The sequence below is a fragment of the Sceloporus occidentalis genome, unplaced genomic scaffold, assembly GCF_023333645.1.
Source record: "Sceloporus occidentalis isolate IW3139 unplaced genomic scaffold, rSceOcc1.0.p SCAF_32, whole genome shotgun sequence".
Classification (NCBI taxonomy): domain Eukaryota; kingdom Metazoa; phylum Chordata; class Lepidosauria; order Squamata; family Phrynosomatidae; genus Sceloporus; species Sceloporus occidentalis.
In genome coordinates, this window is record NW_028317012.1 from 3,923,557 (window position 1) to 3,995,645 (window position 72,089).

At 38.7% G+C, this 72,089-nt stretch overlaps 3 protein-coding genes and 1 non-coding gene across 5 annotated transcripts; 2 read left to right on the forward strand and 2 right to left on the reverse strand.

Moving 5' to 3' along the window:
- The first annotated feature begins 1,255 nt into the window (after positions 1–1,255).
- Positions 1,256–30,308, forward strand: LOC149298553 (serine/threonine-protein kinase D3-like). The gene is made up of 21 exons (XM_089487315.1): positions 1,256–1,369; positions 7,051–7,189; positions 7,640–7,768; positions 8,204–8,397; positions 9,178–9,346; positions 10,774–10,860; positions 11,495–11,642; positions 11,906–12,017; positions 13,825–13,902; positions 15,438–15,690; positions 16,516–16,544; positions 17,389–17,461; positions 17,635–17,741; positions 18,343–18,504; positions 19,435–19,533; positions 20,210–20,477; positions 22,426–22,511; positions 23,097–23,271; positions 26,007–26,089; positions 29,469–29,582; positions 30,222–30,308. Exons 1-21 carry the CDS (start codon positions 1,256–1,258, stop codon positions 30,306–30,308), a joined length of 2,706 nt encoding a protein of 901 aa, XP_089343441.1.
- Positions 27,903–27,976, reverse strand: TRNAI-AAU (transfer RNA isoleucine (anticodon AAU)). Its single transcript has one exon. It is a non-coding gene; the product is annotated as a tRNA-Ile (tRNA).
- A 5,052-nt stretch (positions 30,309–35,360) lies between the features above and the next one.
- Positions 35,361–39,024, reverse strand: LOC149298555 (CAAX prenyl protease 2-like). Its single transcript, XM_089487316.1, has 8 exons — positions 38,903–39,024; positions 37,980–38,082; positions 37,415–37,498; positions 37,251–37,329; positions 36,957–37,124; positions 36,370–36,441; positions 36,206–36,268; positions 35,361–35,596 (listed from the first exon to the last, which is right to left on the reverse strand). The coding sequence occupies exons 1-8, from the start codon at positions 39,022–39,024 to the stop codon at positions 35,361–35,363; spliced, it is 927 nt and encodes a 308-aa protein (XP_089343442.1).
- Positions 39,025–61,544: 22,520 nt separating this feature from the next.
- Positions 61,545–70,651, forward strand: LOC149298556 (acylphosphatase-2-like). 2 transcript variants are annotated; one of them, XM_089487349.1, is made up of 4 exons: positions 61,545–61,599; positions 63,540–63,556; positions 63,981–64,090; positions 70,537–70,651. In XM_089487349.1, the coding sequence occupies exons 1-4, from the start codon at positions 61,545–61,547 to the stop codon at positions 70,649–70,651; spliced, it is 297 nt and encodes a 98-aa protein (XP_089343475.1). The 2 variants fall into 2 exon arrangements, with proteins under 2 accessions (XP_089343475.1, XP_089343476.1); XM_089487350.1 differs by lacking the exon at positions 63,540–63,556 and having other exon boundaries at positions 61,545–61,618; positions 63,983–64,090.
- The last annotated feature ends 1,438 nt before the right edge of the window (positions 70,652–72,089 follow it).

A 72,089-nucleotide genomic window follows, 5' to 3' on the forward strand; every position in this document is an offset into this window, starting at 1 on the left:
TTTCCATCGATTTTCTACTTTTTGTAGTAACCATCTATAGTTACCATCTATGCCTAAATAGTTTTTTCCTACATAAATCCTCAATATAGTTTCCTTTCATAAATACTTTCTCCTTCATTTTGTCCTTTCTCGTGTATGATTTCTCTTTTTCTTGATCCTTCTTTTCCTCTATCTCCAACTCTTCCAAACACACTCAATAACTGTATTTCATGATCATATGCGCCTTCTGTACAATGATTGACACGTTATAACAAGATAAAAGTTAAATTTCCCTTATTCACTATTTTGAACATATTGACCCATTACATTAATTTGTGTTCTATGTTTTATCTTCTTTGTTCCTATCCTATTTCGGCCATTCATAAACAATATTGTTTTTGGTATAAAATTTAAGCTTCTGAAATAGTGTATCCATTAACTAGGTTAAAATAAGGGATACAACTAATTTGGTGTTAATCTTCAGTATAGATTAAAGGTCTAAAATACTCTAGATGTGCAACATTAAAATGTCACCATCATTGTTTTGTTGGCCATTTTTAATTCTAACATTTTGTTTTTTTCCAGATTGAAAAATAAACCGGAGCAAATTATTCTTGATCATAACCAATACAAAGTGGAGACCCCTTTCATATACCGCCGCCTACTGGAACAGTCACAGTTTTACAATGTTATGGACCTTAGCAGCATTTTGGTTTCGAAACACATTTTTCACAGAAATTTAGTTGAATCATCACAGTTTTAAAAGGCCAGTTTGATGGTTAACAAATCCTTCCTATGATCAACACAAGTTAACTGACCGGTTAAATATTGCATTGTTACCAGTTAGGGATTTTTTCATTGTTTTAACAACCAAGAAGCTTTAAAAGCATTATATTAAGAACTTTCATTCTGTTTAATGATCAGCAACAAGAAATAATGTCAATTTATTGATCTTTTTTCGTCGACGTGAACCATTAATTTCATGAAAATTAGAGACTAGGAAATTTGACAACTTTATGTTTACTCAAGCCAAGTCAAGATTACATTTGTTTACAATATAAGTTAGTTCAGAATTTTGGATGCAAATGTAATGATTTATGGGAGGAATTCACGCATCAAAGTCCACTGAGCACTGACTAAAGGTTATACAGTATACAGTACCGTAAAGAAGCTTTACTCTTCCCTGTCCACCGTGAAGTTTTGTAGACCGCTGATGCTACCATAAATTGGATCATTATTTTTAACAATGACTTTGGGAAAGGAAACCCAGGCCAAGATGGTGACCATCAGACTTCAGATAGGCCTTTCCCGTGAGGTCTACAATATCAACCCAAGTGATGCCATTTATGGAACTGTGAAGAAGCTGGCTGTAGACCTTGTAGAGAAGAAGGTGAGTCGTGTTTATACTAAATGCTGTGTATAACATGTAGTGTATAAAATGAAAACAGAATGGTGTAATAAATTAGTAAATAGGGGGCCTACGCACCTAACCAGTCTGTAAATGATTCTGCTATGCTCACGCTGGTTACAGTGTAGTTTTCATTTGGGATCCCATGGGGAAAAGGGCTGTTGATGGTTCTCAATAATGAATATATCTTCATTCGAACAAAAATTGCTTCATATGGAGTCAGTTGCCAACAAACAATATAACCCAATCAGGGGCGGGCTGGGCCGGGGGGCAATTGCCCCCCAGGCCGCCCTAAATCCGGGCCGGTGGGCATTCAACGCAGCCGCAAAGTTCAAAACTAAACGGCTGTGAGCAGGATTGAATACGGCCGTCATGCCAGTAGCGTACTATATACTATGCCAGTCACTAAAGTGGTAAGCCTACACCACATTCAAGTTTGGCTTAGTATATAGTGATAGGGGTTGTACTGCAGTATTGTCAGTGTCTGGCTCAATGTATAGGCACACATTGACGGTGGTACAGCGTAATCCCTAAGTATATAATGATAACAATTATGCTGTCCACTGTCAATGTTTGCCTAACCATAGAAACTATGCAGTTTTAATGTGTGTCTGCCACATACAGGATCTGCCACAGGTGCCAAATACTCTAGGTACGCCCCTGCGTCGTGCGGCAGTCAGACCCAACGGCCATGCCTCAGCTCTTCTTCCCACGTCTTAAAAGGGGTGGGATGAAGAGCTGAGGCACGGCCATTGGGCGGCGCGGTGCGTGCACGCCTGCCACTTTAATTTCATTAGGCGCCGGTGGAGTGACTGCTGCACGACGGCCGCTTTCAATGTCGCTCGCAGCCGCTTTGATGGCGCAATGGGCCAGTTGACTAGACTTGCCCCCCAGGCCTTAGGCTGCCAGCCCTCCCCTGAACCCAATACAATTTAATAATAATGTTTCTAAAAATGCAGAACGTTTTGTCCTTTTCTGGGACATTTAGTTATAATGCTAGGTTTTCTAGGTTTGCTCTGTGTCTATGTTTATTAAATTGGGAAAGTATAAGTTATACCCAGTTTATGAAAGTAGCAGCGTTCTGTTCTGGTATCTCCAACTAACATACTGTCAAAACTCAGGCGTTTCCATAGCACTCACGGATGACGATAACTTGCTTTGTGAAATAGTGTGAAAAGTTTCAGTTTTTATGTTAAGAAACATAGCAGCTCTTTCAATATGTTTCTTCAATATACATAACACGCATGGGTCAATACTCCTCAAATTGAACTCTTGACAACTTGAGGCAATACTGGCACCAAATATGTTTTCCACCAGTCAAGTGGCACTAATCCAGAGGGTAATTAATCCTTGTGATTAAAAATAGAAGTCGACATAATTCTGAGCCTTCCCTACGTGTCCTTGGGTGAATACAATATTTAATACAAGGAGCAACACACTGAAATATTGTATCATCACAGGGCTTAAAAAGCTTATGTTTTTAAATACTTATACAGAACTCATTCTAAAAACGCAGGCTAGTCCCTAAATAGGTCTGTCTAGCTTCTCAACAAATATTTACCAAGTCACCTCCAATCATTTGAAAAAGCATGTTATATCAACACCTTTGTTAATGAAACAAATAAACCAAGCTTGCACCAGCTACATTTGAAAATAATTCTAATAAGCTTAATGATACATACAGGCACCGTCGGTCCACTTTCCACTGAAAGGGACACTCCAGCCATCATAACTACTTCAATGCACATATCATCTAAGAGGTTCCTTTGCAAATACAATGGGGATGCATTACTGAGAAAATGAATAATAATAAAAATAATAATAAAATTCTTACTTTAGGTAGAAGCTGCAGCCCCCCTCCTCCTTTTTGTGATTTATTTAAATGGCTCTCTGAACGTATTTTAACTCAAGGAAACGGAGATCTGTGTCAAAAACTATCTATTTCCTATTCCTGTCCTTGTTAACCTTGTTTACGCTCTATTACAAAAGCGATGATCGATGTGTACACTAAAGGTTTATATGGCCCGTAGAGGAACATACTGTATGACACTAGCAGCAGGTATCATGCGCCATTTAAGATTAAGTTGTCTTGTAGTGTATTTTTCAAAAGGTCATTTAAAAATGCACATTGAAATATTGTCACGAAAATGAGTTTTGTACATACAATTGTACATATACTTGTTCACTTCCTTTACGCTTTTCCTTTCTCTTCCTCTTCGAAACCACAGAGAATCATTGTGGGTTTTTCACCTTAGTCAAAAGTTGAACGACTAACCTCTACATCTAAAGAAACTACATTGCTGCTATGTTCTCAGGAAATCCCTTTTATTTGCAAAACAATAAGAAGGAAGCTCCGATTTCCAAATGAACTTAGTAAAAGAAGAAGAGGCAACATTTTCATGATAACCCATTTTTATGTTCAAATGATGTGCTGTATTGAGCTCACTATTGCTCTCCAGATAAATCCCCGCATCCTTCAAATGGATGCATTTTAAAGCAAATATATTGGATTTGAAGTTCCATACCTATCATTCTTAAGGATGATGGTGTAGGACTGTTGTAATGGTGGCAACTGGAATGGATGCGTCAATGAGTTGAGCTTGTTGTACACCTGGGTTGACATGCAGTGTATAGGACTATGACCAAACTACAGAATATTCTCTTGAATGTTGAATTAACTTGATGGATATCTTGTGTGTATGAGGGGGTTAATATAATTATTAATATAAATCTGTGAAAAACTGGATATAAATCTATTCACATATCTACAGAAGAATGTAATATTATATCTATAATATATATTTTCAGTTTAAACCCCCTTGTATATAGTGTCACATTAATAACATATCATTTTTGGCACCTATATGTAGTTCAGAATTCCGCATTCTTTGTAACATAATTAATTCTAGCTTATGATGCTATGAACCGATGGGTTTTCTTTTTAGAAGGAAATAAATCATAATTTACATATTGAGGAACAATTTTATTAGAAATAAAGCTAAATCACTTGCTTTGTGACGTTAGTGAAATTGCTTGGTTAGTGGGGAGAACTTGGTATGCAAAATAATAGGTATACTAAATTGGCCAAATGGTTCCAATCTTCCATCAGATTCTATGTTTTAATGTTGGTATAAAACAGTGATGGAGGAAATATACTGATATCCTGTTGATTTGATATGTTTTAGGCCTATCAGGCAACCTTTTATCTTAACCACAACCTTAGGTAACCTTTTTCCTCTTCATTTTGAGCCATAGACGTTCTCCATGGATCGTACTCTTTTTATTTGAGACATTTTTATTTAAACCAGTTGATGCTGTATAATCCTGGTCAGGGTTTACTTATTGATATTTGTGGGTTTTGCAAGAAAATTGGCTTATTTCTATTTAAGTCAAACTTTAGGGATACGTGTGGTCACTTGGCATTTTCTGATATTTTTAGGCTTCCGATTTGTGTTTGGGAAATATGTTTACCTATTCAAAACAAAATGTATAAATTTAAATAAAAAAATTTTTACGCTGTTATTCCTACCCCTGTCCCCTTATCCTTCCTGTTTCCTCTGTTTCCTGTTCAGTTAAACATCATCTTGGTGTACTCATGTTCAGCTACCCTTGTCACTAATCTAAAAATGTTTGGCCTTGAAATGCAGACACTGGCAATTTAATATGCAAGCTAATATATTAGAGACAATATAAAGGTATCTATTGTACATTGTATCTATCAAAAATAAATGTACAGTATAACATTAAATTACGGCTGGTTAATACTATACAAATGATGTGGAATGGAGGGTCTCGATTCAGGCGGTCATCGAAAATCCAGACTTCTCCAGAAAAAGCAGTTTTAAATTCTGAAAGCTGTGCTCTATGGCAGAAACTGGCAAAACTCTCATATAAATTGACTAATTTCCTGATTGTATTTCCCCTTCTCCTATGCCCAACCATTACAGTACTGCCACCAAAGAAGCACATCTTGGAAAGAACAACAACACCCAAGTCATGTGAACAGAAAGCTAAGATGGCAGCTTTATACGTTTTAAGAAAATAGAATTTATCGTTCACTACCTGTGGAATGCAAATACGGCATTCTGGAAAACAGGTCACAGTCGTTTTAGCTTTAAGGAGATAGAGAATAGCTAATCTCCGTTCCACTAGTGCATGCTTTGCATGCCTGAGTATAAAATTAAAATATAAATAAAATGTAATAAAAAAGGTGGGTTAAAACTTCTTTACATCCAGTATTTTAATAATAATTGAATTATTCAAGGGAGTGCAAGAAGGGCTGTCAGAGACAGGGTTTACCCCAGGGCAGTATCAATCATCACATGGGCAAGACTTCTACATCAACCGAGTTGTCATTCTTAACGTATGCAAGAAAAGTATTAACCCCTAATACTACTAGTTCAGATCACCAAGATCCATTTATTTGTTCACGACAAAGAAGAAACACTGTGCTCAGATAAGGAACTAATGTATATTGGTGCACCTGTCTGGCCGGACTATTATGATATTTGAAGTGACATTCATTTATTTGCGGTTGGTGTGAAGCCGGTGATGTGTGAAAGCAAACCCAGGTGGAATAGCTGGCATATTCTATGTATAAATCACCTAACTCCCTCCCTTCTATTGGTGTGCATCAGAGCGCAGTGGCTAGACTGTACCTGCAGAACCAGCTGTACTGCATAATAGTGTGTTTTTAATATAATGTCATGAATAGCAATGATATATATAGTACTGGTTGGGTACGCTGTAATGAAGAAAGCTGCCAGAGTAGATCAGCATGCTTAAGATTGTGTTTAACCTTTTGAGTACCATTTGCCATCAATGTATTGCACCTCGACATGCTGCATTCCAATTGCCGATTTTCATTAAGTTCATGACGAACAAGTAGCAGGTTTCAAGGGGTTAACATTGTAAGACACAACTTTCTTTCTATAAACGCTCTGTGTATCCGCAGGCTTATGGCAATAATGATGTCATGCATGGGGTTTTCCTTAGCATCTCTGTAATATAAAAAACACACGACACCCTAGTTTGACTGACATGTGTGCCATACTACCATATAACTCTTTTTCTAGCCGTCTGAGTGAGGAGAACCTTCTAATGCTGTCCTGAAGAAATCACTGCAATGAAAAGAAAGACAGCACTTAAACAGTTAACTTTTTGAGTGCAAAACATGCCCAATACAACACATACTTTCGCCACTCAAAAAGTAGTAATTGCTAGGGCAATTTCATGTAAATAACTCCCTATAATTGCGATCATGTTTCCAAATACAGCTGCGTCTTGTAACCCTTATACTGTACATCCCAATAGTCAAAGAGCAACGTTCAAATGAAAGTCATTAAGAGGTATGGGTTTTAAGATTTGTGCATTTACTGGGTTGCTGTGAGAAAGGAAATGACTAGAATTCGTTTTATGCTTGTACATGGGTGTGTGGTGTATAGAGGAGAAGGACGTAGAGCGTAGACATGATAAGGCGGTTGTCATTGTGCTAGATCTATTGCATTTTGACCTCATAACTATTCTCTAATAGTGCATCCATCCCAATAATTTAATTTGTCACATAGCTTTGTACGAGTCGTCTATTGCAGTTTGGCTTCTAATTACTTAAACAAATGTTTAAATATATCCTAAATGTAAGAACTTCTCCACTTTGTTTATAGTACCCAGAATACGGATTCCTTGGTGTTTCTGAAAAAATCCAGCTCTTTCGTCACAATTTACACTCAGAAAATATCCTAGAGCTCCTTGCTGCAAACAATGTTGTCTTTGAAGGAGACCTTATTGAAGTGGTATTGCCAGGTAAAACATGGATTTATAGTGTAACAATGTTATAATTACTGATAATATATAACTATGAAAATAGCAAAATGAAGAAAAGCATCTTTACGTGATCTAAATTATTGGTACATAAAAATTCCAGAATATGTTATGTATCTAGTAGTCTCATCACATATCTTTATTTTTGTATGATTGCCCAATATAACATTACATTGTAATGTCATCTTGCCCATGGGAAAAAAACAATAACAGCCTTAATTAAATAATCTGAAATAATCTTATTAATCGTAATGGAAATTCATCTTGGTACTTCTTGAAATTGTAATCCCAGATTTGTTTTCTAGTCACTATATGAATAACTTATTTGTTTATTGGAAGCAAAGGTAAGCAGGATACTTCATATAATAATTTATGGACATAAACTTTGTCATATTCCCAATTTGAAACAATTTCTATGCTTGCATTCAACAGCGTCTGTCTCCCTTGACTTCTCAATTCGTCCTCACATTTTACTGGTTCATTCCTACAAGTCCCCAGCTTTTTGTGACTACTGTGGAGAAATGTTGTGGGGCATTGTGAGGCAAGGGCTGAAATGCCAAGGTAGGTGATACGACACAGCAATGATTATTTGATAAATTCCCATACGAAGACAGAATTCCCAAATCACAATATCGTAGATACAGAGAGGTAGGTAAACTTTGGAAGGTTTCTGAGAAATGTAGATGGTGCTCAAATATAGGCAAATTAAGAAATCCAAGAGGCAACAGAGGAGACCTATCCAAGGGTGATATACATTGAATAAGCTATAATGTGTGTGTGTATGTTTTTAATATTGGATCATTTTTAATTGTGTTTACCTCAAGAAATTCAAGAAATCCTGAGAACCTTTTGAGGTCATCATTACACAAAATATGATTAAAGATATTAGTAGCCTTGGCCTAAAATAAAAGAAGGCATGAAGGTAGAATTGATAGGCCACATTATACTTGTTACCGGTAATTAATACAATTAAATATTTTACTTTTTCTTTTCCAGGTTGTGGTCTTAATTACCATAAGCGGTGTGCATTTAATATACCCAATAACTGCAGGGGTGTAAAGAGGGGGCACCTTTCCAGTCGTTCTTTCACAGGACAAAGCTCTATAACTAGACCAAGTTCATCATCGCAACAAGGCGGGGGCAGCTTAGAAGACCTGGGAGCAAAAAGCTCAGATTGGAGAGAGCCTCTGGTGAGCTTTTTGGAATCATTTTTTTATATTTGATGTCTTCTTCTTAAATAAACGGTAATCTGACGATCAGAGAGTTCCGCATATGAATCCATTTTATAGAGTTATCTGTATCATCATGGAGAACTTGTCCCTGGTAAGCAGAAGACATCATGGAGAGGTATCATAAAGTTGTATTATGCCTTATGCAGGCTGACAATGCATCTCTGTGGTCACTATACTGTGTCTTGCGTAATGCACAGATCTATTTGACGAAGAAATGTATACCATGGTAGCAAGGACTATCAAAATATATATCTGAATATAATATAAAATTTGCATTTATTAAAGAAGGACAGTTTGACATTACTAATATACGTTACTGGAAGTCAAAAAAGTCAAATATCACATTTCATAGACAACAAATATCAGACATAGGTCATAGCAAGACAGTAGAACATAAGGTCATGCTATGAAATTAGAAGATGGGCAACCACCATTTCATTGTAATTTTGTAAAACATTCCCTTTCAGGAGAGTTTGCAGGACTAAGTACCGTGGGCACAATCATAAATATTGAAAATAGGAGCAAGCCTGTCTTAAAATTGAGAAAATAATACTTGAGATTTTTAAACATGGAATGGGCAAACTAGGCCTGCTACCAAGTGGTGGTGGTGGCACTCATTGTTTTTGTTGGCTTTCAATATTTTATCTCGATTTTCACAATATGTTTTTTTATTTATTTACTCATTAGTTTTTAACTTATCTATAACGCTGTTTTCGCTTGACATAGATCACAAAAAAGCCTCGCGTTCCCTCCTTTAGTGGACGTCCTCTATGGAAGGACTGGCAGGAAATGAACAGAGTTAAAGTTCCCCACACGTTCCAGGTCCATTCGTACACTCGCCCAACCATCTGCCAGCACTGCAGACGCCTATTGAAGGGGCTTTTTAGACAGGGCATGCAATGTAAAGGTATGTGGGAGTCACGCAACACCACATGTAGAAGTGACGAAGAATGCCAACATCTCTTATCACACCCTTTTATCCTGATTTAATTGCTATTTCTGCCCATTTTATAGAGGAAACACTTTTATCTTTTCATGGTTAATTAGGTTAAAAGCATTGGGTTCAGTTCAGTAAGTATGCAAATTCACCATTTGTCCGGCAACTCTCGGCTTCTAAAAGCCCCCGTTGTTTTTTGTGTGGACGGATCTGAGGACCAAAACCTGGAGTACTAGTTTCCATGACATCTCTAGGGTTTCATAGAACATAGAAAAGCAAAACATTTTTTTCAGCTCTTAAAGATTATATTATATAAATGGAGAATTTTTTTCTTGTTGTTCCTACTGCTCCCTTTTCCTTCTGAGATGTTACTTCCTCTCTTTCTATTTTGTTAATTTCTTAGGAGCATTTAGAGCATTTCCTTCCTGGAAACTTCCTTCAAAACAAATTGAGGGAATCTACCGAACCCACCCTCAAGGATATTCATTAGGACTATATAGGACTATAACAGCCTCACTGTATTAATTTGATGGGACACATGGGCTATAAATACATCTAGAAGGGCAAATTACACACACTTACTCATACTCACTAACACACACTCCATCTCACCCCACTTGCTCATCCTTGCTCACATACACATGCAGTTACACATCCGTGCTCACACACGTACAATTACACATCCATGCTCACACACGCACAATTACACATCCGTGCTCACACACGCACAGTTACACATCCGTGCTCACGCACAGTTACACATCCGTGCTCACACACACAATTACACATCTGTGCTCACACACGCACAATTACACATCCGTGCTCACACACGCACAATTACACATCCATGCTCACACACGCACAGTTACACATCCGTGCTCAAACACACAATTACACATCTGTGCTCACACACGCACAATTACACATCCGTGCTCACACACTCACAATTACACATCCGTGCTCACACACGCACAATTACAAATCCGTGCTCACACACGCACAATTACACATCCGTGCTCATCCGTGCTCACACACGCACAATTACACATCCGTGCTCACACGCACAATTACACATCTGTGCTCACACACGCACAATTACACATCCATGCTCACACACACACAGTTACACATCCGTGCTCACACACAAGAGAGAGAGTTTTGAAAAATGTATTTTGCATGTTGTTGTAGGCCCATTTCATAGCGAGAAAGAGCAATTTCACTGCTAAACATAGAATACTTATATCATGGAAACCAATAGAATGTTCTTGCTGCTACACATCTACCACTTTTCCCGAAACCTGTTTTTTTCTAAATATAGCCAAGAGTGTCTAAGGCATTTGATTTACTTATTGGAAGCCAATCAAAGAATCATGTCTTTGACAATTGTGTCTATTCAGATTGCCGGTTCAACTGTCACAGACGATGTATGTCAGATGTACCAGACGAGTGCCGGGGCGAAGTAGCCAATAGCATTGATGGAGAAGGTAAACGTCCAAGCTGCATTTTATAAAGTGACACATTTTTTGTTTAGCCATAGAGATAGTGTTGTTTGAGTGAGGGGTAGGTAAAATAAGAGAGATAGAGAAATGAACAATTGCACATTGATAAAAGGTCTGCAGCACAATTGCACATTTGTTATATTCCTTCTGCATTGGAGTTCATTGTACCATTTGTTTTGCTTTATGGTACCAGACAATGAACTAGCAGCATTGTTTTACAGCCCACAGTACCTGAGAAAAAGGTGCTTGCAGAGTGTAAGTCTTCCATTCTTCATACTATTGAAAAAGGCAAGGGTAGGGAGAGACAAGAAATCAAGAAAGAGAAGCAGACAGAGAAGAAAGAAAGAGAAGGGGAGAGAGAAGAAAGAAAATGAGACAAGAAAGAGTAGAATGCCCAAAAGGCAAGAGAGATGGGCCTATGTAATATTGTGTATGTGTGTGTGTGCATCTGACATTAACAACCAAACAGTGTCATTTTTCAAAAGTGTCATGGTTATTCTTTGCGTTCTTATGCTGCCTGCTTTTGTCTCTTTATTCCAGTGCAGAAATCGTACATCGACCAAACGGTTTTGAAAAAGGCAGATAATGTTTCATTAATTTTCACATATTGTTACCGCAGATGGAGAAAACTTTGTTCAGGAAGGGGATGATGATGCAGACAGTGAAAGAAGAATTAGCATCGGTGGAAGTGCCCAGGAAGAAGAGGAAAACTTATCTAAAGAGACCGAAACCACACTTTGTCCAACTGAGAATCCAATGTTTGACAGGTAATTGTGTAAACCCCAACCCCCATTTATCTTACTCTAATGGGATTCATTAATACTTCGGTAACTTGTATTGCTAGTAAAATTGGTTTCTGTTCTGTATCAAAATTGCTACCCAGTAGGTGTTGATTATATCAACTAATTCTTATGAATACTAGAAAAAAATAAAACAGATGCTAACATACCTATAAATATTCTTAAAAAGATTTGAGGGCATCCTTGTATATGAACTTGACTTAAGCCACTTTTTTCTTCTCTCTGCTCAGTAACTTTATCCCTCTTATGAGAGTGGTACAATCTGTTCGCTATAACAAGAAGAAGAACAGTTGTGTGTTACTGGAAGGATGGCTGGTTCACTTTACCAGTAAAGACACTATGGTAAGTTAGCAGCCTATGGGAACGACTTGTGCTAATTATACCCATTACATACCCAGGAAAAGAACACCCCAGTTTAAGCTCCTGTGCTATTCTATGAAGCATCATTCTGAAACTGGAGAATGTAACATATCAATGTATAACTTCCCCCCCACTCTTCCGCTTTCATTAAAGTTGTTCTGTAGAGTACAATGGACCTCCTGAGACTTTCCCATTACTTCTCTTCCAACTCTGTACTTTCTATCCGCCCTGTAACTCCACCTTTAACTCTTTATTAAAACTGTTCATTATCTGCTATAACCATATCTTATAACCTCTTTTTAACAAGTATAATAATAATTTCCTGTAAGTCTTCCTGTACCTACAGTACATGTACCTTCAACTTTCATGATCATATATCAACTTCTGGTAAATCCTAAAAAAACCTCAATGCATGTCACTATTAAAGTGACTATATTAACTTTTTATTAATTGAACTTTAAGCACAGTTTAAATTCTGAAACAATTGTCATATTACAGTTCCATTGACCACAGTTTAAGTTCTGTGTGAACAAATCCATTGATAACAACCTGGATTTTCTTTAAAGATTATTTTAACCACAGAAGTATAGTTTCAACGCATTACATACAAAACTTCAAAGTGCACTATATGACCAGAAGCATGTGGACATCTGATTGTCACACCAATATAAACTTGTTGTGCATCCCATTCCAAAACCATGGGCTTCAAAATGTTTTGCCCCCATACCTTTTGTGGCTATAAAAGCCTCCGCTCTTCTAAGAAGTCTTTCCACAAGATTTAGGAGTATCTGTGGAAATTTGTGTCCATTCACTCAAAAGAGCATTTATGAGGTCAGGCACTGAGGCTCAGTGGGCCTGGCTCACAATTGATGTTCCAGTCAGGGGTAGACACCGACATTTCTCATGGTGGACATCTACTGGGGTCTGTGGTGGACAATTTAATGATGTTCTATTGACCTTCACAGACCTGGTGTCCTTGTTAAGACACTTTTGAATGCTGTTACCTTACTGTAAATAAGTAGCCTAGACCAAACAGCCACATACCATTATGCTTCCTCCACCAAACTTGACAGCAGGTACTATGCATTCCGGTAGACATCATTCCCCTGGTATCTGCCAAACTCAAATTCATCCAACAGACTTGTAGAAAGTGAAGCGTGATCAATCACTCCGGAGAAGATATTTGTACTGCTCCAGAGTGCAGTAGCTTTACACCACTTTAGCTATGTTTTATATTGCTCATAGTAATCTTGGACTTATGTGCAGCTGCTCGGCCATGGAAACCCAATTCATGATGATATTGAAACTCTTTAGTGAGTGATGCTCCAGAGGATAGGTGATTTGTACATGCTATATGCTTCAGGAGTTGGTGGCCCCGCTCTGTGAGTGTGTGTGGTCTACTGAGCTGTTATTACCCCTAGACTTTTCCATGTCACAATAATAACTTACAGTGGACCAGGCCAGATATAGCAAGGCAGAAACTTCACAAACTGATTTGTGGCAAAGGTGGCGTCCTATGTGCCACATTTAAAGTCACTGAGCTCTTCAGTACTGTATTTGCTGTTAGAATATTTCTTAAGAAAACAGTGAGACATCGTTATAAAATCTGTTGGTAACTAATATACAACAAGTTTAAAATGTTGCCCTCTCATGGCCACGAAACGTCCTTGTTGTGTCACAAGCGCTACTAGTAGATTTCATGTTTTACTGTAGTATTAAATATTTGTAATGTTAAATTTGTATAAATGCAGATTGTCTTTCTGTTTATATTATGTTTTTGTTTTCACAGCGAAAAAGGCATTATTGGCAGCTCGACAGTAAATGCATCACTTTATTCCATAATGAGACCGGTGGCAAGTTTTATAAGGTTAGACTTTTTATAATAATCTCTACTTCATTTGTCTTTTCCTTTTTTTAAACTGTTACTTATACTTATTAGGTATCACTGACTAAATACATTATAATCTTGTTTATATTAAGCATCCTGTTCATTGCCATCTGTAGAGCATAGAGGGCCTGTGTACATTAATTCAAAATAGCCCTTTTTATTTAACTAAGAATTGAAAAAGACTCCAAGGCTCATCATTAGATATTTTCAACTCTTTTTAGATCAGATTTTTTAGGATCATTATCTATGGCAAATCTTTGGCAGATGCACGTTTTGTTAAAAAGTTGGCTCTGCTTTTCTAAAGAGTTAAACCCTTCTCGCAAATGATGCACCATTGTGTATTCTACATTTTTTTTCATCTAACTTTTAAATGTCCCATTATAAAAAAAGTAGTTTCATCTGTTGTATAAAATGGCAAGTTGTTGACCTTTAACCAATATATAGCCTGGGGCTTATAATTATTTGAAGACAGGAACTAAAGTCAACATAAAGTTATAAAATAGACAACTATTGCCCAAGATACTTGGAAATCAATGACGTTAATGTCTACTTCTCAATGGTGGAAATACCAATATCCAAATATTAAGAACTTCACATGATTTCTATTTTTCATAAAAAATAGTCAAACATTTAAATTAAATTGAAGGGCATACTGATGGTTATTTTCTTAAAGCATCCATATTAGCTCTATTTACACCTGTTTTATTTAAGGCCTCAAATTTCAACATCCAATGTGCCTCATATTTGGTGATCTGGTTTAGGAGTCTAGTTGTTGTTTTTTTACCTTCCTCATGATAGCTAAAACAAGGGTCAAATGTTAAATTGGTGATTCGATTTACTGGATGTGGATGTAAGTGGGGGGGCAAGGTCAATGTTAGACCTAAGAATTGATGGTCACATTTTGAACTATACACCCAAGTAGTCGTGAATAACAGATGCTATTGAATGGTGTGAATATTATTTTAATGGATGGTTCTTACTATTTATGTGTATAGTTTACTCGTAGACACCTGGTTTTACAAGTAAGTTAATACACGCTCATGGAGGGTACTGATGTTCTTTTATCATGTATGGACGCAGCTTGGAGATTATGTTTGCTGTGTATAACGGGAGACACTGACTACATTAACAACCAAGTATCCTAAACCAAAGGCCTCTGTTAGTTAAAGGGTTATGGAAGCCCAAATGCTTGTTCCTGGCACACTGCATTATGCTTTTTGGTTACTGACTTTTGTCCAAATGTCTGATAATGCTCAACCATCAAGGCCTTTTGTGGTCGTGCTCATACAGTAAGCAAAATGACAGCAGGGCTCACTGCTGGGCAGCAGGGCAAAGGTCATGCTGGTGGGACAGTTGGCAGCTATGTCTTTCATCACCACATTGATGACTGCTTCGGCCAGTAAAAATCGTTCCACATGAAAAAAGGTTGACAGCTGCACATTACTGTGTCTCTGCTATTCAAACTTTTGCATTATAAAATCAACACTCCTTATATTTACTAAATATTATTACAGGAGTTACCTCTTTCAGACATTCTCCATATCGAAGCATTTGACCTGAAAGCCAGTGGAGTCCGAACAAGTGACGAGACCCCTCATTGCTTTGAGCTGCTGACTGACACACTAGTGTATTATGTGGGAGAGAGGCGTTCTACTCCAGAGGCTGGACAAAATGGTGATATGTGGTACAAAATGATCCGTCAAGCACTGTGGCTCGGAATGAATGAGAACCCAACAACCAAGGCGTCTACACAGTCAAGCATTCCAGGTTAGACAAATTCAATTTTCTGCGTTTTCTTTGCAGGATAGATGCTAATATAGCATAGTCTAATATGATATATAGCCCATCGCATTTAAAGTGTTAATTTGTTACATCCTCCACCCCAGAAGATGCATTCCAAGAATAATTTTACAAAAACAGAATTTAGGACTCCCTGTGGCCAAACGCAACTTTAAAACAACTCCATATATAAGTATACTTAAAGAGAAATCAAAAGACATCAAAGTATCAATCCTACAAAATAGTAAATGAACCAAATATAATGGTGTGAGTACAACAAATTACAGATCAATGTCCCCATGCAGGTCAACGACAAAAATGCCCACAGCTACCACATTTTGAAAAGAACATGATCCTGTGAGACAAAAATACACAAGGCTCCTGTGCATATATAGACATATTTCTCATGGGACACATGGGATGGAACACACATGAACAGATATATGGAGCATATACACATAAAAGCATTTTACCCTGCATTTGCTAAAATGTTGGAAGGTTCTTCAGATAGTACTTTAAGGATAAGAATGCATTTGTATCTTTTCTGTGTTCTGATGGGCCAAATTGGTACTTCTGCAAGAAAAGCTGAGCATTGAGAGTCTTTCCAACTCACACTTTGGTCAGTGCATATATAGATGGCCAGACATAGGCAGATTAATTGCACCAAGTCTGTTACCGCCATTAATTGCCTTTCACTGGGCCTGGAAAATCCAGTGATATACCCTGTAAATACCCTGTAAATGTAAGTTTTCAGAATATTTCTTGATGTCACGGCATCAGTTAAACCGGTTGCATTATTTTCTTTCTCTTTAGGAGTAAGTCTTGAACCACAGCGGAATTTGGTATGTTTTGCATGTCGTCTATTGTGCAATATTAAAAATAAAATATTTAGTCATATTCTATCTTTTTTAAATTTATTAAATCATATTTTTTTCACTTGACTTACATAACAACATATTTGGGGACCTCCATTAGCTCATCCCCTGGAGCTTCCACTTTTTTTTTTTCAACTGTTTGTCCTCCTGATGCCTAAAATAATTGACATTATTGGTGCATTTTTAAATGTAAACAACTTGGAATCATAATATTAATTAAATGCTTTTGAGTGGTTATTATTACTAGCAGTTTTTTCATTGGATGGGTCGGGAATAATGGGAGGATAATACTCCTGCGCTTCTTAAAGCGACACACTGAGAGTGTTTCTGAGCCTGATAGTAGGGTTCTCTTCATTGCCAGGTCCCAGTTAGCTCTGAGCCTGAATCATGAATGGGCTGAGATTTCACAGAGTTCAAAACTGGTACCCAATGCCCAATGCCTGTCGGAGGCCACAAAAGAACACTGTATGGAGATCTGTCCCGACTGATACTTCCCTTGCAGCTCGCAGTTGATAGAATATGTGGTGGAGGAGCAGACGTTTCTTCTAATCCTTTAGATATCACTTGCAGGACTGGGGGGTGTCCCGGAGCTCAGTCATCTATCTAATGTGCCTAGTGAGCTGGTACCATATCAGATACCATTCCAGACATTCCATATTGATGTAGCAATCATCAGACCTTCTTGCACTGACACAGACAGGATATAAATATACAGTACTGAACAGAAATACAATACTGTAAGATAATATTGAGACAGAAAACTATTTTATTGCATAAATCTTAACTCTTACATTGCATTGTATTGTTGCAGGACATCAGTCACATGTATCAGATTTTCCCAGATGATGTATTAGGATCAGGACAATTTGGAACTGTTTATGGAGGTATGCCATTTTCTGTTATCCAATTGGTAATAGATATATAGTATGGTTTTGATGCTAATCAGAAAGACTACATGTACTTTAATGAACCATTAGGCTTGATCATCTATAGAAACACATTGTAACACCGTGGATTGGTGCATATAGATATGAAAATAAACATTTGTCTATTGTAGGAAAACACAGAAAAACTGGGAGAGATGTTGCCATAAAAGTTATCGACAAACTCAGATTTCAATCAATTCAAGAAAGTCAACTAAGGAATGAAGTGGCCATTCTACAGGTAATAACAAAATAAAACTGAGAACATGTAAAACAGCTGCATGGACAGGTAACAGACAGCCAACATCACTGCTGGTTGCATGTTTTTTTATAACAGGTTAACAAACTACTCAGTTAATACAATTTGGCTATGCTGTGTTATTTATTGAGCAGTAGACCACGTCTGGATCTGGGAGTGCTAAAACCTTTAAAACTACCCTATGAAAGGCATGGACCCCATCCCATTCCTGGTGGGACTGGGGGTTACAATTAAAAACATTGGGTATCTATGCCCCCATTCCCATTGGGATAAGGGGTTTTAAAAACCCTTTAAAGAGGCACAGACCACATCCTATCCCTTTCCTAATTCCTAAATCCTGCACAGTGGGATGGAGGTGATAGTGTCAATTTAAACAAATAAGTAATAAAAGGCCCTACCCACCCCTTCGACTTTGGGTACCAGAAGGGTGGACAGTGAAAAAACATTAATGTCATCTAAGTTCGATGGCAAACATTGCACCCTCTTTTGACATGAATGAGCCCTTTTAAGTCAATTAAGCCTACTCGATGATGATTGCAAGGAGGCAATTTTTGTGAAATTAAATGGTCCCCTTTTCCATCAGAATCTGCGCTTCCCTTGTGTGGTTGTCCTTGAAGCCATGTGTGAAACTCCCGAACGTATTTTTGTGGTAATGGAGAAGTTACATGGCGATATGCTAGAGATGATCCTTTCTAGTGAAAAGGGAAGACTTCCAGAAAGGATCACCAGATTTCTCGTCACCCAGGTAGGCATTATTGTATGATCAGGCTCATGCGGGGCTCTTGTCAGCTTAGCAACCAATGGAATGCTTCTGTTGATTAGACCGTTCATTTGGTTGGTATGGTGATAATACCACTTTTCACTTACCAAAAACTCCCCGTAATCATTTGATATACATGACACCATGTCATCAAGGCAATATTTTTCTGTTTTCAAGGACCATGTTCCTAGGCATTGTTTGTAGATAGTATGTAATAAAAATGATCTGCCTAATGACTGCCCTTAGGAGTCAGGCTGGGGTATGCATGTAAATGTAAAGTATTTTTGCAGTGACCATCTACTAATGTTTAGGGTAAAATGGCAATTGCTAGCACAACTGAGTCTATTCCCAAAAGGAAGAGTAGGTAGAAGAGTTATGGAGTTCTCCATTCCAGTATGAAGGTCCATCTCCAGGTCTACTGCAGAAAGAACGCATTGAATCCCTTAGATTCCTTTAAAACTTCTTCCCCCAATGGATTATGTACTATACAGGGCTACTTCAGCCCTTCTTGTTGTAGAAATTAACCAGTATTGTTGTTCATAATGAATTGTGAAGTGAGGCAGTTAAAACCACATCTCACCAATAAACTCTCCCTTTACCAAAGTTATGCTTTAATGTATTTTATTGGGAAATTACAATTTGGTTATTATCTGACAGTATGATGGAGATGGGCTTTTTTAAGATGACAATGTGGTGTTCCACCAAGTTATTATTTAAAATAGAGGTGTAAGTTATTTAGTAAACTGAAGGCAGGTGTGGGGGTATAATATATATTAAAATGCAAAGGACAAAGTTAATATCTACATTGGTATTCAACTGAAAAGTGACATTACCAAAGTAAATATTGAGAATCACATAGTATCATTTGTCCTTCTATGTCCAGTTTTATGAGAGTAAGTGTACTTTGTTCAACAGATACTAATTGCCCTGCGGCATCTCCACTCGAAAAATATTGTTCACTGTGACCTTAAACCAGAAAATGTCCTTTTGGCCAGCGAGGATCCATTCCCACAAGTGAGAACAAAAAAATGATCATATGTTCGTGACCTTTACTGCTCCTAGTTACATTTGTGTTTTTCTTCTTAAGCTAACTTTTCTTTCTGTTTATCCTTGTTATAATGTTTGTTTACTCAGTTATTTATCAAAATGTAGCCACACCTGGTTTGTATATTACTAAAAGGCTAGCCATTCACAATTTTTATTTCGGGGATCAGTGGAACAAATATTGTTTGTGCTATTGTTTCTCAGAGACAAGAGCCATTAATTTTACTTAATTACAGTACTTGCTTTGAAATTTCTCCTGTGCAGAAGAAATATAGACACTCTGTCCATAATGGATGGATCTAGTAGTCCTGTGTAGTAACGTTGTACGTGGTACAAAGAAGTTGTTTACCCTTGAAGGCTTAAACATTTCTTTCCTATTACCCATATTTTTTACAATTTAGCTATTCCTGTGGGTTATTTTTATGATAAACTCTTTTCTTTTCTTCAGTCTATATTAGTCAAGACTTTTATACAAACTTTCTTTCATTTAATTATATTTATTGCTCTTCGTTATTCTTTTAAATTTTGGTTCCTCATTTTCTCTGTCTTTATACATCATGTTCCTTTGGTTCCTCAATATTTTAATACCCTCATTAGCAAACTATTTCCTTACTAAAATTTTTGCTTTATCTTAATCTTTTTCAAGATTAAGCTCTGTGACTTTGGCTTTGCTCGTATTATTGGTGAGAAGTCTTTCCGACGGTCAGTTGTTGGAACCCCTGCTTACTTGGCCCCTGAAGTTCTGAGGCACAGTGGCTACAACCGTTCTCTTGATATGTGGTCTGTTGGAGTAATCATCTATGTGAGCCTCAGTGGTACATTTCCATTTAACGAAGATGAAGATATCAATGATCAGATCCAGAATGCATCTTTCATGTATCCAAAAAACCCATGGAATGAGATTTCAGATGATGGTGAGTAAATGCTCCTGTGGGAGATAATAAGGAAAGCTTTGCCTTCTTTGTAAATCGTATGGGAGCAGTGACTAGTGCAAAATCATGGGATGTCACAGCACACACAAATGTCTCATGTATTGTGAAATCACAAGTTTTATGGCATCAAAACATATGTGACACAAATGATGGTGGTGCTTCACCCTCGTAAACATGATCATTTCACCTTTAATGGTGGAGGAACGCATACAGCACTTTTATCTGCCCAAATTACGAGGGCAAAACTATTTGACATTAAAGGTGTCCTCATATGGGAGGCATCAACATTCAATTGGTTTATATGACGTTTATGTGGTAGTTTATATAACTTTTGGTAAATCTCACTGATCTATATAATATGCATTATCTTGTACAAATTAAGTCCTTTTACCGGAGGCACTCCCAGACATTGACTCTTCATAATTCTTAGTTAGGTCAATATCAACTTTTCCACAAACTCCTGCAAACTCCCACAATTAAATGAATAAACTCGATTTTAGTTTCCTAGAGGAGCAGAGACGTAGCTAGCTCTTTTTGTGCCTGAGGCAAGAATGAAAAATTGTGCCCCCCCAGCTATTTTTACAGAGGCTATTTTATTTACACTGCCCTTACGCACACCTGCCTATAAACACACACATACACTGCCCTTACACACTGCCTATAAACACACAAATACACTTACATTGCCCACACACACACCTGCCCACACACACACCTGCCCATAAACACACATACACATATATACTGCCCTTACACACGACTGCCCACACACTGCCCTTATACATGACTGCCCATAAACACACATATACACATACACTGCCCTTACGCACGACTCCCCATAAACACACATATACACATACACTGCCCTTACACACGACTGCCCATAAACACACATATACACATACACTGCCCTTACACACGACTGCCCATAAACACACATATACACATACACTGCCCTTACACACAACTCCCCATAAACACACATATACACATACACTGCCCTTACACACGACTGCCCATAAACACACATATACACATACACTGCTCTTACACACGACTGCCCATAAACACACATATACACATACACTGCCCTTACACACGACTGCCCATAAACACACATATACACATACACTGCCCTTACACACGACTGCCCATAAACACACATATACACATACACTGCCCTTACACAGGACTGCCCCCCACACACACTGCCTTTGCACACACCTGCCCATAAACACACATATACACATACACTGCCCTTACACACTACTGCTCACACACACCTGCCCATAAACACACATATACACATACACTGCCCTTACACAGGACTGCCCCCCACACACACTGCCTTTGCACACACCTGCCCATAAATACACATACACTGCCTTAACACATACCAGCCCATAAACACATTTATACACATACACTGCGTGTGGCAATTTAAACATACATAGGATAGGCATAAGACTATCCCGAATCAAGGATCAATAAAAATGAGAAGACTTAGACAGGCCTAATTCTGCTCATTTTTATTGTGTTTCTATGTTTCTATTTATATTTGTCTTTGTACGGAAGTATTCAGACTCCTCCTCATTATATACAGCATGATTCACCAATGTCAACAAGGTTTTGAAATGTTATATTTAGATGTCACTCTGTCAATATTTGTGTTTTTTGCAACCTTAAGGTAATACCAGCATCTGGGAGCTTTCTGCAGCAAAATAATGCATCATGAATTATTAGAAACGGTGCTCACTGAAATTGTTTTCGACCAATGTAGCAGTCCATAAAAGGTTTGCCAAAGCAATGAAAGAGGGTTAACTACAGTGCAAGCTGATGATACAACGTAGTGGTGGATTTAATTATGCCAGTAATCTGTTTGATTTTGTTTTGCTTTTTTTTTTTTTTTTTTTTTTTTTTTTTTTTTTAGCAATTGCACTTATTAACAGTTTGCTGCAAGTGAAAATCAGAAAGCGGTTCAGTGTCAGCAAAGCTCTCAGTCATCCCTGGATGCAGGCATGTATTTTACATTTGTTCTTTCTCAGTATTTGATTGATCTGTCAGATGGCCAGGGTTTACCTTCATAATTCAAATGTTTTTTGGGAACATTAAAAATGTTTACACTTACAAAGTGATAGTGTAGGCTTAATACATATACTCTTTAACCCTAGCCAGTGCATGAAACTGCTAGCTAAGAGCTTGGATCTAAAAGTTACTTTCCAGGGATTTAATCTTCTGTAAAACAATAATAAACTCTACCTATGGTAATTTCTGGTTAATAGTAACATCACTCCCTACATACAGGTAGTATGGATTGTATACATTAGATGTGCTTATAACTGGTTCCATAAAATCTTCACCTCCAAAGACTAGTTACTCCATACAATACCGTTACATGAATGCGGGCACACAAATATTATTATTAAACCTCCAGGGTAAATGACCCTCCAGATTCTACACAATGCATAGTGGTATCAAGAGGTTAATAATGCAAGTATCCTGCAAACTCGCAATAAGTCACAATCCACCTAATGATGTTAAGTTACTACTGGTCATTTTCAGTTTTTTACTTACTAAACTGGTATGTTTACCTTACTTAAGGACTTCCAGACCTGGTTGGATCTTCGTGAGTTAGAGACAAGGGTAGGCCACAGATACATCACCCATGAGAGTGACGATGCCCGTTGGCAGAAGTTTGCGGAAGAATGTGGTTTTGTATACCCACAGCACTTTGTCGTGGGCCCACAATTTGATGAAACCGAAGAGGAAGACGAAGGTCAGGGGTGAATTATTCAATTCCCCTTCTCTTTTTTTGTTGAAGAATTTGTAGAAAGCACCTTTAAATCCCGGGATATATAACCTTCACCCGTCTGGCTTTCCTTTAACTACTACAGATTCCTCGTCGTATGAAACTCCACTTACACCAGTGGCTTAAAACAATGGGTTTATTAAAATAACAAATGCATATATATGAGTATACAGAGAAGCGTCTGAAATACAAGGCTCTATGACTCTAACTACACTATGCTAATGACTCTATGTGTGCATGTAAGGATGGGGTGTCCCTGTCACCTTGATGTTATCCTTCCTTCTTTCTTTCTGGTTCTCTCTCTTCTTTGTTGCTCACACAACACCTTTATAGCCACTGTGCCCAAACAGTCCCAGCCAATCATCTTCTTAGTTTGTGTCCACTCATCCTTAGGAAGGCACAATTTTGTACCTGCACCAGCTGCCTGTAGAGACCGCTCTTGTCCATGAAGTTAGATTGCCCCCACAGTGAAGTTGATGGTCCTCAGGGCAAATTCAGGGTGGGTCTCTGGAATGTTGATATTGTCTCCTTTTGTTGTAGGACAAACACATGCTTGTCTCCAGCCCAGATACAGTCTCCTGCAATCCTTTTGTTGTAGGAGAAACACATGCTTGTCTCCAGCCCAGATACAGTCTCCTGCAGTCCTTGTGTTGTAGGAGATTGTAGATTGTATCTCCTGTTTATTGTTCCCACCTGGTAGAGAGATAGCTCTTTGATGTATTGTGAGTTCCTGGACATTTGGGTTTTGCCACTAGTGTAATTCCTTGAAACTGGTTTACTCAAGAGGAATCCCATTGTGTTGGGATCCAGCTGTTGTCCTTGGAGATTAATAGTTGACTTATATTTATTACACAATTATTCACAGCAAAGACAACCTACTCAAGGACCAAAATTTTGGGAACGTCTCAAAACACAAAGTGGCTAGAAAATACTGATACACTATTTAAATCTGAGTCGTTTTATCTTTTTGGCTAATAATATTAATTACAATTAATTGTTTATATTAAAATAAGAGAGGTAGCCTCCCACAAATGCTAAGAACTTTGGTCTCTGATGGCATTGCGTTTGTTTATATGCAGTCATATACCCGTGTTTTACCGTGTAAAAAAGTTTTTCTTTCTCCTCTCCCAGTTGTTGTTCTTTCCTTTCATAATTATTGAATTTATTATCATACTACTTATACATATATTGTGAAGTATGATCATGAAAGATAATGATTTTGGTTCATGTACAAATATAGTTAGTTCTATCTAGCTTTCACACTTTATCTTCTTAAGAAATATATATTTTGTGGTTATATTGATGAAATAAAATTATCTATCTCAGCCATGGAATGTTTCATATTAAATAGAATGATACATTATTGTGATATATTACAATTACCTATTATGGTTTATAATGAAATAAACACCTAGAAAAGAATGCAGCAGTTATTAAGGTGGAAAACTGCATCGGTACTATCAGAATACTGCTTCATACAGCACACAGATCGGCACATACTGGCGCCAGAAAGAAAATGCATGAACAAGCAATTTGGTGCCCCTGTAAGGGCCGGCTCTGCTCTATATTAACATAAAGTGTAATTTTGTTTAACAAGATGCCCCAAAGTTGGAATAAATATGCTCCCGGCAGCGCATGCGACTTGTGAATTTACTGCTACCTGTCCAATCATTCCTTACATTAAAATGATGGTCACCATTTTATTTAAAGTGTTAGTTGTTTGGAAGGTCAAGATGGGCTAGACTATATTGTAGTCGTTTAATGACCATTAGTGGTCACAACAGTTTTACAGAAAATATATCTAATTTTATTTTTCTACTGCTGAATTAAATGCTTGCCTAATCCTTCTTTGTAACGTTACCTGTATATTGAGTGTGGGCCATAATGACAGTTGCCTAGGTTAATTGTCTTATTTATTTATTGTAAATAAAAGTTTATTGAGAATGTTTGCTGAGAATTATTATAAAGTTTAACAAGATAAGGGGGGAAGCACAGAGGGGGAAGCGAAATAAATGTGTATACAAAAAGAGTATCAGAACAATCAAAGCAGGATCTAAATGACAATCCATGTAGGAAAGGACTCGAGCTGTGACCCTCAACATGCCTATGCCCACCCAATGTCCCAACCCTTACGTATGGACAAGAGAAATAAAAAAAGAAGGGTGGGAAGAAGCATGACAGCACTCAAGGAGGCCGTGAGGATTTTGAATGCTTTGAAGCATGTAAACTCGAGCCACCCAAGCCAAGTTGCCATGTAAGCTGTATACTGGTCCAAGGCTTCCTTAACTGGTTTGTCAACCTCTGTGGTCTCTTCCACCCTATGCACCCAATCCCTAAATAAGGGAGTCTTATCTGTTTTCCAGAACTGGGATATCATGCATTTTTCTGCATTAAGGAGATGTATGGTAAAGGAACGTACACTGACACAGCCAACAGGAGTGTTGCATTTCGTATGGAATCTAAAAAATATCTGGGCAATGTCTAAAGTGAGAACATTTGGACTATATAAAATACACTGCAGAATGACCACCTTTAGGTTGGGCAAAAATGTGTGACCGGGCACAACGCTAGCCTTAGTTATAGGTACTGTATAACTTTAGCTTCCTGTCATCCCTGGATGAGATTTTTGGTTTCTGTGGTTATAATCCTCTATTAAAAAATATTAAGAGGTTATAATAATTTATTATTTAATTCACAAATAGAAATGAATTATACTTGGAAGAAACATGCCAACTATATATTTTTTACAGAAGAAGTTGAGCTTGTCATAGATACCTACTTTAAGGTAGGTATCCCATTATATTAATATGGACACGATGGCATCACGCAGTTCAAGGTTCGATGTGCTGTGCGTTTAGATTATGGTATTCTGCATACCTTGGTTGTAACGAGTGGTTATTTGAGTTACCATTCTCCTCTGACCCCTTAAATCCCTTTTCTTTCCCATTCTGATGCTCGGTTTGAACTTCAGCAAGTTGTCTTCACCACGCCCACATGCCTAAATGCATTGAGTTGCTGCCATGTGATTGGCTGATTAGCTATTTGTTAACAAGCAATTGAACAGGTGTACCTAATAAAGTGGCCAGTGAGTGTGTGTATATATATATATATATATATATATATATATATATATAAATATACATATATATATATCAAAACCAAACCAATCCAAATCTTAAAGAAAAAAGGTCATTGTGATGGGAGTAGGAGTACGTCCACTTTAGTTGGGGCTAAAGGTGTTCTTTAGGCCACATAAAATAAGGATTTCTTAACTAAATATCCATTACATATGTGCATAATGTACATTCTATAAACGTCTGTTGTAGTTGTATAGTATTTCCAAAATTATAATCATTATTATTATTGGTTTGTATAGCATCATCATATTCCATGGCGCAGTACAATGGGAAAACAAGATATAACCATACCTGGGAACTCTCCGGGGGTCACTACTATGAACCCAACAAGTAGAAAATCATGAAACTTAGACTTAAGAAAGGTCAGGAGAACGCGGCTAAATCAAATTGGGTAGAAGAGCTTTGTAGGTTTCCAGCAGCCTCCTTGTGGAGCTAGAAACTTGCCAGAAACAGTTGAAGAACAAAGACTTTCTGCAGATTCTATGTGGTGGCCATTGCCCAATGCTAACTTACCACAATTATTAATGCCCTCTTACAGCGACATAACAAAGCCAGGATGAACAGCTAGCTAGGTTTGTAGTTTAGTGGCCAAGTCTTCTTATGAACAGAGTTGTCATAATACTCAATGGTGGACGTTAGGGCTTGGTGATGCCTCACTTGGTGGTACAAGCTCCTTGCAAACTTTGAATGGAGAACGTCAATGTGCAGTACTGTTTCTCTGCTAAAATACACTTTTCATATATACTGTACTGTGGACAATTATACACGGTCCTTTGAATAAGTGCTGTGGCTGTTGTATCCACATTTTAATGTATAGGAATGCTTAAGGGGGCCACATATCCCACTGTAGATAGAGTTTTGTGCAACAGTGCCACCTAGAGGTAATTATGGTAAATCACATCACAGAAAACAGCTGAAAATATACTGTACTTAGTTCTCGTGGCCAATGTTTTTTAAAAAAATATTATTAGTCAATTTTATTTATGGCAAAACGATTTGGCCGGTTTAATGTATTTACTAAAAGACTTTCTACTACATCTTTTAGCATTGTTTGTTTAAATCCATTTTTTTGGGTCGCATGTGGATAAAAATGTTAAAAAGTGTGTCAGGTAGATGCATAGATTTTCTATACAAGATGCTCTCAGAAGTCTGAGGGAGAAACCCTGACTCTAAACAAGGTAAAGAAAGTTTGGTTTAATAGATTAGGTGGGTTGTTTTTTTTTTTTAGGTAAATTAAAGTTATTTTCACTGAAAAAAGGCATCAATCAGGAAGGCAGGGACTGTGTAGTTCAAAGACAGCTAGAAATACAAAACCAATGTGTCTTTAACTGTTCCACTCATACCTGCAAAAATTATAATTATTTCCATATCCTCTCTGTTATATTATTATGACAACAATCTCCTCCATTAAAATTACAATATCAAGTGTCATATGCAGTCAGGGGTAAAAAAATAAAACGCTGGCCCGTACGGGGATCGAACCCGCGACCTTGGCGTTATTAGCACCACGCTCTAACCAACTGAGCTAACCGGCCGATGAGGAAACTCCGGCCAGAACTGCATAGAACTCTCATATTTACTACTTTGGAATTCAATTCTCCACAAGTTACTTTATGACGCAACCGAATTGTGGAGCTGCTGATGTTTATTTCGTTTTAAAACTAAACATTCGGAAGTTGCATAGAGGGCATAAAGTTAGTTTTGCGCCCGACTACAGCTCTATGAATAGTCGGGGTGTTTCTCAGTTGTCCCTAAAATGAATACTTGGAACCTATTGGCTGCGAGCAGAATGACCCGCCCCCTCCCCCCGTGCCGCCCCTCTGCACGGTTACCTGCTGTACCTGCTGTCAATCCGGCAGTTCTTGCTGCACTATGCTGTCCCGTGGTGCGTGTTTCCTGCTCGCCTGCTGCCTGTGCTGGGACGGGGCGCTCTGCTTGCCCGGGGGGATTGTTGGCGGGTGGTCGCCGGCAGACTTGACAAGTCCTTCGGTGCAACAGATGGCGGCTTTCGGCGTGGAGACGTACAACAAAGAAAGCTCCGACAACACCTTGTACAGGATGGTGCAGCTTCTAGGGGCCGAACAACAGGTACCCGGACAACCAGCCTAACGTGTGACAACCAGCCTAACGTGTGACAACCAGCCTAACGTGTGACAGCGCGACTGTCATTATTATCTTTATTTATTTATTACCCTTTCTTAGAGTCTGTATATAAAATATGACAGAAACAATAATGTTTAATGTAACAACAAATGCTTTAACCCCTTCAGTCCCGGGGGGTTTTGGTAGCTCAAGTCCCTTAGCAATTTTGCGGTATGTCGGTTCAGCGATTATTCTCTTTTCCTGCGATAGATATTGTTTTCAACGAGGGATAGAGCTTTCTTTTGATACCATAATTAGCTGAAAATTTAGGGTGAGAAATTTAGTAAAAACTAGAGAAAATTAGGGGAACCCCCCCCCTAATTTTTTATATATTTTCATACTTATGGCTTAACTGGTTTGGGAGTTGTGAAGGGGGGCAAGGGGGTTATACCTTTTTAGATGTTGTTAGGACAATGGGATGTAAGGAGTTTATTTATTTATTTATTTTTTTATTATCTTTTTCAAATTAAAAAAAACCATTTGAGGGAGCTGCAGCTTCTCCATAACCCATGAAACTTTTATTCTAAAATATGCATAAAATACTTCCATATTCTTTGGTGAGGCCGTTTTATAGCATTTAAAATTATAAATGACTGTACTCTGATAATTGCACCGTAACATACATTTATTCTATATATGTGTGGCTTTTATCTTTACGAGAAGGATCGCACATAGCATTTTAAATGCACAAGTCTTATTCATCATCATTAATCAAACACCTTGATACGTTTCTCCTGAGTTAGCATACTCCAACCAGAACAATTTCACCCTAGGAGTATTCCTGGTTGGTGTGGCCCTTGAGTAATATAGCATAAAGAACACACCACTTTTTTAAGGGCGTATAGAGTAAATTCACCTGTTATGTATGATCTTGTATTCATAAAGGTGGTGGCTGGAATGAATTACAAGCTTAATATGATCCTTGGAAGCACCGTATGCCGCAAGAGTGACAACAAGCCTATTGCGAACTGTTCCTTGCAAAGCAAAAAGCAGCTGAAGGTAAGGTGACTTTATGTTGTTGGGCAGGCATGTAAAAACTAGCTTAAAGTATCATATGATGTCATTATTATACTAATTATCTCACATATGACTGATATGCACGGTATCTGCTGCTGCATGTTTTTGATGACTTGGTCTTGTCAGTGGACAGTGTGCATTTACCTTTTATTTACATCGGTTGTATTCTATACAAGAATCGGACTTCTATGGCCGCATCATCACCCGCTCAGTGGTGGGCATGATTTTCTAGTAGTAATCATGGGTGCTGCCCGCGGCCTGACCTAGAGCAGCAATCCATAATCGGTGCCGCCCGCGACATATTATATCATGGAACCTCGACTCCCAATGTGAGTTACCGTCCTCGAGATAAGGAGCTCAACCTCTAACACTACAGACATTTTACAGGGTGGGGTATTTCCACTCACGCCTCTTCCCAAAGTGCGTTTATTATGATACATGCTGGAAGTAGACCTGAGTAACAGGTTGATTTTGTTTTTAGGGGTATGGTATTATAAGATTGTTATTTTTCCTCGACACGAATCAAAGCTCTTATATAAAGAACTAGTTTCCATTTAATGGGACAATTGGATTCTTTAGTCAAAGTTCACTCCTAACTTGCCCATTTCTCTTATTTTGCAGAAAATACAATGTAGGTTTCAGATCTACCACGTCCCATGGGTACCATCCACTACCATGTCAAAGAAAGAATGCGTCCCCGTTAAATGACATTTTTGATGCTATGACTTCAAATTTTGTCTGATTCTGCTTAACATTTGCAAGGGTTCAGGTTGAGTAAATGATTATTAATCGGCTGTTCTTCTGGAGTTATGTTAAACCTGATGGTCGATTAATTTTGAGTAGAGATTACTTTTTGCTTTTCTTTGGTCTTTAATGCTCGTGGAATGAATTCCTTTCCAAAAACTTGCACCTCCATTCTGGTTTACTTTTTCGCACAGGTGATACAGGTCTTGATTAACTCTTTCAATAAATGAAATGATCATTTTAAAAGCTCCAACGCGCATTGTCTTTCTCTTATACTAACAGCAGTTGAATGATCTGAAACATTCAAATAAGGAAAAGCAAACGAGGAAAAACAGAAGAAATCAGGAAAGGGGCAAATACTTTTTCGTGCGTGTGTGCGTGCGTGCGTGCGTGCATAAATATTCTGTTTTCAGCAGGGAATAATCTTAATTACAATAATGCCTCCCTAGACCAAATTCTTTTGACGATATAAGATGAACCCTGCCTGTATAACACACAAACAGAAAACTGGGTGCAAATCAGTTAAAAGATTGTCAGCTGGACAGAAGAAAGACTCTCAGTACCTTTCCAGTCGAGCGCTAGGTTTCCTAGGCAGACATTTTTACAGCCATATATTCCAGCACACAGAGACACAGTCATTTATTTTAAAATTTCCATATATAAAAAATATTTACAGACCAAAGAAGTTAAAATACACATACAAATATACATCCATAATACACACACGAAGACAACTACACCTCCAAATGGCTATAAAAATAAACATACGCATGGCATTGATCTTACAAACTTCCACCTGCCCTGCATTAAGACTTCAACTTGCCTTTTTCAAAGGCAAATAAAGACTTTTTTTATATTACCGGTACTTTTAGATGTGTATATAAAACTGTATTTAGTTCCCGAGCGCAGGTTGGGAATTGTTTAGCAGCTTACCCGTCCAAAATACCGCCACAAAAAAGGAAAGTATTAACAGACAAACCGTGACATTTCACTAGGAGCATCAGGACACTTGTCGGGCAGCCACTCGGCCACCAATCTCTGCCCAAGTTAGCCACGGTATTTTATGTATTTTGTTCACCACACATTTTGCATCGGTTAATATTTTCTTTTGCGCAGATTTTTTATTCTCTTCTTCAAACTATATTTCTGGAACACATTGCATAACACTCAAACCGTACACAGGGTGCGCCCATATAATAGAGATCTTTCCTAAAGAAACAATCCCAAGGGAAAAAATAATAAAATGTACCCTTTTGCCCCGCTGCTGCTGCACCGGCTTTTGAGAACTGCCGTTATCATCCACATTAGCAGTCTGGCTGGTGGTGGATAGAAATCTACAAAAAAGCCCATCCGGCCAAACATATTTATAGTGAGGATCAGACAAGGTTTTCTTGCCAACCAGCCACATGATCTTAGTATAGATCAGCTAGGACCATATAGGTACACAGTTTTTAATGGCATGGTAGAATGCCATACTACGCTCATTTTTACTGATCATTACTTGATGTTGAGCATCAAATTGAGGCTCCTATACTTCTAGATGGTCTTGCAAACGCAGGACTTCCGGGGCTTAGGGGGCAATGCCAACGGTGCGCAGCAGTCGCCTGCTCCCAGAACGATCAGCAGCGGTGCAAGTGGGTAGGCACACCTATTCACGATGGCGCAGTATGCTGTGAAGGGTGGAAGGATTTAAAATACATAGGCATCACACACAACAAATTATGCACACACCACCATCTTGAATAACGGGACCCCTGCAGCTCATGTTGGAGAGTGATGCAGAATGTTGGTTCTTAATAAAATAATAGCGACTGAAACCCGGTTGTGTTGTGCCAAGATTTACTAAAGATGGTGGGTCTTGTGAAAGAATTTCGGAAGTTTCTTAATTGCATCATCACAGTGCAATCACACCTTGGGGCTGTTCCCCATCTCGACCTCATTTCCTGAAACAGACCCACAATTACTACAAGGGAGAAGGAGTAGACTTATCACGCAATGCAAAAGATGGCATTATTATTATAATTTGAACAGACAGGACTCTTCTCATCAAAATATCAAGGAAACAAAAATATAATGTGTATTTATACTCAGTAGTATCAACAGATGCAATCATGTGTATTTTAATTTTAAATTCTTTAGCCAAATATTTCTAGGAAGAATGTAGTGGAACAGCACATACAATCATAAAACCCAAAACCAATTTCTATAGCAGTAACCTGTCAGTGTCTAAGTTTCCATAACTCCATGATCAGAAAACGTATACATGTTGTATAAAAACAAGTACCACCACATATTTAGCCCTTTGCACACATAATTGCATTCTATGCAATCACGCCATGTTTGGCATGTTAAGAAACCCAAGTGGTGGCTAGTTAATGGGACTACATGGAATACAAAATATAGATAGATATATATATACACACACACACATATATATATATATATATCTCTATCTCTATATAAGATATGAGTGTGTATGATATATATATATATATATATATATCATACATACACTCATTTATTTCTATATTTTTTCATATTAAATCATGGGTCATATTTATCAATGTTTTCAGAAAATCCTTGTCATCCTCTGTATATTAATCATGCGCGTGCAATAAGAAATAAAGAGGGGATTAACTGAACAAACATTGCATTGATTTTTTTTGGGGGGGGGCATCTAAAACCCTTGTGGATATTAAGCAGGAGCTTTGGTGATTGAGAGTATTATCAATAAGAAAGCAGAGGTTACCCACAGCCCCGGACCCCCGAAACTTGAAAAAAGTATTGCTTGCACTTTAGTTATCTGACAAATCAATCAAAAAGTTGTGATTAGGGGGGGGGGATGTAAACCGCCTTCCTCTAGTTATGTTAATAGAGGACCTGCAGCTATATTACATGAATATTGTCAGCTTCCTGGAAAGTATACCCCGAAGGTCCTCGTACTTACAAAGCCACTTGAAGCCTCTCAATTCAAAACATTACGGAGCATAAACACAGAAAGCACAGTAACCATCGCTATTTAGTATATTACTCCTAACATGTTCTAAGCCACCTATATCTAAAACAAAGAAAAACCCATATACAAATAGATCCCAAAACAAACAGTTTTAGCCAAAAAAAAAAAAAAAAATATGAAGTATTCTATGACCACTGTAATAAATATAAGTCAACTATTAATCTCCAAGGAGAACAGCTGGCTCCCAAAACAATGGGATTCCTCTTGAGTAAACCAGTTTCAAGGAATTACACTAGTGGCGAAACCCAAATGTCCAGGAACTCACAATACATCAAAGGGCTATCTCTCTACCAGGTGGGAACAATAAACAGGAGATACAATCTACAATCTCCTACAACACAAGGACTGCAGGAGACTGTATCTGGGCTGGAGACAAGCACGTGTTTCTCCTACAACAAAAGGAGACAATATCAACATTCCAGAGACCCACCCTGAATTTGCCCTGAGGACCATCAACTTCACTGTGGGGGCAATCTAACTTCATGGACAAGAGCGGTCTCTACAGGCAGCTGGTGCAGGTACAAGATTGTGCCTTCCTAAGGATGATTGGACAAAAACTCAGAAGATGATTGGCTGGGACTGTTTGGGCACAGTGGCTATAAAGGTGTTGTGTGAGCAACAAAGAAGAGAGAGAACCAGAAAGAAAGAAGGAAGGATAACATCAAGGTGACAGGGACACCCCATCCTTACATGCACACATAGAGTCATTAGCATAGTGTAGTTAGAGTCATAGAGCCTTGTATTTCAGACGCTTCTCTTTATACTCATATATATGCATTTGTTATTTTAATAAACCCATTGTTTTAAGCCACTGGTGTAAGTGGAGTTTCATACGACGAGGAATCTGTAGTAGTTAAAGGAAAGCCAGACGGGTGAAGGTTATCTATCCCGGGATTTAAAGGTGCTTTCTACAACCACAGAAAGTTACACACAGATGTCAACGGCGTGAGCAAAGCCTGACAACAGGTTATACTTATTGAACCGCACACAAGGCAAGCAACAATGTTCCTACCGACTATAAAAAAACAGACCCACCCCAAGTAGAACAAATTATCTGTACCAAAACCCTACATTAGATCACAATTTATACTTTAAACAAATTCTTGTTCTTTACAAGTTTATATACCTGTACAGCAGGCACTCACGTCTTCAAGTACACGGCTTTCTGCCCCATGAAAATAGCGACCAAGCTGCCTTGTTGTTTGTGCCGTGGCAAACAACCATATATTTGAACCCGGATAAATGTATTGCTTATTACATGTCAGATTTTCCAAGATCATTACAAGATTCTCGCTTAAAAATGAAAAAAAATCTTTAATTCTGAATACACGTTTTGTGTATTATATATTACAAGGAATTTATGTGTAATGTGTTACCAAAAAATATTTACCCATTTTTTATTTTATCAAATAAAAAAAAAATCTAACTCTTACAGCACCGGTGCTTGGGCGATTTGCATACAGTAATCAGTTTTCAGCTTCCCTGAAGCAACTGTTTTCTACACGGAGTCCTAAAGAGTGTTACAAAGGTCTTGGGTGAAGATAATTGGGGGGACTCATTTGTGCTGCAAGAAAATACTTACGGTCCCCAACAAATCTAAAAATATTTCTGGTTAACACCGTGTATACAAAAATAGACTATGGAATAAAATTTCTTCCAAAAATATACAAGAAATGGCTGTGAGAAAAACCTCCGGATTAGTGTTGGATTTGAGAACGTCCAATATTCTCAGTACCCGGAATATATATTCTTCCTCCATTACTAGCAGACCGTCCAAAGAGGAAAAAAAATCCATGCTACCAACAAAAAGAATGTTGGCTTTCTCAGAGCACTCATCTTCATCAGGTCATGACACTCATGTGATATAAAGTAAGACTGTACTTCCATTGGATCGAAAAATATTCCATATAGGATTGGTTAAAGTAATGAAGCCCGGGCGACCAGATGTATCAACTCGCTGTTTTCTTTGTAAATACATGGAATTTGGGTTCCCGGTGCAATCAAGAACATAGGGAGCCATAGCCTGTGGATCCTTTCTCCAATAAATGACAGACTGGTATGTGCCCATACAATGTGGGATCAGTCATGGGGTAGAGCAGCAGAAAGAAAAGCGTAACGCCAAGAATATAAAAAAGAAGAACGATTGCTCTGTGGGGATGGTCCAGTGCTGTGAAAATGGCAGGAAAGCCAATGTAGTTGCAAAACGAATGGCAAAGGACCGGGCCTACGAGGTGTCCTACACAAACAAAACACCATCAGAAACAGCATGTTAAACACATAAGCAATCCCCAATTATGTAAACTATTAAGTGTGAGCAACGTCTCTTGTTCCGCCCAGGGGAAGCAGGAACCCAGCAGAGTCATGTGAATTTACACCACGTGACCCTGCTGTGTTCCTGCTTTCCCTGGGCGGGTCAAGGGGGACATGGCACAGGGAGGCTGTAAGCGATGTGCACACCCCATCCTGCAGGGCAGCATTTTATCAGTGCTGGCAGCACAGTGGGCAGCTAGCCAGGGTTTAGCATGTATTGGCTGCTGGTGCATGATAGGAGTGCGCTAGCAATCATAGCTATTTAATATAGCTAACAGCAATCACACATATTAATATTATATATAAAATATTTCATATACATGGTGTCTTCCACAGTTACACAGGCAACCAAGAAGCAGTATATAAAACTAAGCAAGTGGCCTGTACCTGTGTTTTGTTTTTGCAAGTTTCAGCGTATAAAGCATTTCCAGAACATGAATGAATGCAAGGAAAATATGCATAAACGAAGCCAACATGTTTGTATGATATGTAGCAAATTTTACAACTATTAGCCATGAGTATGAAACATACTAACCTGTTCTTAAAAAGATAAAAGCTGTATATGCGCCAAACACTGCGGTGTAAGAAAACTGGAAAGCTACAATTAAATGGAAAAGAAAAAAAAGCTCATGAAGCTATATTACACAAAAAATAAAAAATAAATTGGGAGGACAAAATACTTATATCATGCCAACGCACCAGCTGAAAGGAAGATGCTGATAACTGTTGCCTGGCGAAACCTCAGCTGTTCAATGACATGATGGAAATGAGCTGGATAAAGAAACAAAGGAGAATAAAATATGTTGCGTAATATCACCATATGATCTTGAGAAAAATGCTGCTTTAATGTACCTGCCTTGCTATCTAAACACAAGAGCTGACATTGGCACTGGCTTTTGCCCAATATACACAGATGCAGGCCAAATCTCCCCAACGGAGAGCACAGTAGAGTAAAGAAGCCAACGAAACAAGGCCCATGTAGAACGTGTGTAAACGTTCGACCAGTCACCTACAAACCCCAAAGCACTTGCAACCCATGCTGATGTTGGATCAGATCAAATGTAAGGAAAGGGGTGGAGGAGCAAAATTTACATTATTTTCCCGATATATGCACGATTCTGGCTAATGCCGGATTACATGTGAACCTAACATATTCATCTGTTGATTCCGCATAATATCAGAAATTCATAAAATCTTCTATTTGTGAAGAAAAAAAAAATAAGCAATCTGCTCAAAAAGAAAAAGAAAAAAAAAAAAAAAAAAAAAAAGGTTTTCAGCATACTCACCAACGCCAAAGAACAAGGGACAGGTAAAAATGGCGGTCTCCGGACCAGTACATGGAACTAGCATCGGCAGCATGCAGGCTCTAAACACCAACTCCTCAGTGAGAGGAGCGATTACCTGGTTGCGAAGCCAACGCATGTCAGTCACACAGAGCAACCAGAAACGGGGATCTGTGGTTTTAAAGCGACAAAAATATAAAGTGACACATTTTTATACACTTACAACACAATGCAACTGAACAACATGCAAATAATACCTTTTGTTTTAAGAGTAAGAATATATGCACGAGTACCTACCCAAAGCCACTTTTAGACCATCAAGAAAGTCCCACGGACAGTCCAAAGATAATTGGACTAGAGGGCCAAGAAATAATATCTGTAAATACAGATGACAATTGGCTTTGACAGGTCTAGTTTGTCTTAAAGTCTCAGGTTTTGTTCAAAGAGAATTGCGGGTTTACCATTGTGAGGAGCAGAGGTAGTATTGTTGCAGAGATGATTCCCTCAAAGCGGAAACCCATGAGATAGAGTAGAGATGCATCTGTCTAAAGATGAGAAAAGAAATGTGACAATAACTGGCATATCGCTCCATCAACCTTGCACGGTGCAGCGTGATTTGGAAGGCCTTGGTGATTTTACACACATTGAATGATACACGGAGTGAAGCGCAATCTTCCTTTAAGCCTGCTATATCTTCATTCAGTATTGGAATACAGAAATTATAACTAAAAAATAAGAAATAAATTATAGCCGGTAGCCAACATAGCTATATAACTGTTATAACTCCCAACATACTGAGAGAACGTCTTATAATGAGGACATGTGCGGTCCAAAATCAGTTGAACTAAATGCCACCTATACCAGTTTAGAATGACCCTTCCAACAAAAGGAAACACGTGCTGGGCGCCGGTCTTAAGGTTACTTTATTGGTGGATATATAATATTTCTCTTACGTATCAATCTGCAAAGGGTGTGTTACAAATGTACCCATTTTAGCATTTTCAGCAGGCGCTAACAATTACTTGCCTTGATGCCGGTCAGTTGTTTCCAAACACAAATAAATATAGGAGACAAGGAGGACACAATCAGTACACTGGTGAATCGCCTCTTGATCACAGCTGGGTGGTCCCTAAAATGGGAAATTAAAATAGACTCAACTAAAATAATAATAATAATAACAATAAAAAAAAATCTATTTATTAAAGCTCGGAAATATGCATAATATTCTTCAATCGGGTGCTTTTAAAGTTTTACGTGCTGCAAACAAATTATTCCTCTCTTCTTACCCATCGCTGGGCATTCCAGTGCTGGCACCAGAAGAGGGGAGACGAGCAAGCCAAAGCCAGTCTGGTTCAAACCTCCGCTCGTTTTGATTTTCATCCTTGCAAGACCAATGGGAACTTTTCTTTTATCGCAGGATAGTTTGGCTTGACTCAACAAGACAACGTCAGGTTCTGACTCGGCCCGTCTTGGCTTGTGGCGCACCATAGATCATCTTACCCACCCCAATTATTAGGAGCAGCATGTTAACCCTACAGAGGGTAATCCCTGATAGAAACCGAACACCCGACGTCATCCATCAGAGCATTAAACTCCATGTATCGGGTTAACTTTGTTATCACACCATACAAAGCTGTTGAGATGTTTGTAATAGCGCACGTAACAAGCACGGTGACATCGTTGGATAACTCATAGTCCTGTGGTTCAGAATGGGATCCAGAACCGCTATAACAGTAACATACAGTAATAATATAACAAAGAGCCCACCTACCCAATCATCACTGCCCACTCTATCTATACCAATTCATTTTATTTGCGAACACTCCATAACACCACTTATCACACTCACAGGCTAAACAGTGGACTCCTAACCCCTTTACTCTACAGCACCCATCTCTCACAGTGATGTCTGACAGCAGCCCACCCCGCCTTCTGCTTATATTTATCACCTGGGGAGCTCGCTCTTCCACACGTACAAACTACCCACGTAAGAGCAGGCTAGCGTCAGGCAGCAGAGCACGGAGAACCCGCAGAGCCAGCCTGCCTGCCCCCCTCCATGAGCCTCGGACATGGCTGCCACACCGACCGGCTCTCTCTTCCTGGGAGAACCCGCCGAGTTCCAGGTAACATAATCATTGGCTGCACAACAACGCTCCGCACACTTTCATTTGCCGGCCTAGAAACCTCTACGCGCTCATTGGATATACGCTTCTACTCCTTTATTCGCTGCAGCATCCGCTTTCCTCATTGGTCATTTTAATGACAGTTCGGAAAATCGTTCTAAACACTAGAGAAGGCGCAGACGGATGGTGGAAGTTGATAAAGTCATTCGCTTATTTTTCGGATCGTACCATCGTGAACCTCTCCGCAATGGATATGGGAACTGAAACAGCTTGCAATGCGGCGTGACAGCTGTGCATGCAGGCTATGGATATTCCAAACTTTAGACTGCCACAGCGAGTGTCATGGCAACGAATTTTTAATAAATGCCATAGGCAGAGTCTCCATTTTTACTTCGGGCAAAATGCAGCTTAAATAGCAGGCTCTTATAACCGAACTATGAGCAATAGAAAAACCATAGCAACACGTTACTAGGGCCATCATAAACTTAAATAGTTACCTCTATGTATTTTTAATTAGTGATTTGCTTGGTGACAATATTTTAAAGTTGTGAATAATCAGTAATATTTGTATTGTATATTAGTAATAATACAATTTAATAGAAGAATTTTTTTTTTTTTTTTTTTTTTTTTTTACCTTGTGTACCAAATCAGATTTTGCCATTGATATACCCTGTTCAGTGCTGGCCAAAGCACATTTACAGTAAGGGAATACACACAAGGAGCACAGACGGGATCCAGTCATGTACATGCAGTCTTAATTCATTATTACTTTAGACACCCTGGTGGCTGTATGAGAAATTTAAAGCTTGACATGGTGGTCCACATTTGTTGAATTAGACTAGATTGTAGGCTTGGAACAGCAGGGCCCTCTGTATCAGTTTCTCGTTGTGTGTGATTCTAAATTACTCCACTTATTGTAAAGCGCTACGGAATCTGCTGGCGCTATATAAATAAATGCAATGTAATGAAATGAGAGACTAGCCCACTTCTGTAAACCGGCATGCTATGCTGGTCTTAATTGGTTCTGTAGCATTATGGATTTCATTTAATGGAAACTAGATACATCAAGCGCTTCACTTTTAGTCCTATTAGTCTTGACTAGGATGAGCAAAATCAATTTGGGCTATATTTCCTTGAATTGTTTTTGGATTTTGATTCCTAATGTTTGACATTTGACAAAAATTAGTTTTTTTTAATTTTTTAGTTTGTTTGTTTTGAAATTAATTTTGGTGCAATATGCAGCCACATGGTGTAGGGCTATATATCCCCAAAAATTGGAAAAGGGATATTTGGGTTTATCCAGAAGGCAGGGCAGTAAACAATACTTTGGATAAGAAGGAGTGTTATGGTAAATATTAATCATTTGATTGTGCTTTGGGCGTAATTAAAAATACCAACCCAGGTGTTCTTATGGCAACGATACACTATATGACTCAAAGTTTGCCAACACCCCAACTAATTATTGAGTTTAGGTGTTTTTACCTGGGCGACTTCCTTCTAAATGGCCTTAAGCATTACCTAGGTTATAGTCACCTGCCTGTTAAGGTTGTTGGAACTGGGGGTCCCAGAAGCAGATGAAAAGACAGTATTCTTCTCCCAGAAGTTGTCTCCTTTGGGTAGAGAAATATGGTAAACAAGACTTCCAGACAAAAAAGTTGTGAGAGCTATGGCTTTGGTTAAACAAGCTACGGCAAAGAGTGCCACTCAGCGATATTTAGTCCTTGCGCTGAGTTTTGCATGCCGGGGTTATCCCCATAGATTGGAAAAAGCAATGCCAGGGGTGTCAAAACATTACGAATGTGACAGGCAGTGGAGGCTCCTCCATAGGAGCACATGCGCACGTGAACCCCCCAAGCGCAAAAGGAAAACATTTGCAAAATTCATCAAAAATCTATTTTAATTTAGTTAAAATGGATGAGTTTTGCAATTTTTATCTGATCACACATTTGTCGGGCCAGAGTGGATCTGTCAGGGACAGTAGAAAATACCTTTGGGTGAAATAAAATACATTGTGTAAAATAAAACCATTAACCCTTTTCACAACAGAATGAACACTGAGGAATGGCAAAACGAGAGGAAGAAGAATCTATCACATGCATTGTGTTAAGTCATTTATACTCGGTTTGTGAAAGCAGTAACCAATGAAGTCAATTGTAATTTATTTGTACAATGATTTACAGTTTCTCATTGGCTGTACCAGCTTATAGTTTTTTGTGAAAGGAAGGGTTACCATATGAAAGGAAATAGCAATTTCGCCTTAAAAAGTATTATAAATAATGATAACAAAACATATCAAGTGGAACACTTCCATATAAGAAACAAAACACATTTTCATTGAAGGAACGACGGTTGATACAATATATTACTCGAGGACTCTTCCTTTGCGTGTCACAAGGCGTGCGAAATTTGCGATTGCTGGGACATCTTATAATGATAGAGGATGAAACTGGCAAAACAAAGAAAGCTACAACACGGATACAAGACACAAGGGGCCCGACACCTGAACAGCAGAGATTACCGTGATGATAATGCATAAATATTCGCTTAGTACTTTGACATCAGACTCTTCTAGAAAGATGTGATTCTTGTTTTACCAGTTGGACAGGTTATACACTTCTTTGAGCCAATCATCATCTCCCTATGGCAAAAGATGAAAATATTGGATTGAGCTTCCCCTTCTCATAAAATGTTTTTGTCAGTATATTAGTGAGCTTAGCATTTCATAAATACCCAACCCATGTATTTGTATTGTGTAACTAGACATGAAATCATACATTTATGAATTAGATTTGTTCAATGTTCTTAATATTTAACTATAAACAAAAGATTTTTTATATCTCAGAGAAACACATATATTCCACAATTAACCTAGGATCTCGGTGGGTATAATATGCACCTGTGCGTAATACACTGTACATGTGTATAATCCGCACCCATAACTCTCTCTTCACAGGAAGCTTCACATACACACTTTTACATATACTCAAACTCATATATGTTCACACTTATAAATAAAGGGGTAGTAGAAGCATTATTAAACACTCATCTACAGACACCAGACAAGCCAGAAGCCTTGTTTTTCCCTCAGAAATCTCGTGGGGCACATGCAAATAATAATAATTGACACTTATATATAAAAACTAACTCTATGTATTACACATGCATCTGCATTTAAACTCCGCTCCCAGCTTGCACAGCTTTGTAGGCTCAAGAGGAGGCTCTTTCCTTTTCCAGCAGCTGTTGATAGGTCTGGTCTTCTCACTTGCAGTCTTTGCATGCTGGGATATGAGGAAGAGTGCGAGGACTGTGAAGGACCAGACCCAAGCAATGTTTAAGCCTTTTAATCCCCTTAGGACGTACCTGTACGTCCTCAAAACGCATGGCAAGAAGCCAATTAGGACCTACTGGTATGACTTGAATTGTTGCAGTGCCGCCAATTCCTTGCCCCTGTCTATCGACAGCCTGGACTCTCCCCTGTCAGCAGAAGCATTATTGACTTAGTTATCGACTAGTTGACTTAGTTACTGACCAGTTGCCACTATTGTTTTTGATATTATGTATGAAAGCCAACAGTAACCTGGGGTGCCCCATATAACAATCTCCAAATTACCGGTGCATTCAAACAAATCATCCACATTCACCTTATCAACTTGCCAGGATTCTTCTCCTGATGTTTCTTTAACGTGTCTTCTTTTTTTTAAATGATGATTTGAGCAACCTAAGAATAATTTATGATTCAGAAAACATACAAGGAAGCTGTTTGATCAACAATATGACATAAACAGAAAGTTAATAAATACAGAAAAAATATCACGGCTGCTTGTTTAGGATATTCTTATTATTTCAATGCCCGTATTGCACTAGTTTAATGGCACTAGTTGTTCTAACCCTTGAGGAATGATTAAGAAAACCTTGTTTATTTTAAAAGCAGGATGTTCCAAATTATTCTCTTAAGGTTTTCGGCTGGCTGTGGGAATGAGGAGGGTGGTCTGAGGATCAGCAAAGGGTGGGTGCATACAATAAAGGTTGAATTGGGCTGCCTTGGCCAATCCATACTGAATAACATGGAGAGAGCATATGCTTCTCCAACTGGTCACCCATCCCTATAGGATAACTTTAGACAATGCAGGCACTTCTGCTATTGGTCGCTCCCCCCAAGAGAGGGGGAAATCCATTCATAAGCCACCTTATCTCAGTGCCGAAGGTGTACTTTCCTAATTGGTTATTATGTGTATGTCCCTCTCTTTATTGATTTGTTTGTTCTAAAGCCTAATTTGCATTGTTATTTATTGTTTATTACCTTTCCCATTGTTCTGGTGTGTAGAAAAGATACAGTTTCCCCCTAATGCTTGTTTAGCTACTCTCTGTTCTTGTAGTGTATAGGTTCGGAAAAGCTAATGGAAAGTCCTTGCAAAGAGCTACATTGTTTTCTACACAGAAGACTGAGTGCTGCTGGATGGGAGTTTTGTAGGACCATTCCTGGAGTACCTGAGAAGGACACCAACACTGGCTGGAGACACCACAAAAAGAAACAAGGGAAGGCTGACACCAGTCAGCCCCAGGCCACGCTAAAGCTATAAGTCCAATAATATAATGTCTCTTAACATTTGCCTAACAATGGCAAAGGCAGCAATGCTCAGAGTGTGCACAATCCTGCCCTGACCAATGCATATTTGCCAAAATAGAATGCAGAAAAGGGACACAGAAAGTATACAGCCAGTTTGGAAATGCTGCACCCATCCCCTGGAAAGAAAAATACAGTATTTGTGAATCAGTGCTTCTTTAGTCATAATACTTTATATAACATGATATTTGATGCAAGCATGCATAAAATGTAGTCTCGTGACCTGGATTACAACCATGCTTTTCAGATGTGTTGGTAGACTTTGCGTTTATGGTGAATTTTCCACATTGGGCTGCTAGCTTATCTTCTGCCAATTCCTGATATACAACAAACACAACAAAGAAGCGCACAATAAATATTTTGAAAGGGTTTCCATACACAAATACATACATATTATATATTTATGGAAAAGTACATATTACAAATGAATAATTGTCCCATAAGCCATAGATTGTCCTCCATTATATATTTTAACCACATTATATTACACCTAGGTTAACACTGAGCTGAACCTAATATTTTTAATGAAACAATCTAGTGTAGCAGGCAGTCTCTTCAAAAACCTCATTGTTCAAATTGTAGGAAAAAAATACAACTTACCCAGAGGTTTCATTTTTGCACCACTGATTGGATGCTTAAAGTAGCCAATCAGTAGAAGGTAAGCACTTCCACTCAACTCATTAGCAGCACTTTCTGTGTACGCACACGGGGGTCTCATTGGAACCCCCTCTCAGAAAACCCTCGCTACACCAGCTTACTGGTGGTGAGTATAACCAGTGAGAGCAGGCAGTAGGAGATGTGTTTAGCTGAACACATCTTCTGAAAGCTGGAGGATGGGAAAAGAGGCAAATGATTGTAGGAGGATTCTGCAGAATTCCTCCATGGATCTCCCAGGAGAACCACACAAACATTCAAAGGGACCACTCAGTTATGGCTGGAGTGACCTTTAATCATTATTCTGGTAGATTCACGTGCTGTTGAATGTTTACCACATTATTCTTTATGCACCACTTTTTAGTAATATAAATAAAAAAAAAAATGTTAGTTACATTATGCATTTTGAAGTACCGTATTGGCTCGGATATAGGCCGCCCCCGTATATAGGCCGCACCCTAAAAGTTTGGTGCTTTTTTAAAGAAAAAGTTTTTTTCTTTAAAAAAGCACCAAAAAAACATGCTGCCACTCTGCCCCCCCCCGAGATATGCTGTCACTGTCCTCCCTCCCCGAGATATGCTACCACTGTCTGTCCCCCCCCCCGAGATATGCTGCCACTGTCCCCCCCCCCGAGATATGCTGCCACTGTCCTCCTCCCTCCCCGAGATATGCTGCCACTGTCCTCCTCTGCCCCCCGACTTACCGGAGCTGACTCCCGGGTATCTTGCGAGGCCGGCGGGGGACATCTACGCAATACGCGTATACAACTTCCGGTGCCGGATGTGCCGGCACCGGAAGTTGTTTACGCGTATTGCGTAGATGTCCCCCGCCGGCCCCGCAAGACACCCGGGAGTCTGCTCCGGTAAGTCAGGCGGGGGGCCAGAGGTAAAACGCATCGTGCGGTTAGACAACCGCACGATGCGCTTAGACAACCTCCCGTGCCGGCACCCCCCCCCGTGGGAAGTGCTGGCAGGGGAGGCTGTCTGAGCGTATCGGGGAGTAGGATGCAGGTCCCCTGCACCGCTGCGGGGGATCTGTATCCTAACCCCGCTGCCTGCCCGGCGCCCGGGACTGCATGTCCCGGGCGTCGGGCGCTAGACCCCGAATATAGGCCGCACCCCCACTTTAAAGACTTAAAGTGGGGGGGAAAAGTGCGGCCTATATCCGAGCCAATACGGTATATAAAAGAATAAATTTTAACTCATGCTTTGCCTAAAGCTAGATTTATTAATATACTATATCCAATGCAAGAACTTTTTACAAATATTTTTAGAGTCTGTTCAATAATTCTGAATCCTCTCAGTTTTGGCGCTCACACACCTTTCCAAATAAACAAATAAATGCCTGGCACTATTTCACGTGACCACTTCGTATGCAGCCTATGCCGATCGAACAAATTAATGAGCTTAGCCACAAAGCTTCATATAGCACTGATTGTCTGGCATGGCCCAGGCTCACCCACACTATACACACTATGTCACGGCTGTTGTTTTAAAACAGTGTAAAGAAGGACGGCTTATCTTCTGCACTCTCAGAGACAAACCAACAATAATGACTTACTTTGCCACTGTCACAGTCTTTAGTTTTCAAAACTCTGTTACGAGCAGCTTTTAAGAACATGTGCTGTATGGTTTTTATAGCTGAGTGTTTCTCGCAGTCCTATGATGTAAAGCAAAGTGTTAGAAAACTATGAGTCTTAATACCGAATACCACAATATAAGATGTTGAGCCCCCTGACGGCTTGTCTGAAGGGACCCTTGTTTCTCCATCCACAAGTATACCCCATCCACAAGCCCTGGTGACAGAAAGCTCAACCTATAGATTACGTCCCACCTACAGCATTGCGTGACATGCACTTGCAACAGAACACAACCCATGGCACTCATGAACAGACACGCATAGGATAAATAATTATGCACACAGACACTCAGCATAAAATAGGTTAAATAGACACTCAGCGCCGACGAGCATTTTTCATAGCATTTGTGGCTTTTTACTAAATACTTGTTACGAAATGATGTTCTGAATGGGGGTTCAGTGTAGATGGGTTCAGTTAAGGGGGTTTTGTGGACAGTATTGATACTACAGTATGTTTCCTTTCTTTTTTTATAGTTACATGTAAACAATATCTCATACCGCCTGCATCACATAGCTATAAACATTACAGGCAGATGTGTTACTTATTTTCTCATTTAAAAAAAAATATATATAATTTATTGGTTCAGATTGAACACATGTACACATTTACTTTGCAGATTAGCTATTATGCAGTCAGAATGCCCCAGGTCATGTGACCCCACAATGGCACAGTGACATACTGCTTGTGGCCACTTCTTGGCAGAGGGTGCCAGTTATGCTCCTAAGATTTTTGATCCCAAAATTCAACATGAGAAATTAAATCTGTTTGGTCTGTTAAATCACAATTTTTATTTGCTCCAAACAAGTAACTACCTGCAAATAATCAGAACACGATTTTCGGAAGACGTGGTTGGTGCTGTTCGACATTATATTGCTTATTGCCTCAGCAGTTACAAAACCAGCACGTTCCAGGGTTCTGTGGTTCTGTTTTACAAATAAACATAATGTTCAGTTACGATATGACAGTAGTATGTTGAATAATACTTTACAACATATAGCAATGTACTGTGTTAAAGACTGTAAGCTCCTTTGAGCAGGGCCCTCCTCACCTGTTCTGTCTGTAAGTCAAATTGTTCTGTTATATACTACTTGTTATGTCCTGTCTATCCATTGTACAACTATGGAATATGATGGCGCTATATAAAACAATAAATAATAAAGCACATGGATTTTAATTAATGTGAGTGAGATATTTAACTGTGATCAGCAAGGTAGTGATCTTTGTCATAAGACAAGAATGTACCTATGCTTGATTGATTCATTAAGATATGTTAAGTGAGGAGGATGTGTTTTGTAATAGTTACAATGTTTGGCATATGTATTATTATTCATTTATTATGATAGGATATTTAATATTTGAAATGCTTAACTTAGACTATTTATTGTTTTCCAACTTCAAAGAAACATGACATATTATGTTTAATGAGTGAGAGGAGACATTTCAAAGAAGCAAAGTGGCCAGATGATACTTAGCAAGCTTAAGGAGCAGAGCTTATTTAAAAGTTGAATGATTGGTAATACTGTAGCTAAGGTCATATACAATTTCAAGACCTTTGGAGTACTCTATGCAGATAAAATTACCATTTTATATAGGGGGCCTCTTGAGTCTAGATGGGCTGTACACTTTGGAATAAAATGGTGCTATGCACATAAATGAACAAAAACAATAGTTCTGCATCTTACTCTGTGAAATTGTCGGCCCACTAAATGGTATCACTAACATTTACAGACTATGGTTTTGGTGCTCATGTTTTTGTTTCGGAAAAGAGTGAAGGAAACACATAGCAACTAAAGTCCAAAAGTTCTACGTACTAAGTCTGCCTTCGAGAAATCTTGAAGAGCTTCATCTATCGCAGTCTGAACAGATTCTCTCACCATGGACTGGTTTAGAAATAAAATTTGATCAATTTCACGCATTATGGTTTGGTGCATTCCTGTCCATAACAAAAAGTATATTCAGCTTCGAAAAATCAAAGAGATGAGTAGTTCAAGTGAAAGTAACAAGAGAGGCAGAGGCTGGTACAAAAACAAATTAAGTGAGACAGATTGTGATGAACCAGAAGATGGGGAAAACATAGACTGGACAAAAAAATTATCTTAGAGACAGTTTATAGTTTCTGTCTTAATGATTAAATTTACCTCATTCCGTAGGAAAATCAATGTATCTCTAAGTGAGGAAACATGGCAAGCAGAGGCGATACCAACCAGGAAAATACAAATTAAAGGAGACAGTGGTAGTATGTAGACACATGTTAAAGGGTATCAAACGTTAGATAAGTCACATAGTAAAGCTATAATGTAGGAAGAGCTTATCCAAATCTCTGATTTTCATGGTACTTGCAAGAACTAAACGTGTACATATTTCTTTTATATTGTTATTATTATACTCTTAAAGAACTGTCTTAACTGATTGGATGAAAACTGGCCATCTTTAAAAGTTAGTTTCACATATACAAAATATATTTTTTTAAACAGTGCCCCTAGAGTGAGTTCATCAACATTCTAGTGCAGACAGCTATATTAAACGGACAGGTTCGTCTCCCGCTATTAAAAAAAATTGCTCAGGTTCTCTGCAAGTACTTTAGTATGCAATCTTCCAAAATGAAAATGAAAATAAAGCTCTTACCCGACACAGAAGCCCCCCTCCTTCATGGTCTCACGTTTCTTGGCACTGATTGGCTGCTTGGATCAGCCAATCAGTGGCAGGAAAGCGCTCTCAATTCCCCCATGCATTTGCAAAACAGACAACATGAAAATGTAAAGGGACCACACATCTATCGTATGCATTAAAGTGCAAGTTATGTCTGCAGTGTCCCTTTAACAGGTACATTTTATGCAGTAGTATGTGAAAGCCCAAATGACTGTTCGGTGTACAAGGGAGCATAAGAATGTATCCGTAACTTATTTCATAAGTCTTCTTTTGAGAGATGTAAGATGTTCACGACCTAGTTGCCTAGCTGTAAAACATGTACCGTGTATTTCGGGGAGCTCAGAGCAAAATATGTCGGTATAATCTAAGAAGAAGAATAACAGCAGATTCTGCATCTCCTGGTCAAAAGAATTGTGCGTGGTGTGCAAGACAGCATCATACCAAACATCTGGCCATATTAAATCTAAAAAGGAAACAAGAAGCAACAGGAGATGTATGAGATTTATTTACATGGTAGGTCATTTAGGCAATTTAACTTCATTCTATATAATCTGTCAGGATGCTGTAGGTATATCTCACTGTATGTTTGTGTGAAATGTAATGTCTGCTTAGTAATAACCTATGTTTCCTTAATGATAAACATTATAAAGACTGTGCCTTCTCTACAATTTGTACCTGATTAAATGTATAAACCAATGTTTTTAAAATGATTCCCAGTTTAGACAGGTCTACGTGAAATGTATTATTTTCAAAGGGTGATTTTGTTTTATTATTTATTGTAATAATAAAATGTGATTATTTCAGGATGATATCCTGACATAATCTAACAAAGACCTTTGCACAACTTTACGTGTATGATAATCTCATTGCTCACATACTAAAATAAGCCAAAGTCATTTAATTGTGAAATCATTTTACCTTTATCCACTGTTTTGTTCGTGCGCAACGCAAGATGAAGGCTGTGTTTTTCCCAGTCAGCAACATGTTTCGGATCATTAAAAAATGAAATCTTACTGTCTCCAACATTTATAGGCAATGATGAAATGTACAGATAAATGTATTAACAGGTAAAGAAAATGTTATCATGTCACCATATTACATGAAAATAATGGCAGTAATTCACTGAACATGTAACTTTAATGGAAAAATGAACTGAACAAACCTCTGTAGGTAGTATATGGTTCTGTCCCATATAACACATGTCTTAAAAGCAAAAAATAATTAAAAGAATATAGGTTAACCCATATTATATACACATTACAATAAGCTTTTCTGTCCTAGGCTTAACGTTTCTTTTATGCAGTGGGCTTTTTTGGGGGGCTGACAAAGCAAAAACCTTGCTTACAGACATTTGTACCGATGATACATGGTGCTGGATCTGTGTATAAACAAGTGATTCAGACAAAAGAGGGAATGGGACAGTTTGCTTCCCTAATTCCTGATATGTCATAAAGGCCTATACAACAACTCTACCAACTGGATAGAAGCAATAGATTACGCTGGGGTTCCAACCTTACCGTAAATATTGTTTAGTTTCTACCACTATTAGCAATCTAAGGTCACAGCACCGCCTTCTATATGGGACAAACCATATGGTAGTGCCCTAAGATGTCATCTTGGTCTAGTTTTACCGCGGTATAGGAGTGTCAAGTTAGGACATCGAAAGCAGCTTAGTCAAAACTCAGCTGTATCTGCTAATTGGTGGTAATGCAACATCTTACGTGATGACTTTGAATGCATGCAACAACGTCATGCTGTCATGACCTCACCGATGTGAGTGTGTCACAACATGACGCGTTCCACCGGGGAGAAACGTCCCCTGCAAGAGAAAAATGGCACTGCTGAAGAAAACAGGACAGGAGCATCAACACGCAGTAAAGCCCGTGAGCTTGCAGCAGCTACAATAAATATACAACCTGTTGTTCATCGGTTTTAGAAATTTTTAATATGTTTGTGTTGCATAGTGTTGCTGAAATCAACAAATGAGTTGTACATTCAAACACGCTGTCTCGTACTGTAACGTTTGTCACATTTGTAGGCTGCTTTCTTGAAAAGGATATCAACACTGAGCATATTGTTGAAGGTTTGTTAGGGAGCATCTTCAGACAGGGATTCAGAGCTGCAGCGATTCTTAGTGTAAGGTCTCCAGTAAAATGCATTTCTCTCAGACGCTTTGGAATCAAAAGCTTATCAGTTGAGACAGTTGTTGGGTGGAGTTTCAGGCAATCCAATAAAGATCTGTTCTTATTTGATCTGGAATTGGACATCACAAAATGTAATTGCGGCTTAGGTTTATCACTGATCCTTATTTATAACTCTTTAATGGGATACTAAATTTCCATGCCCATTGCTTCAAATGGTATGGCTTTCCTTATATCTGCAAAACTTATCCTTTATGTTTCTAGATGTTCCAACCAGCTTAGACAGACCAAGTGATCTTTTGCATTTACCACTATATTAACTTTTCATTTATGCCAGGTAAATTATAAAACAGATTGTATGAAAGAAATCTGAACAACCATGAAGCGTACATGGGCCACTAAAATCCTCAGCTATGTTTAGACCTCTTTGTTTACGATAACCTCCCATGAAGCTTCACTATCCTGCTAAGCAACTAAAACAGAAATTAACATTTGTTGCAATCTGTCCAAAATCTTGCAATAAATTAAAATCCATCCTGGGCTGGTCATTTTACCCAAAGAAATAACTAAAGCCTCTATATAATACCACTTGTTATACAGCATTTTCAAGTTAAATTAACCAAAAGGATAAGTGCACAAAATATTATCTAACATACCCAGGATATTTGCCTGTAAAAGCAAGCTGGTTGATATTCTTTTGAGAGAGGATCCTCTTTGTTGTGCTAATAACAAAAAATAAATGAATACAAATTGAACATATACAAATCAGAGTTTATTAATGGGAACCCCAACCAGTTTGCTATGAGTAGTACCAGATTAAAATGATTTTTCTGGAATATTCTGCTTTTTCACATTGTTGTAGTTTTTGTTTAACATGTTTTCAGATAAATGCATTTTACCAATTTTTAGGTGTTCTAAAACAAAACCCTGGCTCCTGATCGTACTGCCTATGGTAAGCTGTGGTAACCCAGACACTAACACTCTGACTAACAAAAGTCTAAGAAAGTAGGGATTTCAATGGACATGCAGGACTTTACTGGTATTGCCAGTGTGGTGTTTGAGCATGAAAAGTCACTCAAGATATAACCTGGTTGTATACAATGGCAGCCTCGAAGCATATTGTATTGTACATTGAACCAAAATAAAACCACATCCATATAAATCAAAGCCTATCAATGCTAATATATATTGCTGGATTTAATGCACAAATAAAATATGTTTCCATGAAACTCCTCCAACCTTATGAAGTCATGCTAAAGCAATATAACATTTGCAGGAGTATTTTAGTTTAATTTCAGCTATTCAATTGTTTCTACCAGCAGACTGAGCTAACTCTTTTTGCGATATATTGTGCATATTGTTAGTACAAATGATCATGATATGGTGTTGATTTACCATATTTTGTAAAGCCTAGTAATATATTTTTACTTGCACTTTAACAAAAGGGGAGATATACTCTAATGTGGAGGAATAATCCTAAAAACAAAGTGGAATACGGATTAGTAACATTATATATATATATATATATATAATAAATTTGTAGACACAATTATAAATATGTATTAAATGTATTCTGCAAAATTTAATATTTAGGAAAGATGATGAATCTGTTTAACAAAAACTTAATAAACTCCACACAGCAGGGGTTGTGATTAAAAATTCACAAGGCTACCCAAAGCGGGGACCTCCAGCTAAGCACATCACTTAATGTTTTTGTAAGGAAAACATACATACTTACACTTGTTACTACACTCAACTCTTGTATGCTATTTTGCAATTTAATGCCCAAATGAAAATGTCTTTTTTCCATGGGACTTTTCAGGTATGAATATCTATATTTGTAGGATCCTGTATTTTCAAGTGTATGTTACTTGGAAATGTTCTCATTAGATTAATATATTAGAAAAGGTTTCAAGTTTGTACATACCCAAATGTTTGGCAGGATTTTGTAGCATCAACAATTACACAATAATGCATGGTCATCTTTTAAATAAATAAATAATAAAAAAAAAACAATTATACATATATACATAACTTTAATTGGTTAATTTCTGTTTTCATTATGCTTTATTTTTAGTTATCTATTCACATATACATTCATTAATATAAATATTATTTTTATTAATGCTGATATTGTGTATATTATATAAACAGATGTAATTTGGCTTATCTGCAAATCAAAGAAATGAATTGTTCAGGTTGTTGGAAGGAACACAAGTGGCTTTTGTACCTGAGGGTTTACACAGCTAACTCTTTTAATAAATTCCAGTACTCCTAAACAATTTTGTTCCAGTCTGCCTTTTTCCTCAATGATCTGGAACATAAAAATACGTACATACATTGACATGTACCATGACAAATGTGAATATAATAACAACACACAGTGACTTGAAAGTACAAGCAATTTATTATGGTTAATAGCATGGTCATTTTGCTCCAGTAACTAAAAACAGACTGTTCTCGCACTAATACCCGTTGATTTTGTTTTAAATTGGAAGTGAACATGAGGCAATACCTTTAGTTCCAAAACTATAATAATGTTAAAGCAATATAAATCTGAATATGCAATATTCCAAGGACTAAAATTTGGATTTGTGATGAATCTCTATAAGATGCAGCACATAGACTACCTCTAGTAATTGTACCATAGACTACTATAGAAAATGGTCTAACCATCAAGGGTTTACCGACCATTTATTTGTTTTATGCTTGTTTGTCAGCTGAATGGTATTAAAAAATGTACTTCACAGTTCTTGATCATTTCCTTTTTCACTTTGAATTAATTCCCAAATATAAAAACATTGCAAGTGTTATCAAGCTAAGAACAAATAAAACATAAGTAAACCTGGAAATGGATTTGAAAAATGATATCTTCCATCAAACAATTTGGACAATTATATCCGTCGAGATGATTTATTAGTCGAACTGGAATGTTGGTAAGTAATAAAAGTATCTCTGCAGAAAATATAATCACACAAATGTTGTGAACATGTATTAGTATGTTACATTTGACTACATACAAAACAGCCAGGGAGTAATTATTGTCTATCCTAGAAACACCAGATTTTTAGGGTAGTCGAAATGTTCTACTGATGGAACAGGGCTGCACAACTCCAATTCTAAACTCTTGCAAATAGGCCACAATTTTAGGATGTCCCAGCTTCGGCACAGGCATAGTCAGTTAAAAATTAACTAAAAATGCTCGTTTTCAGTCCTGCTTACATCTCTCAAGGACTGGAATTGTGCAGTCCCCAATTAATATGTCACCAAACATCATCAATCCTATGTTGTGCTTCAATTCAATAAACCAAATTATCCTGACAAAACATGAAGGAAAAAGAATAAAAATAATTTCAACCATGGAACATGTCCCTTGCTCTTCTTCTTGTCACCAGGAACAACAGAAAAGGTAAATGGGACTCACAACAGTGGGAATGTCTATGTATCCGCAATGTTTCTGAGGATTATTATTGGCAAACCTACAAGCTTTATACTGTATTTATATTACCAAATGCAAAAAATATTACCCGTCTGCAGGTCTTTAAATGCATCCTTATTCAAAGATTTGCCACCGACTAAAACTGCAAAACAATTTTACATAGTTTTCAGTTCCGTGCAGGGAAGAGTAATAAATTCAGAGATTCTCTCTCCAATTGTACAGGTTTTTCATATGAACACTTAATATTGTTTATCAACTTGACAATTTTCATCCTTTCCTGGTATTTTACAGACCCTTATGGACCACAAAATCTTAGAGATCTCACTAATTAATTTAAAGGGACACAAACATAAGCATTTTCTCTTACAAGGTATGGGCCAAGTTTCTGAAAAAGGCTGGTTTGGACAGATTTGAAACCCTCAATGTAATGAGCTATTAATTCATAGAATTTAAAAATAGTATTTATTCAATATACACACTTGTTATCGTACAAGGAACGCGGTCCATTTCCCTGTTGAATATTTCTGCTTTTACAGATATTGATAACACACCAACAACCTTTTCAACAGCTGCAGATTGTCGTGCCATTGTATTGAGGTGAAGGAAAAGGTAACCCACAATCTAAAAAAGAAAAAACATAAAAATAAATATTTTCCATCTGCTGATTTTTTAAATGAGTGTTACACTATATTTAGTATCATAAAAATAGCCATATTTTGTACATTTTGATCTTAAACAGAGCCAAAGAAATAATTCTTTAAATATTATGGATAGGTGAAATAACTTTTCCTTTTGAAATATAAATAACATGTCTGTGTATATTGGTTAATTGGCAAACAGTTCACAAGTATATTTAACATCCTAAACCGTAAAATCTAGAATTTCTGAAAGTGAAGTGGTTGTGCTGAGATTGAATGAGTAATTGAACAATTTAGTCAGACTATTCTCTTTCTGTCATCACGTCAGCCACTTTGAATGGAAATAGCAATGTCTGGCCAGTCTTACCTGTAACTCGGCTTAGATGCATTCAATGTGTGTAAGCTTATTTCATTAACCAATCATATGAAAAGAAAGTATACAATACCTGTCGTAAATAGTAATTCGATTAAAGCCAATAGCAGCAATATAATGTTGCAAACCAAAATCCATGTGAGAAAGACCCAATTAAACAATTATTCCCTGTCTGTTCATGGTTGTCCATCAAGCTACATCACAGGGATTGTGCACAGAGGTTAGAAAGAACAAACAAGATAGGGTGTAAGGCTCCCGGCCTGTGGTGCCCTTGCTTGTGTATTGAGATGCTAAGGTCTCCCCTTTCCTTAGTGTATATCCTCCTCTAGTGTCCATTTTTGTTTATTGCTTTCTCTCCTGGTTTTTGATCTCGGCTTGCCTTCTGGATCCCCCTACTCTCTCCTTAACCGACCTCGGCTTGATTTCTCGTTTTGCTTCTTTGCTACCTGTCCCGACCTTCTGGAATGCCCCTCGACTACGCTTTTGTTGCCTGAGCCCTTTTGTCTATCCGCCCCGCTTTTGATCTCCAGTAAATCCAAGCTAAGACCTGACATAGGGTTATTATTGAGAAAGGTAGTTAAGGAGTTGCCTGGATTCTTTTAAATTACATTTAACACACATATTCACTTTTGCACATACTGCATACACTCCATCCATATAAATAAACATTTAATTACGCTTTTTTTGTTGGCACATACAGTATAATCCTTTTATTTTAAAGTATGTGGTGTTTCTTCTTAGGTATTTGCGAGCATTATGGTAGCTTGAGAAGTAGCTTGATGTAGTGCATTGTACTTACATTAAATTTATTTATAAAGCACCGGCAGATTCTGCGGCGCTGTTACAGTCTGTAGAACAATTTCACATACAAAACACATACAGTAACAAACTGGTGCAAAGGAGAGGAGGGCCCTGCTCTTGTGAGCTTACAATCTAGTCAATGGGGGAAGTGAGACAATAGGAGAGGACTTCTTGGATGGGGATGAGTTGATCTGGTTCCGATGATGCGTTGAAGCTGTTGATTGTTCAGATGGTCTGATTATGATGATGGTTGGGAGTTCCCTGGGTTTTCGGAGAGGTTTTGAAAGTTGAGTACGTGGAAGAGAGTCTGAGGGGTGCGGCGCGGGTACAATCCTGCTTTCTGCAGTGGTACTTGGTATGTCGTTTCCTCCAGTTTAACGCCAGTGTAACTCTTAACTGCCCACTTATGAAGAGTCCACTTGGGGTAAGGCCACAGCAGATACATTTCCAAGCAAGCTTGGGATCACAAGGGTTAATTTAGCAGTTGACACTTTTATTTTGGCATTACAATGTTTAATTTGCCTGTGTTGACATGTGTGTAGTGTTGTTGGAATAGCATTGGAATGTGCTTTGTGCTATATACCTACTAAGGGAAGTTGTGATACTTTGGTGATTGGTGAGCTGGTGATTTATCTTCACCAGTGCAACAAGGAACTCACCCGTGTCTACTAGTGCAACAGTTAGCCCTAAATCTTACCATGCAAATGAGTGCACAAGGTCTGTATTTGATCATGGCACTACATATTATTAATGGAAAGTGCTTATTTGCATTACTTTTTAACTTTACTGAGAAGGTCATGGATAAATGGAATGGCCTCCTATCAGAAGTGGTAGAGGCTAATATAGTGGGGGAATTTAAACATGCATGGGCAGGGCCGGCCCTGCCATGGAGTAGAGTGCGGCAATTGCCCCAGACGGCACTTTGCCGCCCCAAGCGCCTTTTTTTTTTTTGAAGTGGAGGAGAGAGAGAGGGCGCCGAGTGGTTTTCGCTTATCAAGTTTTCAGTACCCGCTCGGTGCCCCTCTCTCCTCTGCGAGCCTTTTGGTTGGTCTCGATGCCGGCTTGTAATGCTGAGTGCCGGAATATGACTTCATTTGCGGCGCTCAGCAGTGAAGCAGCGGGCACCGCAGCAGAGCAGGGAGACTCACCGCAGGACTGCTGGAAGGTAAGTGAAGTACAAAGGGGGGAGAGATAGGGTAGATAATAATGAGGGAGGTAGATAATGAGAAGGTAGGGAGAGGAAGGGTATTTAATGAGCAATGGCGGCAGCAAGGGGGGTGGCGGCATTTCAAACTTCACCCCAGGCGGCACTATGTCTTGGGTCGGCCCTGTGCATGGGATAGGGATAAAACTATCTGTAATCTAAGTCCAAGGGCTGATTAAGGCCTTTACATCAGGAAAAACAGACAGACTAAATGAGTTAAACAATTTTTTTATATCATACTGTTATCGCTGTACTGCTTATTAATATATCGGGGCAGACACAAATCTATAATACATAAATTAGTCTATCATGCAGACAGTTTAATTAACTTTAAATACGGTATAAGGTACACAGGCAGGAAAGGTGTGCATCATGGCTGCTTATTTAGCACTGGTTTATATATACATATTAAGAAACCTTTAAATTACCCGTTGCAGAGCTTTTTCCATCACATATACACGTGTATGATCAATTCGGAATCCTAAACAAAGACAAAACACATCAGTACCAGTCACCATTCAATTACCTGTTAAATTAAACAATCCATATATATATATATATATATACAGTATATAACTATCAGGACTGACAAGGGATCAGGTAGCAAGGACCATGAGGTGGCACAGGGCCAACAGGTTTATCCCTATGTCAGGCACAGGCAACCAGCGCAGCCTCTAGGACAGACTAGGCCATACCTGGTGCATCAAAGATCTTGCCTGATTTGGATGGTAGAGTTCTGTAGCAGGATGTGTAAGGAGACAGGTGGTAACTAAAGCATATACCTTGTACACGACTAAAGAACACATATAGACTACATAAACGCAAACTGACAGTGACCCTAACACGAGAAGACAGTCCTTGAGTCATGAGGAATTCAGAGCGCTACAGCAATGGGGTACCTACACATAAAAGTCACATAGGAACAGGTATAGGGCTGAAAGAAACACTGGACGCTCCAGAATATGGGCCCTCAATTACAAAATGTACACAGCTTCTTACAATCCATATATAACCCCTATATAATGCACAATATTTATGTGAAACCCCTCAGGTAACTCTAAGGAAGGATAGCCTCTGATAATTCATGGCACTGACCAGGCCCGTTCCCTCTCACACCACCTGCATTCCCTCACTGACACAGTCCGCTCTTTTGCAGCTGCAGAGAGAGAACTGCACATTGATTGGGTGAATGTGTTCCTTTTCTGGATTGGAGGAGAATCGAGGGATGTCAGAGGCCAGCCCACAGTTACCGTCTGTGGAGCGATGCGAGGCTGGGGTTCAGTACTCATTGCTGACGTGCAGCAGCTTGTTGTTATGGATTTTGTGTATTAAGTATATATGTTTTAAATGGTCTCTCTCAGTGCAAAAGCACATCTGGCTCTATATTTAATAGTTACAAAATAATTTATGAAACATTGACCATGGAGGTATAGTAATCTCCCTTCATAACTATCTGGGTGACGTGCATACTGCACGTACACGGAGGGGCATGCATGTTGACGCGGCACGCTCAGGGCCGCCCCGACAATGGAGCCAAGTGGGGCAACCGCTCCAGGCGGCACTTTTGAAGGGGCGGCACTTTGCCGCCCCAAGCCCTTTTTTTTTTTTTTTTAAAAGCGAAAGAGAGAAAGGGGCGCCGAGTGGTTTTTTGCTTACCAAACTGTCAGTACCCGCTCGGCGCCCCTCTCTCTCTCTCCTCTGCGGCGAGTCTCCCTGTTCGGTCTCGGTGCCGGCTTGTAATGCTGAGTGCCGGAAGATTTCCGGCGCTCAGCATTACAAGCCGGCACCAAGACCGAACAGGGAGACTCGCCGCAGGACTGCTGAAAGGTAAGTGCAAGGGGGGGGGGGGGAGGGAGAGGAAGGGTAGATAATGGGGGGGGCGGCAGGGACGGAGGGAGAGGAAGGGTAGATAATGGGGGGGGCGGCAGGGACGGAGGGAGAGGAAGGGTAGATAAGGGGGGGCGGCATTTAAAAATTCGCCCCGGGCGGCATTTTGCCTTGGGCCGGCCCTGGGCACGCTTACGGCAGCCGCGGCACGCTCACGGCAGCCGCGTCACCACTCTATGCGCCCACGACGCTGCAACAATCCTCCGTGAGCTGCCGCGCCGTGCCGGCAGCACTCGCAGAGTTACAAGCGAGGTGCTGCGGCACGTCCGCGACGCTCGCGGGTTTAGCACACGTTTACTCTTTTGTTTATCGCACAGTCCGTTTTCCCGCCCTTGTCCATTATTTAAACTCACTCCTATGTACACACAGTGCCCGTTCAAAGAGTCACTGTATGTTGCTCTGGGTGTTCGTTCTCTGCGCTATTTAGCTTGTTTGCCTTCGTTGTGTACCAGACCTTGGATTGTTTATTGACCTTGCTCCCTTGCTGCCTGCCCCGACCTCGGAATCTCCTGACCACGGTTAACTGCCTCTGGCCCTGTATTGTTCATCTGCCTTGGACTTTCTGCTTGTACGCTCCCTGCTGTGAATACATCTCTGCATAGTGGCTGCATTACCTGTGTTGTCCAGGTCCCGCCATAATAACCTAGCTGCTATCATGGAGGATCGACCGGGCCTCTGGCAAAAGCCCCATTCAGCCCTGAGAAACAAGCCTGACCACAAAGTCTTTGCTTGCCATTGACCGATGCTGTCTGCGGAGGGGTAATGCCTGCACCCAGCCATCTGCCATTGCCAGGCCTAACCACAAAGTCAGTGCCCAGTGCTGGCCCGAATCGAAAAGAGAGGACTCTAACTATTTACCCCTCTTGCCGCCATCAATATTGACTTCTGCAACAGCTCCACAAAATTCTGCAAGTCGTTAAATACATCTAGCCCTATGTTGGATAAGTGCACCCCCTCCTGCCTGTAAAGGCCATGACAACTAGGGTGAATGTCAGGGTGAGGCAAATGTGAACCGCCACAATTTCAGCACTCTGTTAAGCCTCTTTCTCACCTTTTGTATGGGGTGGGATCATCGCCACACCTTTCTAGGGATAATGTCTGACCAGACCAGTGTAACCCTTGGCCACCTCACCAGTAGCTTCTCTGCCTCGTGTTGTAAGCGGATGATTAAGTCAACTGACTAGTTGGATGTCAAATCATTACCCCTAGTGTGTATAATAGCGAGGTCCTGCTTACCCCAGTTCCTTTCAGCGTTGTCTAGCATGCAAGGAAGGTCCTTTAATGTCATTCCTCTCTTCCCAAGCTAGTGAATATTGATGTGCTCCCGTGGCATACCCAGTTGGCACATGTAAGGTCTGGCTGCTGCCCTTCACTGCCTTCTTGGTCAGGTCATAAACAATGTATTAACGGTCCTGATCTTTCTTCTCATACTCTCCTTTATATATCTGTTGGAGAAGAGGAACAGCATTAATTGTGACCTGGAAGTTGAGTAATGGGGAGGCATCTGAGTGGCAGGCTGTTGAGGGGTAGATTGGTCAGGTATGGCCCATGTTACCGGCCATTTGTTAGGGGTATTGGAAAGGCCACCCCATAGCGGAATAACCTGTAAAATTAAATGGCTGGGGAAGGGTTAAAGTATGTTGTTTGAGGGTCCCTGTGTAGCTTTGAAGGTTCACCGGGTTATTAGTAGGGTTAGGTGGGAGCGCGCTAACCTGACGGAAAGGGGTCCTTTATGTTGTTTGGAGGTTAGGATGGCACTGATAAGCTGCTTGGGGCAAAGGCACTCACAAGCTGTTTGAGGCAAAGGTGGCACTGTGGGACATGTTGCTTGGTTAGTGCCCTGGAGCAATTCTCGTACCAGGACCGTGGCTTCTAGTTACACCCCTGGGTTCGTATTTGATGGCAAACAGAGCTGACCCAAGACTTTGTGCTGCATGGGTCCAAGGATCGAATACCACCCCCCCCACACACACACACTAAAATCATGTCCACCAAAACCACACCCACATTCATTATGTTATATCATTATTAATAAAGCTAAAATGAATCATGGAGTGACATGCACAAACAAATTTACATACACAGACACACAGTCACATACACATATCCATATCCACACACAACATATCTAGAAACACACTGATATACTTAGACATGCTAACACCTACTCACCCAGACACTCACCCTAACACAGCCAGACAAATTAACACAACTGGACACACACAGTCAGAGACTTACACACACGGTAACATAGCCAAACACACACACTAAAATACAGACTGAGATTATAACTGAGCTATTTTTATGTAGCTGTTGCCATTCCCCTGCACTGCATTTAGCAGCAAGCAAACCCGTTTTGGATATTGGCAGAAGACTTCTATCAAAGCCTGGTCACTGGGTGCATCTGCTAGTTTAAAGCATGAGCTCGACAGGATATTGGTCGGTGGATTATGAGATTCACGGAGATGTGCAAGGTAGGAATTCACTTTTCTTCTTTTAAAAGCCCCTTTTTTGTATTGGAATATACAAATTCTGGCATTGCTTCACTGAAACTGCCATTTCATTTACCAGCAGCTGTCATACATTGGGAGTGTGCATGTGCGCCTAGCTCATTGTACCATAGTTGCTGGACTCAGTACAGGCTAATATGCCGTATCAATAAAAGGGCAGCTTGCCTTGTAGAGTGTTTCAGAGACGGCTAAGAGGACTTCAGTTTTCCAGTATTAAGAACAGGTATGTCCAGAATCAGGAGCAGAGGTAAGCGCCCAAGGACAAATTCTTGCTACAGGGCCAGCCTGATCTGGACTGAACTACTCCCAAAGGCAGGAGTGCAGTGGGGTCATGTACAATGATGTTACGTAACCCCACGTTGATTTTGTTGCTGCTCGCACAGTATGCGAACAGCCATAAGGAAGAACTTCGGTCCACACAAGGTAAGGGTGTCATGTGTGTTGGATAATGCAGACGGTGTGAATCAAATGTGTCTATTTCATAGAGTGAGGCCAGAAGGTGCCAGAGTTTCCCTGCTGTTAATGTAACCTGTTTAGAAGAATGCATTTGGAGCTGGGCAATGAATTCCACAAGGTGGCGTTATAACATTGCATGTGTTCCATAAAGTAGTTTATATTGCCTTTTTGTTAAATAGCTTTTTTAACAAATATAAATCAGAATAAAATCAAACTATAACGCAATCTCCTAGTCCCTCAGGAACCTACCACTGGATAGAATTATCATCTCTCATGGAAACCTCTCTGTCTGTAACAAACATTGACAAAAGTGAATTTTTATACTTTTTATACTTGCCAACTTATTTTGATGTCAAGAAGAGGATGACTTCTGAGTGGAATCATCCAGGGCCGGCCCAAGGCAGAATGCCTCCTGGGGCGAATTTTAAAATGCCGCCCCCCCCCCCTTATCTACCCTTCCTCTCACTCCGTACCCCCCCCCCCCTTGTACATACCTTTCAGCAGTCCTGCGGCGAGTCTCCCTGTTCGGTCTCGGTGCCGGCTTGTAATGCTGAGACCGAACAGGGAGACCCACCGCAGAGGAGAGAGAGAGGGGCGCCGAGCGGGTACTGACAGCTTGGTAAGCGAAAACCACTCGGCGCCCCTTTCTCTCTTTCGCTTTTTAAAAAAAAAAAAAAGGGCTTGGGGCGGCAATGTGCCGCCCCTTCAAAAGTGCCGCCTGGAGCGATTGCCCCACTCGGCTCCATTGTCGGGCCGGCCCTGGAATCATCCATCTCATGAGTCACCTTTGCCACAGAAGTCCCAAAGTGTTGAAGTTTGGAGCAGGGCCACCATATAGGAATGTGGTCTCCCTTATCTTCCTTGTACCTCCAGCACCCATCTGTGTGCAAATGAAAATATCTGTTATAGAGCCTTTACAATGTTTTAACTCAAATCATTAAAAAACAACACACTCACAAATAACTTTAAAGCAACATCTAGCAAGAATGAAAGTTTTCCGCCTTTTGAGGAAACATTGGGAATTGATTCAATGTGGGCTTTTTTGTCTTCTTCTGGATCAACAGTGAGGTTGAACTTGATGGACTTGTGTCTTTTTCAGCCTAAATTATGTCACTATGTCTTCCATACATGCCTACTATTGATTGAGATAACTTTCACAAACAAGAGTTATTTTAAGGCACTATATTAGTTTGGGACAAAATGCAAGTGTTCAATACAAGCCTACATATAGATACATTAAATAATTATGAGACTTTAAAACTGTACCTTGGTCAGAGCACTAAAGCTCATATGCTGTTGCAGGATACTTGCAACAGCATATGAATGCTTTTGCAAAATAAAACATTTTAATGATTAAAAATGTATGGATATATATCCTGTAAATCTAAGTAATTAAAAATCTAATAATATGTGTAACGTCTCACTTTTTATATTTTTATTTTTCCCAGGTGTGTTTTTCAGAAAGGTATTGTATATATTATACTTTATCAATGTTACATTATTCGATGGCTCAAATAACAATGCTTGTGGCATTGATGCAAGTTGCAGTTTTTCCTAAGAATGTCATAGCAACAGTAACATTTACTGTAACGATACTGATATATACTGTATATACACTATAACATAACATATTTAAAATTGCATGGGCTTAACATTACACTCCTGTCTTCTCTCTGATTCTCGAAGGGAAATATACTGTATTTGTTACCCTATAACTATATATGCCCTATAACTATATATATATATATATATATATATATATATATACTTACATATACTGTATTATATTAATTATTATTATTAGTAGTAGTAGTAGTAGTAGTAGTAGTAGTAGTATATAAGATGTGTATATACCTTGTTTGCTCTTTCCTCTTTGTTTCCTACTAAAGTACACAGAAGATCAGGCAAAACATGTTTCTGCAGTTGGTTGGGTTAAGAATACTCCTCATGGAACAGTTATAGGTCAAGTTCAAGGGACAAAAGAGATAGTAGAAATCATGTAAGTATACATTACTTTACCACTAATGTTTACACGTAGTAAGCACTAATTTTTGAAAGTAAAGTAATTTTTATGATTTGTGAATGCTAGGAAGTATCCTCAAGATTGTAAGCTTGTGAGTAGGGCTCTCTCCATCTAATGTATCGGTTTGTCTTGTCAATTCTCGTGTTATCATACCCCTTGAATATATGTATTGTATTAAGTGCTGCGTAGATTGTTGACGCTATATTAATAAAAGATAATAATAATAATAATAATAATCCCCAAGATTACTACATGGCTAAATGATAAATATTACAGAAACAATACACTTCAATGCATATGATAGCTGAGTGGTACCATTACATTTACAAGATGTCCCCCTTGTGAGTGCATTTGCAAGCAGATAATCCAGATGGAATTTATTAATAAATGAAACGACCATCAGTGAAGTGTTCCCAGCTAGTAGGAGCTCAAGAAGTTGTGTGGATGGAAACAGCTGCAGACTTGTCACTCAAAAGACATGACATAATATTATAGTAATAAAAACAAACCTTTGACCCCCTATTAAATAAAACTATGTACAAAGCACATAATAGTGGGCACATGGAAAATACCACTTAAAGGCCACACCAGGACCTTTAAGCTCAAACTTGGATATTTATTATTCTCCAAAAGAAAATGTTATTGTGTAATACTTAGTAAAATAAAAGGGATTTTGTATCACTACAGGTAGCTTACCCTGGGATGTTCCCAAGTATAACTATGGTGCTTTCATCTGTCATCTAGTAAATCACTTTAACCCAAAGTAAATGTTTCTGTTATTTTGTGATTAAATCTTCATAGCAAAGAATAACATGACAAATCTCCTAAGGTATATTTGCTAGTAGAGTGGGATGGCAGTTTTAATAAATGGGTAGTAATAACTTAACGGGGAGATATAATCATGTAGATCGTGATAAAAGAAATTGATGATACCTTCCCCATGGTTTACAGATTAGTTGTGTTTATTAATCTGTAATAAAAGGCAAGACGAATGATGCTGAGACAGGAAGCACACAATCTTACTGTAGCATGGGTGCCAGGATCCTAAGAGAAGCACATATCGGATAGCTCTTGGTCAAACAGTGCAGAGGACAGCTTTGTAGCCAGCAATAGTCAACACAATTGGCAGATGCATAGTTAGGAAGTGGGCCAGTGGCTTGTGGCAGATGGTCAGTAGAAATGTACTTAGGAAACAGAACAGCAGCAAAGCGGATCTGTTACTTTCCTCAGATCCTAAAAGAGACATTAAATACCCCAAAGAGACATAATCTTTCTTTGGAACCCAAATACATTTGTTCCTCTTTCCTACCCTACTGTCCCTATTAATACCACATTTATTAAATATGTACCTTTACATGCATATGTAAAGGGACATGGATTACGGAAAAGGCATGGTGCGGAGCTTTACTCGAGATCTTTTTATAACCTAGAAACCTGCCCGGTTGCTTGGTAGTCTTCTTGGGAAAACACAAATCACTCTCGTTGTCAGTGTTCTCATGGCAGTTACATGATATTGTTGCCAATGGGAGCCCCCACAAAAGTCAAGTCACCCTGGATGCCGCACCCCACTAGGGTCACCCATGTCTTTAGAATAAGCATCTACCACAAAGTTTAACATGGTCATTAAACTTTACTCTCCTGGACCGTGACTTATCTGCTCCAGTTTGTATAAACCTTCAGCAATTTCCACACATGTTTGTAGACTACATCTGACATTATATATATACCAATGGGAAAGTGCACATTCTGTTTTTATTGTTGATTATAAATAAAAATATAATGGTAATAGTAAGAAGCACTTGAGCTCCCGTACCATTAGTCATCTTATAGGTCTTTCTTCTGTACACATCTGTCCCACAGATGTTTTTAAGGGCTGGTTCTCTTAAAAAAAAGAAAAATTTTCCAACCTCCAAGTTACGATGAGATATTATTAGTTTTTAGGACAACTATATTTAGGAAAAGTATATGTGTAATTTGCATTTTGAATTTTTTTTTTACAAACCATCGCTCAGACACATGCAGCAGTTCCCGGTATTGCAGTGGCAGGAAAACCTATATGCGGACCAATAATATAAATGAATGTAAGCACCATGTATGAACTTAAAGGAGCAGTTCCACCTAGTTCTATGTTCCGTTCAGTGACGGATCTTTTAATCAAGTTAAATGTTTCAGGGAATGCTTAATTGTCCTGCGATACAAACACATGCATTACTAGGTAGTTGCCATAAGAACCTGAAAATGCTTCTTAAAATGTCTCCATTGTTGTTATGTGGTAGAACTTTAAATGAAAAGTGCCTGATCAGCTAATGTTTATTTGCATAATATATTAGAAAGGATAGACAGCATTAAATGGTCTATTTATGCATAGAATTACCCTCTTCATGAGCTGGGCTATTTAATGCCACTTGTCAAGATAATTATTCAGTTTTGTTTGTTATGTATTTATTGAACTTTTCCCTCATTCTTAATAATTATAGCTCCATAAGTTTTATTATGATGAAAGGTCAAGAATAGCTTCATTTGATTGCTTAAGAAGAGCAATGCTCCCAAGTTTATCTTGTCTCTGTGAAGTCAGATGACACGCATGACAGTCAAGTTCTGTGAAATTGGAAAAAAAATCATGTATTGGGCAATGAGTGGGTTCCAACTCATATAATTTACCTATTTTACCAAGTCAGGGTTCAATTCCACTGTTCCCCCTCCCCCACAGAATAAAACTATCCCAAGCTGGAGTTTTCATCAGGAAAAATGGTTCTTCTTATCTTAGCTAGTTAATAGCACTCCGTGGACCATATATTTCCTCTATCTTACAGCAGTGTTTGGTAGGGACTAAGGTAACTGGGCAGTCCCCTAACCAGTAGAACATTTACTCAAACCAAATACTCTGTAGGCAGTTAGTATTGAGCGTTTCATTTACATTCCTAGTACACCTGCAGTGGGAGAATAGGTAAGAGGCATCCCTTTTGTTGGATTCACATTGTCTCATCACACACAGTATAAGGAAAGAGGCATCTGTAAGCCCTTCAGCAGCTATTAGTAATAAGTATTATTCTCCAGTATGGTGACCACATTGGATATGTTTTCAAGGTCATGTTTCACATGTTACCTACCAGTCTGTGTAATGTATTACCCTGCAGTATAATGGAGAAACGGATTTTCTTCTGTGAATGTATACATCTTTCATGATACTGTACTGGAAAAATGTCCGAGAAAAGACAGAGGTTCTGGTCATCTCCTGCCCATTTGTAGAATATGAGCTAGTGCACTTGACAACCCCATGCTCAGTTTATTACTGCCACAAATGAGGTGGAGGAAGACGCAGAAAAAACTCTGGGAACACTCTTCTCTGGGCTGTTAAACTCTCCCTCCATTTATGAGTGAGATTGTGATGTGAACCTCGGGTCATGTGCAATGTTTGTGCAAAACAAAATGTCTTCTTTTTTGATACAATATGGTCTTTAATTAGGACTTTAAAAAACATACTGGAACACATTTTTATTTATAAATACATCAATCGAAGGATAGGTTAGAGTGGGTTAGTGCTTGTGGCAAGATGGTGGCTTGCTGTAATATTAAAGCTTTCTATCTTGCAGCTAGCTTGTGGCAAGATGGTGGCTTGAAGAGACTTTGAGATGTTACAGGAAAGTGTTCTATCTTGCAAGTAGCCTGAGGCTTGCAGAAACCTTGTGGTGTTATAAGAAAGCCTCATTTCCACTTGTGGCGAGATAGTTGCTGTTGTGGTATTACAGGAGGGCTTTCTATCTTGCATTTTATCTTTCTGTCTTATAAGTACCTTACAGAAATTAATAAGTTAATACTTTGTAGCCCGCCGATCAATTTTGTAGCCCAAACAAAGTATCCAATTGTGTGGCTTGGAACTTTACTAGTGCACCACACTTAAAAGGTTATGTGTTTGCTAGGCTTCATTATGGCCATGTATAGATCTCATTTTAGTTGTTCACCTACTTTCATCGGTCCTATTGATAGTCCCCACTGGTATTTGCTGCTACTCCAAATACACTACTGTTCAAAAGTTTGGGGTCACTTATACATTTTCTTAGAAAAGCAGATTTTGTCCATTAAAATAACACAAAATGGATCAGAAATACAGTGTAGACATAGTTAATGTTTTAAATGACTGTTGTAGCTGTAATATCTTCATAGGCATACAGAGGCTCATTATCAGCAACCATCGCTCCTGTGTTACAATCACACATTTTGTTCACTAATCCAAGTTTACATTTAAACAGCTAATTGATCATTAGAAAACACTTTTCCAATTATGTTACAGCTAGAAATATCCTTGTTTTTCATGAAAACAGCTAAGCGACCCCACACTTTTGAACTACTACTATTTTTTAGATACATTTTGAGGTATAATACAAAATAGAACAGTCTCCAGGTTTCAAATCTATTTGGATTTTCCCTGATGACCATTTTATAGCTACAGAAAGACACATTTCATTATAATTATTAGGCCATTTTAAATAGAAAGGGAGGATTACTCTTGTAACTGACAATAAGGCCATCATACACAAGTCAATTTAGGCTACTTCATAAAGCCATATGCAATGTGCAGGCCCAGTCAGAGGTCAGACCCACTATTGCTTTTTGACATCTACAGTGATGTTCTTGCAAGAATGCATATCCCCCTTTGTTTCCAACAATACCTCCACATTTCAAAGTTTTAAGAGGGTCATGAGACTTATTAATTCACCTGGTAGCTAGGGTAGGTTTGATGTTAAGATAGGGCTGTCTTCTTAGTTCCTTACCCTCATTTTATTTTGCATACAAATAATTTCCATTGGTATCTGCAGTTGTTTCTTGACTCTATTTTGTTTAAAAAAACACGTGAATGTCATCCACTAGATGAATGGAACACATGTTTGTTATTTCATTGAAGGTAACCATAAGGAGACCATGCCCATGTCATCAAGGGATCCTACTTTGAATCCCTTGCAATATGGGGCACAACAAACCACATAACAACCATGCCTATTTTCCAGGTTGTAATATTAATTATCTCTGATTGAGCAAAATCATTTCTTGGATGACCTAGGAAGGGGTGCACAATCCATGAGTATCACAGGCAGGATGGGAATTCTGTTCATCCTTACCTTAAAACAAGTACTTCAATCATTTTATTGAGACCTCTTTGCTCAACCTGAGAAAGTGGCCTGTTTGCAGCCCTCAAATAGTGTATCCTCACCTAGGCCTAATAGATGAATGAATACATTGATGCATAAAATAATTTATCTTATACAGTAAATACTATCCCTGGCTATTATTATTTTAACTTTTTCAGCAATTTGAGCTACAGTCGCTCATCTGTTGGATTTGACCACAAGGGCCAGCCTTCGCCCATCACGTGCATGACCCTTCCTTGCACCACTTTTGATGGGTAGTGACCACTGCAGACTGGGCAAGCTGAAGTTTTGGAGATGCTGTGACCCAGTTGTTAAGCCATCACAATTTGGCCCTTGTCAAAGTCACTCAGGTTCTTACGCTTGCCCATTTTCCCTGCTTTTAACACATCAACTTTGAGGACGAAATGTTCACTTGCTGAAAAATATATCCCACCCACTGATAGGTGGCATGATAACAAGATTATCAGTGTTATTCACTTCACCTGTCCGTGATCATAATGTTATGGCTGATCGTTGTATGTAAAACAAGATTGCCAAACCTCTTCCCTGTAGAAAACAAGGTCAACAGGGAAAGATGCACTTGAAGTATGTGGACATGTGCATCATATCTTTTTCTGAATGTGTTCAGTTCAGATCAGTAAGGTGCTCTATTGAACCCTGGAATAAAGTTTGGCAGCCCCTTTAAATGGAAAGGTTTTGCCTAAATAGGGTGTTCACAAAACATTTAACAAGTCTTAAAATTATGTTACAACTGATTTGTAGAATAGTTGTCACACATAAGTATCATAGGTCACTCCAACCCTTTAAATAAAAGAATCAACGATAAATAATTTATTATAAGAGGCAATGAAGGAAAAATAATTAAGCATAGTGGAGGAGGAAAAAAAATGAAAGAAATGAAAAATCTGAGCTCTTAGAAATTATGGGCATCAGGGGAAGAAAGAGGAAAACAGGCAATTCTGTCCCAGTAGAGCTCAGGGACTGACCTTATTTCGGACCTGCCTCCCTAGACAGAATATGCCACTACCTAACTCCCTCATGATTCAGGTCCCTAGGCAGCAGCCTGGGATATCTGGAGCTAAAACAGGCTCTAATACCTCATACAAAAATATAGAAATTCCAGGGCACATTGGAATTTATTTCTATGTATCTCAGTATATTTTTTAAGGGCCATCATAAGGGAGATCTAGCAACATTGAAACCTTATGAATTATTGAATGCTAAACACTTCACTGATAACATTATGTGAATATAGATTTTATTCTGTTTTTATAGGAAGAATTGGTTAAAGAACGTTGGAAGCCCCATGTGTCGGATCGATAAAGCAGTTTTCTCAAATGAGAAGCAAATATCAACTCTGGAATATTCAAGTTTTAGAACTAAGTATTAAGTTGGTGTAATTGTGTAATTCATTGCAATCTTAACTTGACTTACTTGCTACCATTAGGAATGCAACATTATTTCATTAATACTTCAAGGAAGTAAGTAACATGTGGATGTGTTCTTTAAACTAAGCTAAAGCATATATTGTCTTAACTGTACACAAAAAGTTATTTATGTACACAGTTATTTTATCATACAACTCCTACAAGGTATTTGTGTTCATTGTGATCAAGACTATTTCAGCAGTCATAAGTCGTCCTGTATGACAGCCTCTTCTGTAGATCTGATCTGTTGTAGTGCCTGTTTTCTTTGATCATGAAATATGGTTGCTTGATCATTTTTTAAAAGGTCAAGCTGTTAGATACCTTGATTAGCTCCGTGGAGTTTTTTTTGTAGACGGAAGGCTGTGTTCTAACAACCTGACAGTGGGCCTAATTGCTTACAAAAAAATCCGTACTTTAAACGTAATGCAATGAGCAGGCAGCCTATCAGTGGTGGCAGACTGGATGTGGCAAAACAGTTACTAAGACCTGCAGCCCATCTAACTAAGTACTAACTGCTGTGTTTTCAGTCTGTTCCTGTGTGTGGTTAACCTAGATAGCCTTAAACATTTTCCCAATGCTTCATATGTATATGGGTAAATTATGCTATAATCTTGGCAGTTGGTGCTGGAGGACTTACTATTACGCCAAAGGATATACTGTTCAAATGTATGTCCCCAAGCTCAGCTATTTAATTTGACAGCACTCAGAATTAAATTGTTGAAGTGAAGAATTGAAGTTAAATTATGCAACCCCTTAATATTTGCTCTATAACTGCAAAAATAGTGGGAAACTTTTCATTTATTTTTTTCACAATGCATGATGAATTATAAAGATGAAAATTGCATTATGTGTCCTGAAAAAAACAATATATAGGTTGTGAGGGTGCACTAACTGAGAACGAGGGAAATTATGGTTTTAAAAGGGCATAACAGAAATGAAGAAAATTATGTTGTCCACAATTGTAAAAATGCCTTGATCCAGAAGGGGCTAAAATATGATTTCAATATAAATGAACTTCTTGCTGTGTCAGTGAGATGGAGAAACAACTTTGTAAATGAATTAATCATGACTATGCCTGCAGCCTAACCTTGCATACAAAGAGTGCTACTGGTAATGCAAAAGATAATAAAAACACAAAAAGAGCAATAAAAAACAGCACCTAATAGCCTCTGGACAAACACAGAGACAGATGTTTTGCACCTGTTAGATACTTCCTTGTGGCTGAATTAAATTATGCATTTCTGTTATGTATATAGGAAAGATGTTTCTACCCATAAAAATAGAATGAATGGAAAAGGGTATTACACATAAAAAAAAATTGCTACAATAAATTTAGTGGGATTTTCTGCAGTTCATAGAAGAACTGAATACATATCCACATGTCCACCAGACTACACCCCA

Bases quoted from the DNA above. Each gene is read 5' to 3' on its own strand.
- LOC149298553 (XM_089487315.1), top strand. From the start codon at position 1,256: ATGGTGACCATCAGACTTCAGATAGGCCTTTCCCGTGAGGTCTACAAT. The intron at 8,398-9,177 runs GTGAGCTTTTTG...ATCACAAAAAAG, and splicing joins CAGATTGGAGAGAGCCTCTG to CCTCGCGTTCCCTCCTTTAG. The intron at 16,545-17,388 runs GTATGTTTTGCA...GTATTGTTGCAG, and splicing joins TTGAACCACAGCGGAATTTG to GACATCAGTCACATGTATCA.
- LOC149298555 (XM_089487316.1), bottom strand. From the start codon at position 39,024: ATGTCCGAGGCTCATGGAGGGGGGCAGGCAGGCTGGCTCTGCGGGTTC. The intron at 37,330-37,414 runs GTAAACCCGCAA...CTGTATTTACAG, and splicing joins TACCTCTGCTCCTCACAATG to ATATTATTTCTTGGCCCTCT. The intron at 36,269-36,369 runs GTGCGTTGGCAT...ATTTAATTGTAG, and splicing joins CAGCATCTTCCTTTCAGCTG to CTTTCCAGTTTTCTTACACC.
- LOC149298556 (XM_089487350.1), top strand. From the start codon at position 61,545: ATGAGCTCGACAGGATATTGGTCGGTGGATTATGAGATTCACGGAGAT. The intron at 61,619-63,982 runs CTTTTAAAAGCC...CCTACTAAAGTA, and splicing joins GGTAGGAATTCACTTTTCTT to CACAGAAGATCAGGCAAAAC. The intron at 64,091-70,536 runs GTAAGTATACAT...CTGTTTTTATAG, and splicing joins AAAGAGATAGTAGAAATCAT to GAAGAATTGGTTAAAGAACG.